Source organism: Pseudophryne corroboree, chromosome 2, assembly GCF_028390025.1.
Source record: "Pseudophryne corroboree isolate aPseCor3 chromosome 2, aPseCor3.hap2, whole genome shotgun sequence".
Lineage (NCBI taxonomy): Eukaryota > Metazoa > Chordata > Amphibia > Anura > Myobatrachidae > Pseudophryne > Pseudophryne corroboree.
The window spans coordinates 1,041,922,598-1,041,994,686 of NC_086445.1; the positions used below are offsets into that span (position 1 = coordinate 1,041,922,598).

A 72,089-nucleotide genomic window follows, 5' to 3' on the forward strand; every position below is an offset into this window, starting at 1 on the left:
CGTCAGACACCAGCCCTGAAAACGCTTGGGAACGCCTCCGTTTGCCCCGACACTCATAGAAAACGGTCAGTTACCACCCACAAACGCCGGCTTCCTGTCAATCAACATACAAACGTCTGTGCGATTGAAATTTTCGCACCAGCCGGTCGCTGTTCGGCGATGCCTGATGTTGTTTGGCGACGCTCGTGAGCTTTGCAGTGCATACGCAGTCAATCCTTAATCGCTCTCCTCTCTACAGGACACTCACCCAGGACAGGCCGCCAGGCAACAGCTGGGAGGCTAAACTACAGTATAAACGTGGAAGGAAACCAGTGCCGTGCAGTGGGGTGAGGCAGAGCCTTTCCTGTCATACTAACGTATACACCATAGTTCTGACTATATAATGTATATAAATAATACAAAGATTATATTAGAAATATCTCCTTTAAATATTCAGCTCCAACCTGACAAAAAGTGGCGACCTACAAAAGCTCCGGTTTGGTAAATATAGTTACAAGCACTTTGTTTCAGCTCCAGTCACTACGCCACCTGCTGGGAACAAATGGTAATGCAGGGGGAGATTTGCACTGATTTCCAGTCTGGTCTCACAACTTTTTTGCAAATAGTTGCACGTGAGATAGGATTGTGTGTGTAGTGTGTTTTACACAACTTCATTAGAAGAATGCACCGTGTAAAAACAGAGCGAGCGCCTCTGCCTGACTGCATAATGAAAGTTTAATGAATTTGATTATCTAGACTAGGAGTATATCATGTGTATAACGTACTGTTAGGTCAGATATGAGCGAACGCTGACGTAGTACTGAAACCAGATGAGGCACGGGAGTAAGACTGAAGAAGGTCTTTACCAAGCATTCTGCACTGGACGAAGGGTCCTGTAATGTGTAACATCCAATCACGTTGCTGCTGCCAGGCGCAGACAGCGAGGAGGAAAACTCCGCCATGCTCCCTCTGAAAATTATATTTAATGGTTATAAAAACATGGTCACTAATTTCATACAACATGGCAGCTGTCACAGGTTCTGTTTCCGAATTGAACGGAGTTGGAATATTTTCAGCTAGGTCCAGTCAGACGCAATAACACCGACTTCATCCCGCCATCCGCCCCAGGGCATTCCAATGTCCATTAACGGAGCGCGGCTTCTGCGCTGTAAGAAGTGTCCCTGAGTTACTGGTTCTTGGGCGGCTTGTAGTGCAGCCGGCAGCGCTCGTTAAATACCTGCAAACCAAGAACACGGCCACAATGATAAGTGGGCCTGATGCACATAGAATATAAAGAAAAAGATATAATAACGTATATTTATATGCAATCTATTTATATAGATATGTTTATTAGTTAGATGCAGCCGCAGGCTAGGTGGATTCAGTAATAAGTCTCACCAGCAATGATCTGACATCACATACACACAGACACTCTGACAATGGTCAGTACAGCAGATGAGAATGAATGCGGATGTTACACACTGACTGATTACACTTAGGCCGGCTACACATCAAAACGATTGACTGTGCAGTATGACCAACCAGAAGATACTGCGATCGGGCTTATACACTGCCCATTATGAACAGTATGTTGTTCTGATTTGGCCGTAAAAGACATATCGTGCAGATATCGGCGCAGTGTGGACGCACCCCCCTTAGAGTAAACCAGTTTTGTTCCAACAGAATTCTCTTTGCTCTGTATACATCAGTCAATATAAAATACTCCTGTATCGCCTTCCTATGTATGATATGAACTGATTTATTCCATGAGAGAGATCTTATCAGAGATTTTCCTATAGTCCGAAGGGTTGTGTGGGGGAAGACAATGAACAGGACTGGGGCAGAGAGGATACCATAACCAGGCAGGGGGAGGTGGGAAGGCCATGACAAAAGTGGAAGGAGACCATGGCCAAGATGGCGGGGGAAGGGGGCAGCAGTGGGAAGACCATAACCGGAAAGTAGGGTAGAGGGGCGATCATGACCAAGAGAGTAGGGGGACTAGAACTACGACAAGGAGGTAAAGAAGGGGAGACCAAGACTATGACCAAGAGGGGCAGGGTGAGACCATGGCCTGGAGGGGGACAGTGGGAAGACCATGGGGGGCGATTCAGACCTGATAGCTGCTGTGAATTTTCGCTGCTGGATTTTAGCAATTCGGCGTACACATGGGATTGCACACTTGCACAGCAAATCGACGCTCCCCCCAGGGTTGAGCGTCTGTCTGAACGCAGGACAGCAAAATTAGCAGCCCAGCGATCAGGTCTGAATCACCCCACATGTCCAGGAGTGCAGGGGGGAGATCAGCACTGGGAAGACCATGTCCAGGAGGAAGGGTTGTGGGACGACCATGTCCAGGAGGAAGGGTTGTGGGAAGACCATGTCCAGGAGGAAGGGTTGTGGGAAGACCATGTCCAGGAGGAAGGGTTGTGGGAAGACCATGTCCAGGAGGAAGGGTTGTGGGAAGACCATGTCCAGGAGGAAGGGTTGTGGGAAGACCATGTCCAGGAGGAAGGGTTGTGGGAAGACCATGTCCAGGAGGAAGGGTTGTGGGAAGACCATGTCCAGGAGGAAGGGTTGTGGGAAGACCATGTCCAGGAGGAAGGGTTGTGGGAAGACCATGTCCAGGAGGAAGGGTTGTGGGACGACCATGTCCAGGAGGAAGGGTTGTGGGACGACCATGTCCAGGAGGAAGGGTTGTGGGAAGACCATGTTCAGGAGGAAGGGTTGTGGAAAGACCATGTCCAGGAGGAAGGGTTGTGGGAAGACCATGTCCAGGAGGAAGGGTTGTGGGAAGACCATGTCCAGGAGGAAGGGTTGTGGGAAGACCATGTCCAGGAGGAAGGGTTGTGGGAAGACCATGTCCAGGAGGAAGGGTTGTGGGAAGACCATGTCCAGGAGGAAGGGTTGTGGGAAGACCATGTCCAGGAGGAAGGGTTGTGGGAAGACCATGTCCAGGAGGAAGGGTTGTGGGAAGACCATGTCCAGGAGGAAGGGTTGTGGGAAGACCATGTCCAGGAGGAAGGGTTGTGGGAAGACCATGTCCAGGAGGAAGGGTTGTGGGAAGACCATGTCCAGGAGGAAGGGAGAGGAGGGGTAAGGGGGGTGACAGTGGGAAGACCATGTCCAGGGAGGAGGGGCAGAGGTTGGGATATCATGACGGAGTGCAGAGGGTAGACAATGACCAGTAAGGAGGGGAGGCTGGGAGAGAACATGACGCGTAGGGAGGCGGGGGAGACTATGACCAGGGTGGTAGGCAGAGGGAATGACCAGTTACAACCCTAGCAGTGTTATCCGATATGACTGTGGGAAGCGGTCAGCATATGAGACGTGTCAGACAGACGGGCAGGGCCCTCTTACCTTCCAGCTCCTATCATTCATCACCTCCTCTACATTCAGGTCAGACTGCATCAATTTCAACTAGGAAAGAAAGAAGAAATGAGGAGGCTCCACGTCCTGCCGGTCACATTACAGGTTACACTGCCGGCGATTCATTTGGATAAAAGCATTTTAACGAGACCTGCGCTGTTCTTATTCCGTCTCTCCTACTACAGTAAATAATAAGATGTATAACGTATTAATGTATGATACAATACAGAGGCGGCGCAATACAGCATTGCAAACAGCACAGCGCACTCTCTCCGGTTTTTTAATGTCCCACCATAAAGGTCTGGGCGCTGAGTGTTGCCCGACGTTCCATACTACCGAGACGTTCTCACCGGCCGGTCATTACATTTACCTCCTACAGTTTTCTTCTAGATTACTTCTCCGCTTATCCTCGTTTTATTTATTTACAGTTACTTATATAGCGCCGCCATATTCCGCTGTGCTTTACTCAGTGAGCCCTGAGAGCGAGGGCGGATCGCCGCGGCCTTATTACACTTCCTGCGTGTTGCCCTGTATAAGATCACTTAGAAACGTCTGTTCTGCAAAGACATATACAATATATACGGCCTGATCAGTCAGTGAGTGACAACGCCGCCGTCTGCGGCACAGGCCTGATTCAGTCACACAGTTGCTGCTGTGCGTGCATGAAAATTCCTATGGAACCTGCGTTACACCGCGTGTCAACGCACAGAGACGTTGTTGCGATCATGATGCACAGTATCAGACGACTTGAACCAGCGCCTAGCGTTCCTGGGTGGTGACACGGGAATGGTCAGTCTCATGGGCTATCCGTTGAAGTAGCTGCATACCCAGACACCCACTTAGGAGGCCAAACACGTTTCTGTGGTGAAAATGCGCTTATAAAATATAAATAAAATATTTCATTCTTTTGATGCGTCTTGAATTTGTTCCACCACATCGGTATACTTTATTCTATATATGCACATTTCCACCAGTGGCTGCCATAATGGGAAGACACTGACCCCACGGAACTGCAGCTCCGACAATATATCAGCAACAATCGTCACTTCTTGTACACATTTTATTAATGCAAAACTGGATTCTAGAGGTCATCGCCAGGCAAATCAGAACTCCGCCATGAGGAGGCTAGCTGAGCAGGGCCCTCCTGCCTCCTCCTCTCACACCAGCCACACTCCACACCTCCCCTGGCGCTCTGTGTCCCTGCACTACTCTCAGTTATTGGTTTTCATCCGAGACCAGTAATCTGCACTTACGCCGAGTATTTCCATTGCACTTCTTGCATCAGTGGCCGTGCTGGGAGCTGTAGTGCTAGTTGTTACCTATCTACTGTACTGTAAATTTATGTACTTACTATTTTACCCTGTACTGTCTTATTGTTTACCCTCTGTGCGGCGCTGTGGACCACTTGTGGGGCCCTGTAAAGTTTATCAATAATAATAGTTGCTGAATGTCAGCTTATGTGGCTAGAACCCCACTGGACAGAGACAATGGATTGCTTCGCTCACCTTCGTCTGTTCCTTTCGGAGCTGTTTGCGTAATGCTACGTTATCACTGTCCTTTAGTCTCTCCTCCTGTAGCCTGGTCACATTGGCGAAGGACTGCGATATACAGCGTTTTATGGCCTTTTCCCGGGAGCTGTGGGCGTTCTGGAGCTGCGGGGGGAGGGAATTTCATAAAAGAGAAAAGAAAAGAAAAATATTAAAATAGGCGACACATTTTCTGGAAAACGAAAATCTGGGAAAAAATGGTCGATGTTCAAAATGTTGACATGGATGTTCGGTCGACTGGGAAAATGGCAACATTCATAGATGTTCATAATGCGGTCATTTAATACGTCGACACCAGAATGTCAGCATATAGTATTTGTTTACTTTAGCCTAACCCCATCAATAACACAAAAACGTACTGGTAACATTCTGGTGGCAACGTCAAAAAACAACATTATGAACTGGTCAATATTTTACATGACGGCCTAACGCCCGTGTTGACATGCCGACTGTCGTAACATTCTGGTGCCTGCATTCAGACCGGAACCCACATGACGGCTACAGCTGTAAAGGACACAGGACGGTATCTACGAGCGCATTTACAGCGCGACGGATTTTGTCCTCACGCTCCCTACGAGTCCCGATCACCTCCGTGCATCCATCAACTTCTCAGATTTCTTTCCCTTCTCTATGGGCCAAACTCATAGGTGGACACAAAAGACCTGAGAGGAGGTGCAGATGTCACAGGAGCAGTCTTCTGCCATTTTCTCAGATCTGCCGCTTGCAAACGAAGATGCAGTATCGGGCCTCTAAGCAACCTGAAGACACAATTGCTGGCTGCAAAACGCCCTGAAAACGGTACATCCCCCAAACGTTCCCTATATGACAAACTGCGTCTAAATCCACACTGCAATCTAAGTCGCAAGAAAATCAGATGACATGCACAGTAGCCAAAACACTGCTCATTTGTGAAAATGTTGCGTCTACCTCTGTATACGGCCCTGTATCAATGCTGCACATCTGACTTATCCCTTCATCATGTGTAAAAAGATAAATATATACCTATACCGTGCAGTCCACACACATAGTGTCACAATGAGCATGTGGCTAGCACTGCAGGTAACATAACGGTGTGGCTGTTTTACTAACCAGGTATTTCTTTATGACTTCCCCTTACTGCCATCATCCAGCGCAGTAATAAACGCTTTGGGAGAACTGGACTGTGGTTACAGTACTGGAGTATGTGTACATGGGAGCTTTCACTTACAGACTCGTAGAGATGCTTGCAGGTCTGGCTGGCATCGATTTTACCGGCAAACGATACAGTAGGGATGGTTGTGTTCAGTTCATGCACTATACGGTCATCTAAGGTCCTCATTACCCGAAGCATATCCTGTCCAGCAGAGTAACGAGACAGAAGACAAGTCAGATCACAGAGATTGATGGAATATAATATCCACTGGCAAACGCTGAGCTGAAACCAGTCACAGGAGATATTGGGACATCGGGGGAAGGTACACAGACAGAAATGGATACGGGGACAGAACGCCTGCCACAGGGCAGGGCGCGGGGATAGAACGCGAGCTACAGGGCAGGGCGCGGGGACAGAACGTGTGCTATACGGGGAGGCAGGGGGACAGAACGCGTGGTAAACGGCGGGGCAGGGGGACAGAACGCGTGCTATACGGCGGGGCAGGGGGACAGAACACATGCTATACGGCAGGACAGGGGAACAGAACGTGTGCTATACGGCGGGGCAGGGGGACAGAACGCGTTCCATTTGGCAGGGCGCGGGGATAGAACGTTGCACCTAAATAACAGCAAGGACCCAGCAACGAGGAAGGAGACAGAGCCTCCGAAACGTCGCCGCTGAGCCTACACTCTGTATAAGGTAAGTGCTCACCAAGCCCCAAGTGAGGGCTGCTGCTTTACTTATATATATATATATATATATATATATATATATATATATATATATATATATATATATATATGTGGTATTCATGTGACCGGTGGACGGGAGACCGACAGTCACATGACCTCCTCCACCATCCCGACCCCTCACTATCTCGATGGTCGGCATGCCAACCAACAGGGACTATTTCCACTCGTGGGTGTCCACGACACCCATAGAATGGGAATAGAACCCGTGGCGACCGCAGGTCGCCACCGAGCCCGCAGCGTGGCAAGCGCAGCGAGCCCGCAAGGGGCTTGCTGCACTCGCTCCTCTCCGCTGGGATCCCGGCATCGGTAAGCTGACCGGCGGTCAGCCATACTACACACATATATATATATATATATATATATATATATATATATATATATATATATATATATATATACACACACATACATACACACATATGGGATGCGTTTGGCATCCATATAGCACGTTCATCTATACCTGGGAGACCTTTCCCCATACATCTCTATAAGTGCACTGGACACCCGGGCTGTAGGTCACAGGGGGGCACTTTTGGGGTCACTGTGACCAGTCAGGGGCTCGGGGTATCCCGGCAGATTCGGGTCAGTGTGGCCCCTCTGGCCCCCTCCGTGTCCTGCCCCCACCCCCCAGTGTCAGGGGCTGTGCACCCCCCGAATCTCACCTGGAACTCCGCGAAATCCTCGCAGCTCACCTCCTCAATGGGCGCCGCCATATTGGGAAAGCCAGGGGGCCTCGGCGTCCCTGACCTCTGCCCTCCCGCTTAGGTGTCCCGGAGAACGCCTGTCCTGGGTTAGTACTACACCGCGCAGCATAGTACGCGCTGCCTGAGGTAGGGCATGTGTTATTACACCTCTGTGGCGGGATCTGACAGACACGGGCCCGGGCTGCTCAGCGATCACCGGAAGCACATTGTGTGGGTTGTGTCTATGTTGCCTTCGCTACCACATTGTGTGAGGGCTACTGTGAGTGACACTAGGGGGATGTCTCCATCAGTGAGCATACAAGCCGCCATTTTCCCTGTGATTACTCCTATGAGCAGCAGCGAGTGACTACAGCAACATGGCTGCCGGCATGAGGACAGCTAAAGGCAAACACGTCAGTTGTGTAGCTCCTATTGGATGAATTACTCCATTCTCACCTCCTATTGGCCAGGGGTATGTACAGTCTCCCAGCTGATTGGTGGGATCGTTAGGACATCTCTTACCCTATTAGCTTCTCATTTGACTCTTCCTTGCGTCCCATTGGCTGCTGGGCCGGGGGAGGGGTGTAAGAAGGGGTCAGGCAGGGCACCGTGAGCGACATTGAGCGTCCGACTTTGAGTCTAGGGATTGAAGATGCTGGGAGCGGCGCTGCGGAGGAGCGGCCTGCGCTCATTGGCTGGTAGGTAGTCATGTGATCCGCGGAGCAACAGAGCCCATGTGGGACCCCAGTGCAGTCAGTCACTCAGCAGAGCCCTGTAGATGGCGCTGTCACACGGAGAGGGCGCCCCGCCCCCAACCAGGCTTACTTACTTCTCACCCGCAGTAACAGCAGCCCCATATACCTGCAGCCCTATATAGTAATAACAGCAGCCCCATATACCTGCAGCCCTATATAGTAATAACAGCAGCCCCATATACCTGCAGCCCTATATAGTAATAACAGCAGCCCCATATATTACCTGCAGCCCTATATAGTAATAACAGCAGCCCCATATACCTGCAGCCCTATATAGTAATAACAGCAGCCCCATATATCTGCAGCCCTATATAGTAATAACAGCAGCCCCATATATTACCTGCAGCCCTATATAGTAATAACAGCAGCCCCATATACCTGCAGCCCTATATAGTAATAACAGCAGCCCCATATACCTGCAGCCCTATATAGTAATAACAGCAGCCCCATATATTACCTGCAGCCCTATATAGTAATACCAGCAGCCCCATATACCTGCAGCCCTATATAGTAATAACAGCAGCCCCATATACCTGCAGCCCTATATAGTAATAACAGCAGCCCCATATATCTGCAGCCCTATATAGTAATAACAGCAGCCCCATATATTACCTGCAGCCCTATATAGTAATAACAGCAGCCCCATATACCTGCAGCCCTATATAGTAATAACAGCAGCCCCATATACCTGCAGCCCTATATAGTAATAACAGCAGCCCCATATATTACCTGCAGCCCTATATAGTAATACCAGCAGCCCCATATACCTGCAGCCCTATATAGTAATAACAGCAGCCCCATATATTACCTGCAGCCCTATATAGTAATAACAGCAGCCCCATATACCTGCAGCCCTATATAGTAATAACAGCAGCCCCATATACCTGCAGCCCTATATAGTAATAACAGCAGCTCCATATACCTGCAGCCCTATATAGTAATAGCAGCCCCATATACCTGCAGCCCTATATAGTAATAACAGCAGCCCCATGTAATACCTGCAGCCCTATATAATAATAACAGCAGCCCCATATACCTGCAGCCCTATATAGTAATAACAGCAGCCCCATATACCTGCAGCCCTATATAGTAATAACAGCAGCCCCATATACCTGCAGCCCTATATAGTAATAACAGCAGCCCCATATACCTGCAGCCCTATATAGTAATAACAGCAGCCCCATATACCTGCAGCCCTATATAGTAATAACAGCAGCCCCATATACCTGCAGCCCTATATAGTAATAACAGCAGCCCCATATATTACCTGCAGCCCTATATAGTAATAACAGCAGCCCCATATATTACCTGCAGCCCTATATAGTAATAACAGCAGCCCCATATACCTGCAGCCCTATATAGTAATAACAGCAGCTCCATATACCTGCAGCCCTATATAGTAATAGCAGCCCCATATACCTGCAGCCCTATATAGTAATAACAGCAGCCCCATGTAATACCTGCAGCCCTATATAATAATAACAGCAGCCCCATATACCTGCAGCCCTATATAGTAATAACAGCAGCCCCATATACCTGCAGCCCTATATAGTAATAACAGCAGCCCCATATACCTGCAGCCCTATATAGTAATAACAGCAGCCCCATATACCTGCAGCCCTATATAGTAATAACAGCAGCCCCATATACCTGCAGCCCTATATAGTAATAACAGCAGCCCCATATACCTGCAGCCCTATATAGTAATAACAGCAGCCCCATATATTACCTGCAGCCCTATATAGTAATAACAGCAGCCCCATATATTACCTGCAGCCCTATATAGTAATAACAGCAGCCCCATATACCTGCAGCCCTATATAGTAATAACAGCAGCCCCATATATTACCTGCAGCCCTATATAGTAATAACAGCAGCCCCATATACCTGCAGCCCTATATAGTAATAACAGCAGCCCCATATACCTGCAGCCCTATATAGTAATAACAGCAGCCCCATATACCTGCAGCCCTATATAGTAATAACAGCAGCCCCATATATTACCTGCAGCCCTATATAGTAATACCAGCAGCCCCATATACCTGCAGCCCTATATAGTAATAACAGCAGCCCCATATATTACCTGCAGCCCTATATAGTAATAACAGCAGCCCCATATACCTGCAGCCCTATATAGTAATAACAGCAGCCCCATATACCTGCAGCCCTATATAGTAATAACAGCAGCTCCATATACCTGCAGCCCTATATAGTAATAGCAGCCCCATATACCTGCAGCCCTATATAGTAATAACAGCAGCCCCATGTAATACCTGCAGCCCTATATAATAATAACAGCAGCCCCATATACCTGCAGACCTATATAGTAATAACAGCAGCCCCATATACCTGCAGCCCTATATATAGTAATAACAGCAGCCCCATATACCTGCAGCCCTATATAGTAATAGCCCCATATATTACCTGCAGCCCTATATAGTAATAACAGCAGCCCCATATACCTGCAGCCCTATATAGTAATAACAGCAGCCCCATATATTACCTGCAGCCCTATATAGTAATAACAGCAGCCCCATATACCTGCAGCCCTATATAGTAATAACAGCAGCCCCATATATTACCTGCAGCCCTATATAGTAATAACAGCAGCCCCATATACCTGCAGCCCTATATAGTAATAACAGCAGCCCCATATACCTGCAGCCCTATATAGTAATAACAGCAGCTCCATATACCTGCAGCCCTATATAGTAATAGCAGCCCCATATACCTGCAGCCCTATATAGTAATAACAGCAGCCCCATGTAATACCTGCAGCCCTATATAATAATAACAGCAGCCCCATATACCTGCAGACCTATATAGTAATAACAGCAGCCCCATATACCTGCAGCCCTATATAGTAATAACAGCAGCCCCATATACCTGCAGCCCTATATAGTAATAGCAGCCCCATATATTACCTGCAGCCCTATATAGTAATAACAGCAGCCCCATATATTACCTGCAGCCCTATATAGTAATAACAGCAACCCCATATACCTGCAGCCCTATATAGTAATAACAGCAGCCCCATATATTACCTGCAGCCCTATATAGTAATAACAGCAGCCCCGTATAATACCTGCAGCCCTATATAGTAATAACAGCAGCCCCGTATAATACCTGCAGCCCTATATAGTAATAACAGCAGCCCCATATAATGCTTGCAGCCCTATATAGTAATAACAGCATCCCCATATAATGCCTGCAGCCCTATATAGTAATACCAGCAGCCCCATATAATACCTGCAGCCCTATATGGTAATAACAGCAGCCCCATATAATACCTGCAGCCCTATATAGTAATAACAGCATCCCCATATAATACCTGCAGCCCTATATAGTAATTACAACATCCCCGTATAATACCTGCAGCCCTATATAGTAATTACAACATCCCCGTATAATACCTGCAGCCCTATATAGTAATAACAGCAGCCCCATATAATACCTGCAGCCCTATATAGTAATTACAACATCCCCGTATAATACCTGCAGCCCTATATAGTAATAACAGCAGCCCTGTGTAATGCCTGCAGCCCTATATAGTAATAACAGCAGCCCCATATAATGCCTGCAGCCCTATATAGTAATAACAGCAGCCCCATGTAATACCTTCAGCCCTATTTAGTAATAACAGCAGCCCCATATAATACCTGCAGCCCTCTATAGTAATAACAGCAGCCCTATGTAATAATAATAATAACAACAACAACAACAACAGCAGCAGCAGCACCCTTATATAACACCTGCACCCCTATGTAATAATAACAACAACACCCTTTTATAACACCTGCAGCCCTATGTAATAACAGCAGAACCCTTATATATCACCTGCACCCCGATGTAATAATAATAACAGCAGCAGCAGCACCCTTATAGAACACCTGCACCCCTATGTAATAATAATAACAACAACAGCAGCACCCTTGTATAACACCTGCAGCCCTATGTAATAATAACAGCAGAACCCTGATATATCACCTGCACCCCTATGTAATAATAATAATAATAATAACAACAACAACAACAGCTGCACCCTTATATAACAGCTGCACCCCTATGTATTAAATATATCACCCCTATATAACACCTGCAGCCCTATGTAATAATAACAACAGCCCCATACAATACCTGCAGCCCTATATAGTAATAGCAGCAGCCCCATATAATACCTGCAGCCCTATGTAATAATAACAACAACAACAACAGCAGCACCCTTATATAACACCTGCAGCCCTATGTAATAATAATAACAACAGCAGCACCCTTGTATAACACCTGCACCCCTATGTAATAATAATAACAACAGCAGCACCCTTGTATAACACCTGCACCCATATGTAATAATAATAACAACAGCTGCACCCTTATATAACAGCTGCACCCCTATGTAATAATAACAGCAGCCCCATATAACACATGCAGCCCTATGTAATAACAGCATCACCCCTATATAACACCTGCAGCCCTATGTAATAATAACAGCAGCCCCATATAACACATGCAGCCCTATGTAATAACAGCAACACCCCTATATAACACCTGCAGCCCTATGTAATAATAATAACAGCAGCACCACCCTTGTATACCACCTGCACCCCTATGTAATAATAACAGCAGAACCCTGATATATCACCTGCACCCCTATGTAATAATAATAACAGCTGCACCCTTATATAACAGCTGCACCCCTATGTAATAACAGCATCACCCCTATATAACACCTGCAGCCCTATGTAATAATTACAGCAGCACCCCTATGTAATGATAACAACAGCACCCTTATATAACACCTGCAGCCCTATGTAATAATAACAGCAGCCCCATATAACACCTGCAGCCCTATGTAATAATTACAGCAGCACCCCTATGTAATGATAACAACAGCACCCTTATATAACACCTGCAGCCCTATGTAATAATAACAGCAGCCCCATATAACACATGCAGCCCTATGTAGTAATAATATTAATAACAGCAGCACCCCTATATAACACCTGCACCCCTGTATAAAAGTAATAACAGCAGCAGCAGCATTATATAATACCTGCACCACTATGTAATAATAACAGCAGCACCCCTATATAACACCTGCAGCCCCATGTAATAATAACAACAGCACCCTTATATAACACCTGCAGCCCTATGTAATAATAACAACAGCACCCTTATATAACACCTGCAGCCCTATGTAATAATAACAGCAGCCCCATATAACACATGCAGCCCTATGTAGTAATAATATTAATAACAGCAGCACCCCTATATAACACCTGCACCCCTGTATAAAAGTAATAACAGCAGCAGCAGCATTATATAATACCTGCACCACTATGTAATAATAACAGCAGCACCCCTATATAACACCTGCAGCCCCATGTAATAATAACAGCAGCCCCATATAACACATGCACCCCTATGTAGTAGTAGTAGCAATAATAATAATAACAGCAGCAGCAGCACCCCTATATAACACCTGCACCCCTGTGTAATAATAATAACAGCAGCAGCACCGTTATGTAATACCTGCACCACTATGTAATAATAACAGCAGCAGCACCGTTATATAACACCTGCACCACTATGTAATAATAACAGCAGCAGCACCGTTATATAACACCTGCACCACTATGTAATAATAACAGCAGCAGCACCGTTATATAACACCTGCACTACTATGTAATAATAACAGCAGCAGCACCGTTATATAACACCTGCACCACTATGTAATAATAACAGCAGCAGCACCGTTATATAACACCTGCACTACTATGTAATAATAACAGCAGCAGCACCGTTATATAACACCTGCACTACTATGTAATAATAACAGTAGCACCATTATATAATACCTGCAGCCCTATGTAATAATACCACCCTTATATAACACCTGCACCACTATGTAATAATAACAGCAGCAGCACCGTTATATAATACCTGTACTACTATGTAATAATAACAGTAGCACCGTTATATAATACCTGCACTACTATGTAATAATAACAGTAGCACTCTTATATAATACCTGCAGCCCTATGTAATAATACCACCCTTATATAACACCTGCAGCCCTATGTAATAATAACGGAATCTGTTCAATTTGCCAGCAATGCCGCCTTGCGGAATACCGGCACACAGGGGCTATTTCCACTCGTGGGTATCCGCGACAACCCGAGAGTGGGAATAGAACCTGTGGCAAGCGCAGCATGGTAAACTCAGCGAGCCCGCAAGGGGACTCACACCGCTCACCCTGCTGCTGGCATTCTGCCACCGTCTGGATACTGACAGCCGGTATCCTGCCCAGCGGGATTACGCATGTAAATCATAATAACAGCTGCACCCTTATATAATACCTGCAGCCTTATATAGTAATAGCAGCACCCGTATATAATACCTGCAGCCCTATGTAATAATAACAGCAGCACCCGTATATAATACCTGCAGCCTTATATAGTAATAGCAGCACCCGTATATAATACCTGCAACACTATGTAATAATAACAGCAACACCCTTATATAACACCTGCAGCCCTATGTAATAATAACAGCAGCACCCTTATATAACACCTGCAGCCCTATAAAGTAAGTTCAGCAGCACCCGTATATAATACCTGCAGCCCTATATAGTAATTGCAGCACCCGTATATAATACCTGCAGCCCTATGTAATAATAACAGCAACACCCTTATATAATACCTGCAGCCTTATATAGTAATAACAGCAGCACCCTTATATAATACCTGCAGCCCTATGTAATAATAACAGCAGCACCCTTCTATAATACCTGCAGCCTTATATAGTAATAACAGCAGCACCCGTATATAATACCTGCAGCCCTATGTAATAATAACAGCAGCACCCTTATATAATACCTGCAGCCTTATATAGTAATACCAGCACCCGTATATAATACCTGCAGCCCTATGTAATAATAACAGCAGCACCCTTATATAACACCTGTACCCCTATGTAATAATAACAGCAGCACTCTTATATAACACCTATACCCCTAAGTAATAATAACAAAAGCAGCACCATTATATAACAGCAAGACCCTTATATAACACCTGCAGCCCTATGTAATAATAACAGCAACACCCTTATATAATACCTGCAGCCTTATATAGTAATAACAGCAGCACCCTTATATAATACCTGCAGCCCTATGTAATAATAACAGCAACACCCTTATATAATACCTGCAGCCTTATATAGTAATAACAGCAGCACCCTTATATAACACCTGTACCCCTATGTAATAATAACAAAAGCAGCACCATTATATAACAGCAAGACCCTTATATAACACCTGCAGCCCTATGTAATAATAACAGCAACACCCTTATATAATACCTGCAGCCTTATATAGTAATAACAGCAGCACCCTTATATAACACCTGTACCCCTATGTAATAATAACAGCAGCACCCTTATATAACACCTATACCCCTAAGTAATAATAACAAAAGCAGCACCCTTATATAACAGCAACACCCTTATATAACACCTGCAGCCCTATGTAATAATAACAGCAGCACCCTTATATAACACCTGCAGCCCTATGTAATAATAACAGCAACACCCTTATATAACACCTGCAGCCCTATGTAATAATAACAGCAACACCCTTATATAACACCTGCAGCCCTATGTAATAATAACAGCAGCACCCTTCTATAACACCTGCAGCCCTATATAGTAATAACAGCAGCAGCAGCACCCTTATATAATACCGTACCTGCACTCCTACGTAATAATAACAGCAGCACCCTTATATAACACCTGCAGCCCTATGTAGTAATCATAACAGCAGCTCCATTATATAATACCTGCAGCCCTATGTAATAATAACACCCTATATAACACCTGCAGTGCTGTGCAATGATAACAGCAACACCCTTATATAACACCTGCAGCCCTATGTAGTAATAATAACAGCAACTCCCTTATATAACACCTTCCTCCCTATTTAATAATAACACCTGCAGCCCTTTGTAATAATACCACCCTTATATAACTCTAGCAGCCCTACAGTATGTAATAACTGCAGCACCCTTATATAACACCTGCAGCCCTATATAATAATACCACCCTTATATAACACCTGCAGCCCTATGTAATACTACCACCCTTATATAATACCTGCAGCCCTATGTTATAACAACACTCTATAAAACACCTGCAGCCCTATGTAATACTACCACCCTTATATAATACCTGCAGCCCTATGTAATAATAACACTCTATAAAACACCTGCAGCCCTATGTAATAATAACTGCAGCACCCTTATATAACACCCCCAGCGAGTCCAGCCCTATGCAATAATAGCACCCTTATTATTACATAGGGCTGCAGGTGTTATATAAGGGTGCTATTATTGCATAGGGCTGCAGGTGTTATATAAGGGTGCTGCAGTTATTATTACATAGGGCTACAGGTGCATACCCTCCAACATTTTACACCTGAAAATCGGTTCAAAGTTGAAAAAGGGACGTGGCCACGGGTAAAGAAGGGCGTGGCCATGCCCCTTTTCCTATACTTTCAATGGAAGTTTGCAGAGCCAAATATCGGTACAGACCATAAAAAAAAGGTACTGTACCTATTAAAAAGGTGCAGCTGGTGGGTATGCAGGTATTATATAACACCCTTATATAACATCTGCAGCCCTATGTAATAATAGCACCCTTATATAACACCTGCAGCCCTATGTAATAATAGCACCCTTATATAACACCTGCAGCCCTATGTAATAATAGCACCCTTATATAACACCTGCAGCCCTATGTAATAATAACACCCTTATACAACACCTGCAGCCCTATGTAATAATAGCACCCTTATATAACACCTGCAGCCCTATGTAATAATAGCACCCTTATACAACACCTGCAGCTCTATGTAATAATAACACCCTTATACAACACCTGCAGCCCTATGTAATAATAGCACCCTTAAATAACACCTGCAGCCCTATGTAATAATAGCACCCTTATATAACACCTGCAGCCCTATGTAATAATAGCACCCTTATATAACACCTGCAGCCCTATGTAATAATAGCACCCTTATATAACACCTGCAGCCCTATGTAATAACACCCTTATAAAACACATGCAGCCCTATGTAATAATAGCACCCTTATATAACACCTGCAGCCCTATGTAATAATAACACCCTTATACAACACCTGCAGCCCTATGTAATAATAACACCCTTATACAACACCTGCAGCCCTATGTAATAATAACACCCTTATACAACACCTGCAGCCCTATGTAATAATAACACCCTTATACAACACCTGCAGCTCTATGTAATAATAACACCCTTATATAACACCTGCAGCCCTATGTAATAATAACACCCTTATACAACACCTGCAGCCCTATGTAATAATAGCACCCTTATACAACACCTGCAGCCCTATGTAATAATAGCACCCTTATACAACACCTGCAGCCCTATGTAATAATAGCACCCTTATATAACACCTGCAGCCCTATGTAATAATAGCACCCTTATATAACACCTGCAGCCCTATGTAATAATAACACCCTTATACAACACCTGCAGCCCTATGTAATAATAACACCCTTATATAACACCTGCAGCCCTATGTAATAATAGCACCCTTATATAACACCTGCAGCCCTATGTAATAATAGCACCCTTATATAACACCTGCAGCCCTATGTAATAATAACACCCTTATATAACACCTGAGATCCGGTGAGATGTGGAAATAGCACACGGGAATGAAGTGAGTAAGGCAGCGCAGTTACTGTGCCTCTGACCATGCTCCTTATTCCCCCAGAGAGATCGGCGGTGTGGAGCGGAGTTCCCAGGCCTCGGAGCGCACAGGTCCTGAGCGGGAGGTGGCTGTGCAGTAAGCCCGAGGATGCGGGTGAGTCCTGCCTGGTTCCAGCTGTCAGGGATTCTCATAGCGTGGGGTCAGGGGAAGGTGATGCATACCCTCCCGGTGAGGTAGATGGTGATGGATCCTGACACGGGGGGGGGGATCCTTCCTCACCTCAAGATAGAAATTCCCTGGATCCCCATCATTTTCCTAATAATCCTGTATCTTGTAATATCTGTTATTACGCTGTGAGATCATTACCCCATGCAGTATGTAATCTCGTTGGTTGCCCCCCCTTACAGTACAGACCCCTCCTACGCGAGGCGTTTTTCCTCTGTGAGAGTGGGTTTCGTGTCCTCCCTGTGGTCCTGGGCACGAAACGTTTATTACACTGTTCTTTATATACACCTCTAACGCACATTAATTACGTCTGGCGCCTTTTATACCCCAGACCTGTTCCGTTCAGTCCCTTAATTACTGAGCTTCCCGTCCTCTTACACGGATGATCCTGGAACAGCTCCCGATAATTACTAAGTGTTCTCACCAGTGACTTATACAAGAGAAATAGTACGTCCGCCGCACACACCCTCATCTCCCTGGTTCTGCGCCCTGGTATATCGTGCAGTACGTCCGCCGCACACACCCTCATCTCCCTGGTTCTGCGCCCTGGGATATTGTGCAGTACGTCCGCCGCAGTTTCCCTCATCTCCCTGGTTCTGCGCCCTGGGATATCGTGCAGTACGTCCGCCGCACACACCCTCATCTCCCTGGTTCTGCGCCCTGGGATATTGTGCAGTACGTCCACCGCAGTTTCCCTCATCTCCCTGGTTCTGCGCCCTGGGATATCGTGCAGTACGTCCGCCGCAGTTTCCCTCATCTCCCTGGTTCTGCGCCCTGGGATATTGTGCAGTACGTCCGCCGCAGTTTCCCTCATCTCCCTGGTTCTGCGCCCTGGGATATCGTGCAGTACGTCCGCCGCAGTTTCCCTCATCTCCCTGGTTCTGCGCCCTGGGATATCGTGCAGTACGTCCGCCGCAGTTTCCCTCATCTCCCTGGTTCTGCGCCCTGGGATATTGTGCAGTACGTCCGCCGCACACACCCTCATCTCCCTGGTTCTGCGCCCTGGGATATTGTGCAGTACGTCCGCCGCACACACCCTCATCTCCCTGGTTCTGCGCCCTGAGATATTGTGCAGTACGTCCGCCGCAGTTTCCCTTATCTCCCTGGTTCTGCGCCCTGCGATATCGTGCAGTACGTCCGCCGCAGTTTCCCTCATCTCCCTGGTTCTGCGCCCTGGGATATCGTGCAGCAATAATAAATGTGTTTCCCCCGCGCGCTGGTGCAGCAGGATGATCTGTTCCAGGACCTCCTTGTTTTCTCCTATCTCTGAGCCGGGCCCACGGAGCGCAGCTGCTCTGATGGGTCAGCCATAGACCATAAGACATTAGCCGTATACGTCAGTGTAATAGCCTACCGTTGGCTATGTGTAGATTATATATTAGGAATTCCAGCGTGTGACACGTTCTAGCAGTAATAATGTGCCGCTCAGCCCCCCGCCCCGGACACACATCTACCTTCCTCTTCCTCTAGGTCCATCTTTCAAGATTCCTGGACACAAACCCACCGACTTTGAGAAGAAGATGTTGCTGTGGGGAGGACGCTTCAAGAGAGAGTCCGATATTCCCGAATTCGTCTCGTGAGTATCCGCGCTATGTATTATATTGCGGAGCCGGATTCCCCGTACAGGGCAGCGCTAACAGCCAGGGATATTCTTGTTATCACTCGTTACGAATGCAGCTCCTATCTGTCATTAGTCAAACACGTGACCGTTAGGAGCTGATTGGCTGGGGCACCATCTAATATGCGTAACGAGTGATGACGAGAATGTCGCTGATTGCTGAATCTGCCCCGTAGTCAGGTATTTACTGTACATTAGGCACGTAATACAGGGGGCGCCCCTCATGATCTACAGCTGGAGTCAGCAATCAGGGTCTCTCTCGCTATTGTGGAACTACTGTTCCCAGCATACCCTCGCCACTGTTGCAGCGGACATTTTGGTGGGAGGGGAAGCTTCAAGTAAACTAATATTTGTGAGGAGTTTTCTGCCTCATTTAGTTGAGTAAACTCCTCTACCGTGTGTTGTCCTGTGCGGAGGCTGTGCGTTGTCCTGTGCGCAGGCTGTGCGTTGTCCTGTGCGGAGGCTGTGCGTTGTCCTGTGCGCAGGCTGTGCGTTGTCCTGTGCGCAGGCTGTGCGTTGTCCTGTGCGCAGGCTGTGCGTTGTCCTGGGCGCAGGCTGTGCGTTGTCCTGGGCGCAGGCTGTGCGTTGTCCTGGGCGCAGGCTGTGCGTTGTCCTGGGCGGAGGCTGTGCGTTGTCCTGGGCGGAGGCTGTGCGTTGGCGGAGGCTGTGCGTTGTCCTGGGCGGAGGCTGTGCGTTGTCCTGGGCGGAGGCTGTGCGTTGTCCTGGGCGGAGGCTGTGCGTTGTCCTGGGCGGAGGCCGTGCGTTGTCCTGGGCGGAGGCCGTGCGTTGTCCTGGGCGGAGGCCGTGCGTTGTCCTGGGCGGAGGCCGTGCGTTGTCCTGGGCGGAGGCCGTGCGTTGTCCTGGGCGGAGGCCGTGCGTTGTCCTGGGCGGAGGCCGTGCGTTATCCTAAGCGGAGGCCGTGCGTTATCCTGGGCGGAGCTGGCATTGTTATTGCACAATTCCTATTACACTGGTAATGATTGACCGCTACCTGCAGGGAAACGCAGCAGGAGTGCCTTGTGTGTCTGGCAGCAATTCACCCGTGCGGCAGTGCCCTAAGAGGTTAATATGTACCAGCGCATGTTACACATACATAAGAGGTCATTCACATGTACTGTTCTCTGTGTGTTCTCTCTCCCAGCCATGATATGGTGGATGCTGCGAAGAGCAAAGTGCGCGTCAAGTTCGCGGTTTTTATGATGCTTTTAACCATCCTGGGCTGCATCGGAATGGTGATCTCCGGGAAGCAGGTGAGTGTCTGGCACCACAGCCGTGTAATGGGGGCTTATTGCTGGATCTTACCCAGTCACTGACTAAACCCTGATGGATCACAAGCAGATCTCTATCCAAGGGCCTAATTCAGACCTGATCGCAGCAGCAAAACTTTCTCTAATGGGCAAATCCATGTGCAGCGCAGATGGGGCAGATGTAACATGTGCAGAGAGAGTTAGATGTGGGTGGGGTGTGTTCAACCTGAAATCTAAATTGCAGTGTACAAATAAAGCAGCCAGTATTTACCCTGCACAGAAACAATATAACCCAGCCAAATCTAACTCTCTCTGCACATGTTACATCTGCCCCACCTGTACTGCACATGGTTTTGCCCATTAGAGAAAGATTTTGCTGCTGCGATCAGGTCTGAATTAGACTGCATATTGCTTGCAGTTTTGGGACCAGTTTGGGGTACAGCAGTGAAACGGGGCGTGCATATTACTGTCCGTCTGCTCGATAAGTCTTTGTCTGGATCCTGCTCCCCCTAATCCTATGTAGCAGTCAGCTGCCTGAGTTCTGGGCAGAGATTTAGAGGACGGGGGAGGTCGGCCCGTTGTGTGTAACTAGCTGAGATCTTGGCTCCTCTGCGCACCCAGGAAGTGACCCCGTGTGACTGCAGGAAATCATTCGCCGTCAGTCTCAGCAGTTACTGTAGTAGATATTTGGGAGAAGAGAACGTGGTGGTCACATGAGTGACAGAATATTCCGGCACTATTTGCATCATTCAGGGTGGAAGCAGCTCTCCCGTCTGATACCATATAAGTGTCTGTGACTGTTACACCAGTGAATGGATGACCAGTTTGCTCTGATTTGTGCAACACTTCAGAAATAAAAATCTGATCCACTCACACGGGAGAGTGGCCAATCGCACAGCAGCAGCTGCTGTCATGTGACCGCGGCATTATGTGTGATACTTAGAGCCTGATACAAGTGCCCGCATCTGCGACTTGTATAATGCACAGCTCTGTATAATACACGGCTCTGTATAATACCCTGCTCTTACACCGCTGTATATAATGCACGGCTCTGTATAATACCCTACTCTTGCACCGCTGTATATAATGCACGGCTCTGTATAATACCCTGTTCTTGCACCGCTGTATATAATGCACGGCTCTGTATAATACCCTACTCTTGCACCGCTGTATATAATGCACGGCTCTGTATAATACCGTTCTTGCACCGCTGTATATAATGCACGGCTCTGTATAATACCCTACTCTTGCACCGCTGTATATAATGCACGGCTCTGTATAATACCCTGCTCTTGCACCGCCGTATGTAATGCACGGCTCTGTATAATACCCTGCTCTTGCACCGCCGTATATAATGCACGGCTCTGTATAATACCCTGCTCTTGCACCGCCGTATATAATGCACGGCTCTGTATAATACCCTGTTCTTGCACCGCCGTATATAATGCACGGCTCTGTATAATACCCTGCTCTTACACCGCTGTATATAATGCACGGCTCTGTATAATACCCTACTCTTGCACCGCCGTATATAATGCACGGCTCTGTATAATACCCTGTTCTTGCACCGCCGTATATAATGCACGGCTCTGTATAATACCCTGCTCTTGCACCGCTGTATATAATGCACAGCTCTGTATAATACCCTGCTCTTGCACCGCTGTATATAATGCACAGCTCTGTATAATACCCTACTCTTGCACCGCTGTATATAATGCACGGCTCTGTATAATACCCTGCTCTTGCACCGCCGTATATAATGCACGGCTCTGTATAATACCCTGCTCTTGCACCGCCGTATATAATGCACGGCTCTGTATAATACCCTGCTCTTGCACCGCCGTATATAATGCACGGCTCTGTATAATACCCTGCTCTTGCACCGCCGTATATAATGCACGGCTCTGTATAATACCCTGCTCTTTCACCGCTGTATATAATGCACGGCTCTGTATAATACCCTGCTCTTTCACCGCTGTATATAATGCACGGCTCTGTATAATACCCTGCTCTTACACCGCTGTATATAATGCACGGCTCTGTATAATACCCTGCTCTTACACCGCTGTATATAATGCACGGCTCTGTATAATACCCTGCTCTTGCACCGCTGTATATAATGCACGGCTCTGTATAATAGTGCAGCTGCTGTCATTCTGTACTATGGGTGCAGGTCTCACACCTATAATGATTGTCAGGGCTTTATATGACGGGGTTACAGAATCCATACGATGACGGGAATTGTAGTACACTGAGGGGTCCATCTAGCCAGCACCATTCTGCCAGGTGCCCCCGTTATGGCTTAGACCTCCCATTCCCTGCATTAATAAGGGCACATGTGAATATATGTAAGATAAGGGAGCAGGGGTCCCATCTGTGAGCTACTGAAGAACAATGCAGACAGCCCAACATGGAAGATCAGAGGACGGCAGCTGGATAACAGCTAGGGCTCGTCCAGTATCCTCACTGCGTCCTAACCTCAGGGGGGACCTTGGGGGTCATTCTGAGTTGTTTGCTAGCTGCTTTCGTTTGCTGCGCTGCGATCAGGGGAAAAACCGGCACTTCTGTGCATGCTTATGCAGCGCAATGCGCATGTTCGTTGTACTATTACAATGAGCGATGTAGTTTCACACAAGGTCTAGCTAAGCTTTTCAGTCGCACTGCTGGCCGCAGAGTGATTGACATGAAGAGGGCGTTTCTGGGTGTCAACTGACCGTTTTCAGGGAGTGTTTGAAAAAACGCAGGCGTGCCAGGAAAAATGCAGGTGTGGCAGGGCGTGTTCGTGACGTCAAAACAGGAACTGAACAGTCTGAAGTGATCGCAAGCGCTGAGTAGGTCTGGAGCTACTCTGAAACTGCACAAAAATATTTTGTAGCTGCTCTGCGATCCTTTCGTTCGCACTTCTGCTAAGATAAAATACACTCCCAGTGGGAGGCGGCATAGCGTTTGCACGGCTGCTAAAAACTGCTAGCGAGCGATCAACTCGGAATGACCACCATTGTGTGTGGTGTTACAGATCCTGGATCGGCCTTTATTGTACAAGCTCTGTAGTATGATGGCACATGGGAAGCCTGAGAGCGCCACGTGGAAGATTTCAGGAGGATATTGGTGTAATATGTCTGACACACAGAGGTTATGCGGAATGCGCTGAGTCCTGCGGTACAAGTGCGTTGTACTGTGAGCACTAAATATAGGCAGATGGGCGACTTAATTCCTCCCACACGCTGATTAGGAGATGGGCAATTATCCATCTGGCACCTCTCAGCTCCTGTCCTCACCTCAGCACCGCATTCCTGCTTATCAGGAAATCCCTGTCAGTGTGTGCTCACAGGCAGGCTCTTGTGAGGAGATCCAGACACCCTGCACCCTGGTGAGATGTTATATAGTACGGGTCCCAGCCTTGTAACCTGCCCCCGGGGCACAGGGTTAGTCACCTCGGGATGGGAGAAGCAAGGTGATCCACTTAGCATTTTAGGGACTATTTTCTCTTTATTCATTGTGGGGATTTAGTGGCCCGTTGATAGGATGATACATAAAAGAATATAATGGGAGATAAAGTAACTCTGAATGACCAGGCGTTAGCTCTGAGAACATGACAGATGGGGATAATGATGCTTGTACATGATTACCTGATCAGTCCTGTACCGTAGTTACCTTACCCCAGAAGTGGGGAACCGGCGGCTGTCCTGTGCTGCCTGGAGCTACCTCAGGATGCCAGGGGGACGACTGTTCAGGGTGCACCTCAGGCCGGCACTGCCGCTGTGATTTTGGAGTTACTGTGCTGGTGGGATGCGGGGACTGTGGGGCAGTGTTTTTTCCTCTCCATGGCCTGCCCCAACCAGACGTCCTCCTTCTATAACTCCACGCTCACCTCTATTTTGTTGCTCCCGTCTCCTCTGTTCCCCTCCGCCGTTCTAAACTCCAACCCTGTCACTCCAAACTGACCGGATTCCTGCAAAAATGCTCACGCACGGCCGCGCGCCTCTGGAGGAAAGCTCGCTCTCTGGCGGACTTCCTTAATTTCAAGTTTGTTTTCTCCACCAATAGCTCTGCAGTCTCCCTTGCCAAGCACTCCCGTTTCCAATCACTCATCTCTTCTCAGTCCTCCAAGGCCTGCCAAGTCTTTGATACTTTCAACACTCTCCTTCGCGTCCCCCCCCCTCCTCTTCTCTTCCCCCACCCTCCCTCACTGCCATGCCACTGCCTCCTTCTTCTTTTCAAAAATTGAGGCAATCCGACACAAAATCTCCTCCCGTCTCCCCCTGGCAGCCACCCTCCCCCACCACCCTCTCCTTCCTACCATCCCACCTTATGCTCCTTTCTCCCAACAACAGACAAAGAAGTCGACTCCCTCATCCTTTCCTCTGCCTGCCCCCTAGACCCCCTCCCCTCCCGCCTCCCCCACTGCCTACTTCCACCTTGCTCACCTCATCAACCTATCACTCTCTACCGGCATCTTTCCCTCACCATTCAAACATGCTCTGGTCTCACCTATTCTCAACAAACCCAACCTTGACCCTTACTCACCCGCTAGCTACCGCCCCATCTCTCTTCTCCCATATGCCTCCAAACTACTTGAGCGGCTCTCCAGCTACCTCTCTGACAAACGCCATCCTTGATCCTCTTCAATCTGGCCTTCGCCCACTCCACTCCACTGAGACTGCCCTGGTGAAAGTCACCAGTGACCTGCTTTTGGCCAAATCCAAGGGTCTCTTCTCTCTGCTCATCCTCCTGGATCTCTCTGCGGCCTTCGACACTGTGGATCATCCTCTCCTACTCCGCACCCTCCAGTCAGTTGGCCTCTCTAGCACTGTCCTTGCCTGGTGTCTTCCTCTGGCTTCACCTCAGCCCCTTCTTCCCTCCCCTTTGGTGTCCCCCAGGGTTCTGTCCTTGGCCCCCTTCTCTTCTACCCTGTACACCTCTTCCCTGGGTGCGCTAATAACCTCCTTCAGCCTCTAATACCACCTCTATGCGGATGATACGCTACTATACCTCTCCTCTCCTGACCTCTCTCCCTCTGTTCTCTCTCAGGTATCCTGCTGCCTCTCCGCCATCTCCTCCTGGATGTCTGAGTGCACCCTGAAGCTCAACAAAACCGAACTCATCATATTTCCCCCATCCAGAGTCTCTCCCCCCCCCCCCCCCCCCCCCAATATTTCTATCATTATTGACAACACTATCATCTTCCCCATTCCCCAATGCTGCCTGGCCGTCACTCCTGACTCCTCCCTCTTCTTCACCCCCCCACATCCAATCTCTGGCTCAATCCTGTCGATTCCAGCTATGCAGCATCGCTCGCATCGGGCCATTCCTCTCCCAGGGTGTGACTAAACTTATCATCCACTCACTGGTCATCTCACGACTCGACTACTGCAACGTTCTCCTCACCGACCTCCCACTGTCCCATCTCGCTCCACTCTGATCTGTCCTCAACTCCGCAGCTAGGCTTATCTTCCTCTCCCGCTGCCCCACATCTGCCACTGCCCTCCGCCAATACCTGCACTGGCTCCCATTCCCCCTAGATTGTAAGCTCCTTAGAGCAGGGCCCTCCTCCCTCCTGTTCTCATAGCTCTCTTCAGTTGCACCTCAATTACAGCTCTCTCCTACTCAGTGACTGTCTAATCCTGCCTCTCCTCCTGCTCGTTACTGTCTATCTCTTCCAGCGGCTGCCCGACCCCAGTAGTACGCTGATTACTCCTGCGCTTCCTGACGCCTCAGCTGTATTGTGTACTGAGATAAGGGCCCTGTATTGTTCTAATGTGTGCTGTATGTACGGTGCTGCCAAACACTTGTGGCGCCCTATGAATAAATTGTAATAATAATAATTATTATTTTGGTATTACTACCATTCATTTTCTTTAATTTTTATTCTTATTCCCTTTATTTACCTGAACGGTTTATACTTTTTTTTGCAGTTACAGAAAAAACACCGGAAACCGCATTTGAAGTCTTAATTTATTGCCAGGCATTGTTATATGTGTCATCACTTTTCTGTTCCATAAACATTGCCGATCAATCTCCTTCCCGCGGTCTGGTGGTCTTTCAGATGGGCTGTTCCTTCCTTCCTCCGCTCTCACACCAGGCGGTCCCACATTCTGGTGGTCTCCTTCTGATTCTCCAACACCAGGCGTTCCTGCTGTCTGGTGGTCTCCTTCTAGCGTTCCTGATGAACGTTGGTGTCACTAAGGTGCCTTGAGCTCCCGCCCTCCACCACGCTAATATGAGCTGCTGCCTCATTTTGGTAATCTCCCTCATAACTTGTGAGGGACCTGGGGCTCCCTTCTTCCCGGAGGCAGCTGCCCTTCTGCCTGACCCCTCAGTGCCCTGCCCTTCTGCTTACCCACTCAGTGCCCTGCCCTTCTGCCTACCCGCTCAGTGCCATGCTACCTAACCCCTCAGTGCCCTGCCCTTCTGCCTGACCCCTCAGTGCCCTGCCCTTCTGCTTACCCACTCAGTGCCCTGCCCTTCTGCCTACCCGCTCAGTGCCATGCTACCTAACCCCTCAGTGCCCTGCCCTTCTGCCTACCCACTCAGTGCCCTGTCCTGCTGCCTTACCATCAGTGCCATGCTACCTAACCCCTCAGTGCCCTGCCCTTCTGCCTACCCACTCAGTGCCCTGTCCTGCTGCCTTACCATCAGTGCCATGCTACCTAACCCCTCAGTGCCCTGCCCTTCTGCCTACCCACTCAGTGCCCTGCCCTTCTGCCTACCCGCTCAGTGCCCTGTCCTGCTGCCTTACCATCAGTGCCATGCTACCTAACCCCTCAGTGCCCTGCCCTTCTGCCTACCCACTCAGTGCCCTGTCCTGCTGCCTTACCATCAGTGCCATGCTACCTAACCCCTCAGTGCCCTGCCCTTCTGCCTACCCACTCAGTGCCCTGCCCTTCTGCCTACCCGCTCAGTGCCCTGTCCTGCTGCCTTACCATCAGTGCCATGCTACCTAACCCCTCAGTGCCCTGCCCTTCTGCCTACCCACTCAGTGCCCTGTCCTGCTGCCTTACCATCAGTGCCATGCTACCTAACCCCTCAGTGTCCTGCCCTTCTGCCTACCCACTCAGTGCCCTGTCCTGCTGCCTTACCATCAGTGCCATGCTACCTAACCCCTCAGTGCCCAACCCTGCTACCTAACCCCTCAGTGCCCTGCCCTTCTGCCTACCCACTCAGGGCCCTGTCCTGCTGCCTTACCATCAGTGCCATGCTACCTACCCCCTCAGTGCTCTGTCCCACTACACAACCACCTGCGAGTGACTGCTAATACGGGTACAAGTCCTTTCCTGCTGTGCATCCTGTGCGACTTTTTAGCTACTTAAACACATGCGCAGCTGAAAAAACACGGACCATGGCGTGAATATAGGTATTGGAATCGGGCCCGCCTGGCACTGTTAGGGCCCGATTCTAAATCAGACGCAGTGGAGCGGTTTTTCATCTTCGCGTGCGTTCCAGTTTTGTATGCACAGATATAGATGCACTGTAGCAGAAGTGTAGTGGAAACATGTGGGGCGTTCCTGGGCGGTGACTGGGAGGTAACAGGTGAGTGGAACTGCGCATATTCTGGGAGTGGCGTGGACACATAGGAGTCCAATTCAGACAGATAATCTGTGCAGCGGGCGCGTGTTTCCATAGTGCGTCTGATCGTGCAACGCACTCAGTCCTTGCAAACTTGGATGTACACCAGGAAAGTGCTTAGATAAAGATACAGCAACAGGCCCTCAGTATATTTCCTCTGATTGGCGCATGCAGTGAAACATCGATATAGATAGAGATATCAGGATTTTGGTACTTACCGATAAATCCCTTTCTCTGATTCCACAGGGGCCACTGGAGTGCAGATACAATGGGATATAGTAGGCAGTAACTGGGAGCTGGCACTTTAAATTTATAACCATGTGACTAGCTCCTCCCCTACTATGTCCCCCCTCCAAGCCAGTCTAGCGAAAACTGTGCCCGAGGAGAGCTGGAAAAGAACAACGTCAAAGTAGAGGAGGTTCGCTAAGCCAACTAAAACAAGATAATACCAAGGAAACCTGGAAACATAGTGATAGGGTAATAGGAACAAAACGCGCAGTCACACAGTGACCTGCAACCCAATAAGTGTACAAGGAGGAAACAGCGCTGGGTGGGCGTCCAGTGGCCCCTGTGGAATCGGAGAATGGGATTTATCGGTAAGTACCAAAATCCTGATTTCTCCTTCATCCACTAGAGGCCACTGGAGTGCAGATACAATGGGGACGTCCCAGAGCTCCCAAGACGGGAGGGAGAGCGCGGAGAGTCCTGTAAAACCGCTCGGCCAAACTGTGACACAGAGGCCGCAAAAATGTCAAATCCGTAAAACGTGATAAACGTATGAGGTCCCGACTAAGCGGCATCGCAACATAAAGCATTCACGGCAACCCCGTGGGCGGCCACCTCAATGGTTCCCCAGAGTGCGTGGAGTGCGCCAAAATGGAAAACGCAGGCTCTCGAGCAACCGCCTAATAAGACTGTCTGATGGTCAGATGTATCCAACGGCCCAACTTATGCTGGGACCCCGGCCATTTAGGACGGGAGCATCGTACAGAACAACGGAGAAAACAATCTGTCGAATAGCCGAAGACCTCTGAAGAGAGAGTCGGCGTGCCCTGTCAACATTCAAAGAGGGTCGAAAACACAAGTGTCAGACTTATATGAAAAGCGGACATCACCCCTGGAAGAAATGACAGCTGAGTATGAAGCTCAGCCGTAACCCTATTCGAAAGGGGGGTTGCCAATAGAGTACTCCCTGAAAGAGAGCCCGAACTTCCAGCAGCCAGGCTAATTTCCTTTAGAAGAAAACCGAAAGAGCAGAGACCTGAAATTCAGGTCAACCTAGTCGAAGCGCAGCCGAGCAAACCACCCGGAGAAACCAAAGGCGGCTAAATGAAAAAACCGAAGGGAAAAACCCTCGTCATCCACACCAGGCCACATAAAGTTTCTAAAAGTGACAAAAGCTAGAAGAGGTAACCGACTTCCGAAATCGGGGCCCAGTGGGTATAACCGAACTAGGGAACTCCTTCCTTCTGAGGTCTCGTGAACAGCCACGCCGGTAAACGAAACCAGTGTAAGACTGAACAAAGAAAAGGACCGTGTTGAAGTAGACAGTCCCGAAGAGGTAGGAGCCATGGCTCCTGTACTGACAACAGGTGCAGGGTGGATCTTCAAGACATACACGGCCAAACTGGAGTCACCGGGAGGACTAGCGCGCATTCTCCCCTTATGTGTTGCAGAAAGTGAGGTAGAAATAGAAAAGGAGGAAAGATAGACTAACCAGAAACTCCAAGGAGCCGTGAGGGCATCCTCAGCTACTGCCGCCAGAGTACACGTCCGAGAGTAGTAAAGGGTAGAAGAGTCAGTCGGAACGCCATGAGGTCGATCCGAAATCTCTGCCAACAGCGGACCAGCTGACAAAACTCCGGGGAATGTCCACTCACCCGGCTGCCTAACCTGGCAGCTTGACCTGGAATGAAGATTGTTGTCCTCTGCTCAGAGGAGAATGTAGGCGACCTCTCTCAGCGCCGCAACTTGACTGAAGAGAGAGAGGAACTGGTCCCGAGGAAGGAAAAATCCTCTGACGGACCGAGTTGAGAACCGTCTACAAGGAGCATAAATGGGACCCGTGTCGAATCAGAAGATCCTGGATCCTCCGGATATTCAGAAGCAACCTAATCTGCAGAGTGGGTCTCCAGTAGTAGATTGTCCAGTTAGGGAACAAACCTCACTCCCTGCCTTTGAAAAAGAGCCATCCTGTGATCTTCCTGAACACGGTGGGAGCGGAAGAGAGACCGAATGGAAAGGACTGACAGTGGAAATGAGTATCCTGTACTACGAATCGGAGAAAAGTCCGATGAGGAAACCCAAAGGAAATCAGTAAACAGGCATCCCTGAAGACAAACGATGCGTAAAAACCCCTTTTTTCTTCAAACTAGCAATCACAGACTGAAAGGATACTAAGGCCAGAATAAGCCTGGCCGAGCCATCTGGCTTCGGCACGGGAAAAGAAAACAAAGGCCTGAGAAATGCCCCGATTCAAATGATGTGTGAAAACAGGGATCAGCACCCTTGCGGTTAGAAGCATCTGAAGCGCCGCCTGCAGTATGACTCTTGTCATCGTAAACCGGCCGACCCATGGTGAGGGACCCCTGAGACGGTTGGACTCCAAAATCGAGTCTGTAACCGCCCAAGCATACCCAGGTCTCCCAGAAAGACCACAGACATGCGCCCACCCTGGGACCTCCCAGGTGGTAGGAAGGTCTGACCTGCGGTGGGTGTGTTGGAGGACCTACAATCAGACTGGTCCGAGGATGCTGAACCTCTGCTTCAGCCTTTAACCTTGAGATCCCTTGGTGACGGAGATACCGCCCCTGTCATGGACTCGAAACCTGGAAAGGGCACGGAAAGATCTAAAGGAAAGACCGGTAAAGGTCCGTCTTGGAGCTGGGGCAGCAGTAGGGGAAAGAAAAGTGGACTTACCCCCAATGGTCTGAGAAAATCAGGCAGGAAGTTCCTTCCCGTGAACCTGCTGCCCATTAGAATTCCATATCCGCCTGTCACTGTCGCAGCCCCAAAGGTCGTCGGGTTAAGACAGCCCAAGCGGAAATGCAGGCTCCGAGTATACAGACGTCCTTGGAGACCTCAAAACAATATAAAGCAGAATCGTGACTCTGATCTGTTCCAAAGAATCAGTTGATCCTGATGCAAATCATCCGGTAACCTAGAGGACAATTGTTCCACAACCTACCTGCTCTGGACAAGGTAGAACCCCTGCTGCCGCATATTTCTCTCAGAAAGCTCCCTCAGCAAGGTTGTCCCAGGAAACGGCAGCTTCTTGAACCGGCGATACATCGAGGGGTATACCCTTGGAGAGGTCTGATATAGTTTCCTGCTGTCTGCGGGGAAAGGATAGGAAAACAAACATTGTTTGATACCTGAAATTGTGCATTCGGGTGTCTCCAGGCCGCCTACCGGAGCATGTCCAGCTCATCTGAAACTGGACAAGTCGTTGTCATTTCTTCATTGGCGTCGAACTCAGAGGTACGTGAAGTGTCCGACTCATTTACCTGCAGTACCGGATGAACTGCTGTACAATGCGCCTCGATATCCTGAGATACTGGTTCAGACTCCACCGAAACCAGACATCATCAGTATCCTGGACATCTCTCGCCCCAAGAGAGGCCTCTCATCCGCAGAGTTGTGTAACATGGAGGTTAGCAAGCTCCGTTTAGAAACCTGGAGAGGAGAAATGACGTACAAGGTCATACGCGCACGCAGGGGGGGTTTCCGAGTACCTAGAAACCCCCCCTGGCCTCCGATCCATCGCGCTGCCGTCCAATTTTTTTTTTTTTTTTTTTTAAATGAGGAGAAGCTTATGCAGCAGCTCCCTTCTCCTTACACTCTCCGAGTGACAGTGAGAACCTGGCTGCTGCCGCTGGTGGCTGCCTGTAGGGGGAGCTGCAGCGGAAGCGCGCAGCTCCTCTCAGGCAGTTCAAGGGGCCATGAGACAAAGATACGTGAGGCAGTGTCTGCTCTTCGGCTCCCTCTGTAGTTTGAGAGTAGTATAAGGTGAGGAGGGGGTTCTGTTTAATGTTAATGGGTGTGTGTATTGCTATGTAAATGTATAGTGTGTGTGTATTAATGTATGTATGCTAAGTACATGTATAGTGTGTGTGTGTAACTATGTATGTTTGTTGTGTGTGCATGTGTATATGCTGTATGCATGTGTACTGTGTGTGTATGTACAGTATGCTGTGTGCATGTATAGTGTGTGTAACTATGTATGCTGTGTGTATGTATATATGCTGTATGCATGTTAACTGGGTGTGTGGGTGGGTGTGTGCATGTATACTATGTATGTATGTTTGCATGTATACTGTGTGTGGTGTGTGTGTGTGTGTGTGTGTGTGTGTGTATGTATGTATGTATGTATGTATGTATATATATATATATATATATAATGATGTGTGCATGTAAACTGTGTGTACACGTGTATGCTGTGTACAGTATGTGTGTGTATGTCTATGTACAGATGTTCTGTGTGTGTGTATGTGTGTATATATATATATATATATATATATATATACACACACATACACACACACACACACACCTACCTAGTGCAGTGTGCTGGCTACTCAATTACGAGCGCACACGTACGGAAACCCCCCCCCCCCATGAAAATCCTGCGTTTGCCACTGAAGGTCTCTGGGTAACAGTGACATTACCTGCATAAGCTGAGCTGTGCAGACAGGAGCGTCCTGCAGCTGCGTGGAGGGCTAAGCAGATGGCTCCACCACACAATCCCCACCTAACAGGGATTTCTCTGACTGTCCCAGGTGATACAAATGAAAAGGTGGGTTAAAGAAGTGTAGCCCTATGTAACGTCTGCACTATAACGTGCAGTGACAGACACGTTTCAAATACACATTCTGGAGCAGCAGAGACTGGAACAGGTAGCGCTGCGGGACAAGAGTCTTAGCCACTAGGCTATGAGAGCTCCCCTTAAGGTTCCCCCCCCCCCCCCGATGTCCCCGCTACTAGCGTACTGAGCCACCGAGGCTATTTGTCTGATGTCACACTCAGTCCCCCAAATAACAAATAGCATTATTACCAAGTGAAACCAATGAATAATAAAGGGAAGGTAACACCCGCCCTGTATGTAGTGTACCGCTAAATTAGGAGGAACGGGTGCAACACATGTTTCTCAGAGGATCCGCTGGTTTCCCAAAATGGCGTCCAGCCTGCGAGAAAAGCCGGGGGAAAATGTTATGTGGCAAGGTGGAGCTATGTGGAAATGTGAACCCAGGTCTGTGTTCTGTTATTATAAAACAGTGCGGAAGTGTTTTGTTCTATCCACTATATATGGTATTTCGTGTGTGTGTGTGTGTGTGTGTGTGTGTGTGTGTGTGTGTGTGTGTATGTATATGTATGTATGTGTATATATATATATATATATATATATATATATATATATATATATATATATATATATATATATATAACCTAATAGGGTAGATAAATACATATTCCAGGGTGAGATCTGAACCTGGGTTCCCCTGCTTAATATGCTATGCTAATAGCCCTGTCTATGCAAACTAGATCTTAACATTAATGAGCTGAGCCACAGCTCCTGTTATAGAGCAGGCTCCCTGATCTATAGACTGTATGAAATGGCGGGCAGAGGTCTCCCCTGCAGGGAGGAAATGGCCGCCAGAGTGAGATACCTCTGGGCTATACTAGAAGAGACATAACAAATATTTCAGCATCTCAATGCACAGAAAGCAAAAATCCCACTGAGACAGAGTATTTGTGGCATAGCAACAATGAGAGCGCTGCGAGCCGCCGCCGGGGAGCCCGCTGAGTAAAGCGGGGTTAAGCTCCTCCCCCTCCTCAAACTTTTAAAAATCCTGCACCGTACAGCCAGGCAGAGGGAAAGGAGCTTGCAGCGGCTATACAGAGCGGGAGTTGGCTCCGCCCCCCTCCCCGTTTCAGCACCAAATTTAAACTAACCCGCTTCAGTGTAAAGGAAGCGGGGAGCGCCCTGTATCCCCCACCGGCAATGTATGCCGCGGCCGGGGAGCGCTGAGCCCGCTGTACAGAGTGGGCTGAAGCTCCGCCCCCCCAACAATGGCGCCGATTTCAAACTAGCAAGTGCGCCTCTGTTTAACCCTGATACATTCCAGACAGGCTATGACTGGGGGTTTTATTAGAGGGGAGCCGGGATGTAAACCCTGGTCTCTCTGGGTGAGCGTCTGAAGCTCCAACCACCACATGATGCTATTACTCAGAGCACACTTCACAAGTAAATGAGTAACCAAACAGCGGGCACACTGAAAGGCAATGTAAAATCATACATCAGTGTGGAGGAGGAGAGATTGTACTCACCGCTGTCCAGACGGAGCGGCCCCGACACGCGCCGCACGCAGCGGTGTCCGGCCACTGATACCGCTGACGGAGTCTTCTGCTGACGGTGCGGCCCCAACACGCGCCGCACGCAGCGGTGTCCGGCCAGCTTCGGGGAGCTCAGTGTCTCCTTCAGCCAGGGCCCATCCCGAGCTGTACGCAGCTGCGATGGGACCCCGCCGGCAGCTCCCGCGGTGCAGACTGGCAGTGGCAGAGCTGCCAGTCTGTGAGTGTAAGAAAGAAAAATCAAAAATAATAAAAAGAAATAAAAAATCTTCAGAAGTCCCAAGAGTGACCAGCTCCCTTAGGCACTAAAATAAGACTAAGACTGGCTTGGAGGGGGGACATACAGTAGTAGGGGAGGAGCTAGTCACATGGTTATAAATTTAAAGTGCCAGCTCCCTAATATCCCCATTGTAACTGCACTCCAGTGGCCCCTAGTGGATGAAGGAGAAATATATTATATTATATTATATTATAATATATATATATATATATATATATATATAATTTATTTTTTTTGCATTTTCCCCAGACGTACTACAGAGAATTTTATTCTGCATATTGAACGGCGTCTTGTTTTACGTTGTGTTCTCCTCTCACAGGCGGCAAAGCAGAACCAGACCTTGGCCAACATGAACCTGGAGAAGAAAGCTCGTATCAAGCCGGAATCTGAGAAATAGTCTACATCCAGATACCGAGGACACTACGCGTTTCACCCACCCCCAATGTGTAGAATGTAGCTGTAGTGCAAATGTTACCTTGCGCGTGAAGGAAATCTCATGCCTCACGGTGTAAACGACTGAGCACATTTAGAGGTTGCGGCGTCTGCTGGACCATCGGTGAATATTTCTACACTACATTCTCTCCAGGGGGCGTAGTGTCACACCATGTGGAGATCAAGGGTCGTACTCATTCCAGGTTCAGTCCGGAGGCACCAGCCTGATATAAAGGCGCATGAGGCTAAATATTTTCTGTAGATCACTGGATTGATGGTGTATGATTTCACGTGTTGCTTCTGTAATAACAGATACAGATATAAGGTCATTTATGTTCAAATAATTAAAAATAAATGTGAAAGATAAAAGCAAATCTCCTGTTACCCGCAATTCGGGGATTCCCATAACTTATTTCACAATGTGGTTCAGTTTTATCGTCGCCCGTCATTATTTCATCTGCTGGAAGTAGCTATCGGCCTATCAGGAATTGCGGCAGCAACGCGTGATAACGCTATTCGCTTCTAAACCATTCACTGTTTCCTTATAATAAATAAAAATGTATAAGAAATGTGTGTACACTGTCACTGTCCCACCTTCTCATAGGTATGAGGTCACTAAATGTACACCACAAGTGACAAGTGTATTATATAAAACATCAATGTATATATTTAAATGGTGTCAGGAATTTATCAGCCTGAGATTAGAGATACGATTTGGTTGGGGGAAGGGGGGGGGGGGCGCACTGTTACAGTGATCCCCCTGCAGGATCCAGCACCACTTTTACAGTGATCCCCCTGCAAGATCCGGCGTCACTTTTACAGTGATCCCCCTGCAGGATCCGGCGTCACTTTTACAGTGATCCCACTGCAGGATCCGGCGTCACTTTTACAGTGATCCCCCTGCAGGATCCGGCGTCACTTTTACAGTGATCCCACTGCAGGATCCAGCACCACTTTTACAGTGATCCCCCTGCAAGATCCGGCGTCACTTTTACAGTGATCCCCCTGCAGGATCCGGCGTCACTTTTACAGTGATCCCCCTGCAGGATCCGGCGTCACTTTTACAGTGATCCCACTGCAGGATCCAGCACCACTTTTACAGTGATCCCCCTGCAAGATCCGGCGTCACTTTTACAGTGATCCCCCTGCAGGATCCGGCGTCACTTTTACAGTGATCCCCCTGCAGGATCCGGCGTCACTTTTACAGTGATCCCACTGCAGGATCCAGCACCACTTTTACAGTGATCCCCCTGCAAGATCCGGCGTCACTTTTACAGTGATCCCCCTGCAGGATCCGGCGTCACTTTTACAGTGATCCCCCTGCAGGATCCGGCGTCACTTTTACAGTGATCCCCCTGCAGGATCCAGCACCACTGTTACAGTGATCCCCCTGCAAGATCCGGCGTCACTTTTACAGTGATCCCCCTGCAGGATCCGGCGTCACTTTTACAGTGATCCCCCTGCAGGATCCGGCGTCACTTTTACAGTGATCCCCCTGCAGGATCCGGCGCCACTTTTACAGTGATCCCCCTGCAGGATCCGGCGCCACTTTTACAGTGATCCCCCTGCAAGATCCGGCGTCACTTTTACAGTGATCCCCCTGCAGGATCCGGCGTCACTTTTACAGTGATCCCCCTGCAGGATCCGGCGTCACTTTTACAGTGATCCCCCTGCAGGATCCAGCACCACTGTTACAGTGATCCCCCTGCAAGATCCGGCATCACTTTTACAGTGATCCCCCTGCAGGATCCGGCGTCACTTTTACAGTGATCCCCCTGCAGGATCCGGCGTCACTTTTACAGTGATCCCCCTGCAGGATCCGGCGCCACTTTTACAGTGATCCCCCTGCAGGATCCGGCGCCACTTTTACAGTGATCCCCCTGCAGGATCCGGCGCCACTTTTACAGTGATCCCCCTGCAGGATCCGGCGCCACTTTTACAGTGATCCCCCTGCAGGATCCGGCGCCACTTTTACAGTGATCCCCCTGCAGGATCCGGCGCCACTTTTACAGTGATCCCCCTGCAGGATCCGGCGTCACTTTTACAGTGATCCCCCTGCAGGATCCGGCGTCACTTTTACAGTGATCCCCCTGCAGGATCCGGCGTCACTTTTACAGTGATCCCCCTGCAGGATCCGGCGCCACTTTTACAGTGATCCCCCTGCAGGATCCGGCGCCACTTTTACAGTGATCCCCCTGCAGGATACGGCGCCATTTTTACAGTGATCTCCCTGCAGGATACGGCGCCACTTTTACAGTGATCTCCCTGCAGGATCCGGTGCCACTTTTACAGTGATCTCCCTGCAGGATCTGGCGCCACTTTTACAGTGATCTCCCTGCAGGATCCGGCACCACTTTTACAGCAGGATCCGACGCCACTTTTACAGTGATTCCCCTGCAGGATCCAGCGCCACTTTTACAGTGATCCCCCTGCAGGATCCAGCGTTCAGCCTTAGATGATCGGTAGCTGGGATAGATAGATCGCATTATGGAGGTCATTCCTAGTTGTTCGCTCTGTAATTTTTTTCGCATCGCAGCGATATTCCGCTTAGTGCGCATGCGCAATGTCCGCAGTGCGACTGCGCCAAGTAAATTTGCTATGCAGTTAGGAATTTTACTCATGGCTTTTTCTTCGTTCTGGTGATCGTAGTGTGATTGACAGGAAGTGGGTGTTACTGGGCGGAAACTGGCCGTTTTATGGGTGTGTGCGGAAAAACGCTACCGTTTCTGGGAAAAACGCGGGAGTGGCTGGAGAAACGGAGGAGTGTCTGGGCGAACGCTGGGTGTGTTTATGACGTCAACCCAGGAACGACAAGCACTGAACTGATCGCAGATGCCGAGTAAGGTTGAAGCTACTCAGAAACTGCTAAGAGGTGTGTAATCGCAATTTTGAGAATCTTTCGTTCGCAATTTTAAGATGCTAAGATTCACTCCCAGTAGGCGGCGGCTTAGCGTGTGTAAAGATGCTAAAAACAGCTTGCGAGCGAACAACTCGGAATGACCCCCACTGTATTGTACAGGAACCGGTGTTGTTGGTTAAGGTGACACTTTCAGGAGTTTCTCTCGTGCTCAAGAAATGAAATTAAAAGTGTTTTAAATTGTGTAGAATATAGGACCTAGGGGGTAATTTAGAGATGATCGCAGCAGCAAATTTGTTAGCAGTTGGACAAAACCATGTGCACTGCAGGTGGGGCAGATGTAACATGTGCAGAGAGAGTTAGATTTGGGTGTGGTGAGTTCAAACTGAAATCTAAATTGCAGTGTAGAAATAAAGCAGCCAGTATTTACCCTGCACAGAAACAAAATAACCCACCCAAATCTAACTCTCTCTGCACATGTTACATCTGCCCCACCTGCAGTGCACATGGGCCCTCATTCCGAGTTGTTCGCTCGGTAAATTTCATCGCATCGCAGCGTTTTTCCGCTTAGTGCGCATGCGCAATGTTCGCACTGCGACTGCGCCAAGTAAATTTGCTATGAAGTTAGGATTTTTACTCACGGCTTTTTCTTCGTTCAGGCGATCGTAATGTGATTGACAGGAAATGGGTGTTTCTGGGCGGAAACAGGTCGTTTTATGGGCGTGTGGGAAAAAACGCTACCGTTTCCGGAAAAAACGCAGGAGTGGCTGGAGAAACGGGGGAGTGTCTGGGCGAACGCTGGGTGTGTTTGTGACGTCAAACCAGGAACGACAAGCACTGAACTGATCGCAGATGCCGAGTAAGTCTGAAGCTACTCAGAAACTGCTAAGAAGTTTGTAATCGCAAAATTGCGAATACGTCGTTCGCAATTTTAAGATGCTAAGATTCACTCCCAGTAGGCGGCGGCTTAGCGTGTGCAATACTGCTAAAATCGCCTTGCGAGCGAACAACTCGGAATGACCTCCATGATTTTGCCCAACTGCTAACAAATTTGCTGCTGCGATCAGGTCTGAATTACCCCCATTCAGTAAGGATTACAGATTCAGCTTTTTAGCAGAATTTGCAATCCTTTCCCTTGTCTGCTGGGCGCCGCCCACTCACTGCAATCATGCTGCAATTGCTGCGCAATCGCAATTTCTGAGTGATCGCAGAAATTATAGAAGCCTCCTGCCAGCGCAGCCTGGCTGCGACAGGAGGTCCGGCGCCATTTTTACGATTCAAAGCTGCTGCGTGTTACAACACGCAGCCGCCCCGATAACGCTGCCGATATGACCCCCATTCACACCACGCCCCTGTTACCCTGCCGCCGCCCCCGCAACACTCCATCTTGGAAATGGAGCATTGCCACCACACGAACGCCTCTGCCTGATTGACAGTAATTACTGTGGGTCACCCGCCGGGCGATCGCAAAAATTCTGGGTGGATCGCGATTTGCGATCCAACCTGAATTAGCCCCATAGTGTCTATTATATTACCGACCATTTCATTCTGGAAGGCAGGAGAGGACACTAGGGGAGATGTAGCAAACCTTGGAGAGAGATAAAGTATCAGCCAATCAGCTCCTACCTGTAATTTTTCAAACCCAGCCTGTGACATGGCAGATAGAACCTGATTGGCTGGTAATTTATCTCTCTCCAAGTTTTGATACGTCTATGACCAGCACATCGCACAAATGATAAAGGCGTAATTCCGACCCGATTGCACGCTGCATTTTTCCGCAGGTGTGCGATCGGGTCGGAACTGCGCATTCACTGCAGCCGCAATGCGCATGCGCATTATTGCCGTCGCCAGGCAGCAACGAGTCCTGCGACGAAAGCTGTGGAGAAGATTGACAGGCAGGAGGCGGGTTCGGGTGTCAACTGCTTGTTTTCGGGGAGTGTTGATCTGAACGCAGGCGTGTCCATGTGTTTGGAGGGTGGATGTCTGACGTCAATTCCGGGACCAGACAGGCTGAAGTGATCGCAGTGGGTGAGTAAGTCAGGACCTACTCCTAAACTGCACAACATTTTTTGCATAGCTCCCCTGCACAAGCGATCGCAGCTGTTCACTAGCTCTCCAGCTTCCATGGTTGGACTGGCCCAGAGGCCCCGGTGGTGACCAATGCCAGAGGCCTACACCACCTCTTCTGGGTATCAATAACTTGGTGGAGCAGGATCATGGGTGAGCATGGGTGCTTGGCTGGTTTCTATGGAAACTATCTCTCCTGCCAATCAAATTGGGTGGTCCTGACACACCTCTTTTATACAAAGGTTCCTGTTCCTTACATGTTTGGCTAAGTCCCCAGGTGGCCACACCCCTTACACTTGGGCCCCTACCACTGCATTCCCTGGCGGTCCCTTCATGCCTCAGTCCGACGCTGCCAGCTTCTAGCCATGGTACAATCAACTTTTGTGTGCGGCAGGGAGCAGCTGAGGAGGATCCTGACCTGCGGCTGCCTCCTCTCCGTGCCACCTGGAACACGCATGTATCTGAGGCTTTCACATACGCATCTGCCCTATACCAGTCAGTGGCTATACAATCCACTGACCTCCCTATAAACTGCGGCCGGCCACCAGCTCAGTGTCCTCCAACATCCGGTTCTTCCCCCCCCCCCCCCCCCCCAAAGCTGGAAATGTATAAATGTAATGCAATAACCCCGGCCCCTACAATCAGACAGTAGGGCCTGGTTCAGAGGTTGGACGCAGGAGCCTCTATTGGCGGTCGCCCCTCTGCAGCTGCCTAATGTTCGGCCCTGTCATTCAGTCCCTTGAGCTTCCGTATATCCAGCAGTAAAATCTCCCCTCTGACCCTCATTGTCCCTGCTGCTGTGATCACTCAGCCTGACAAATGTCCTTACAGACCACCACTGGCCATACTGCAGCCACAAGTTCTCATCAGTGGGGCCGTGCACCTGTATAATCCTGAGTCCCTGCTGCTGTGATCACTCAGCCTGACAAATGTCCTTACAGGCCACCACTGGCCATACCACAGCCACAAGTTCTCATCAGTGGGGCCGTGCACCTGTATAGTCCAGAGTCCCTGCTGCTGTGATCACTCAGCCTGACAAATGTCCTTACAGGCCACCACTGGCCATACTGCAGCCACAAGTTCTCATCAGTGGGGCCGTGCACCTGTATGGTCCAGAGTCCCTGCTGCTGTGATCACTCAGCCTGACAAATGTCCTTACAGGCCACCACTGGCCATACCACAGCCACAAGTTCTCATCAGTGGGGCCGTGCACCTGTATAGTCCAGAGTCCCTGCTGCTGTGATCACTCAGCCTGACAAATGTCCTTACAGGCCACCACTGGCCATACTGCAGCCACAAGTTCTCATCAGTGGGGCCGTGCACCTGTATAATCCTGAGTCCCTGCTGGGCTGTCTTTCCCCAACCTACGCACCCCTGCACCACCGCTGCCAGCAGCCACACAACGGCCCAGGTGGTTATATTTGAGTGTTGCATATGCTAGGTGCACATAGGTGTGTTTCTGCTCTATTAGAGGGTTTACATGGTAACATGGACAGAAATGTGCGGTTTGAAATATAAATTGCTAGGATTCTGGTACTAACCAGACTCAGCCTCTTAGTAAAATCAACTTCTAAAACTTGATTCAGCCAACTCGAGATAACACAACTTTCTAGTGATATAATTACCGTAAGAGAGGGTCAATGTAAAGGGGCTGACTTCAGATGAAGATGCCCAGAGTCCTTTAAGGGGGTAAATTCAATTGTCAGTGAAAGGTGCAAATTGCCGTTCCATAGCGTTTAAACGCTGGCAACGGAACCCAGTCTCGTACCCTTCGGCAGCCGATTTGCACAAAAGTGCTCCGTACCCTATGGAGTAGCAAACACTTATGTGCGGGTTCCCATTGCCCTAAATTGCGGCACAGATTCAGCCGGGCGAACCCTTCACCAGCAATATCATTTCCCCCTATACCCTCCTCTGCCTTCTCACTTTGTGTACATTAAAAAGAAAATAACGCTTCAAGTTTTCGTTTTGTTTCTGGTTTATAGCAATACATAGAAACTTAGGGGGACATTTACTAAGCAGTGATAAGAGCGGAGAAGTGAGCCATGGCAATCAATCAGCACTGAAGTAACATCTATAATTTGCATACTATAGAATGATACAGAGCTGCTGATTGGTTGATGGGGCCACTTCTCCGCTCTTATCACTGCTTAGTACATGTCCCCCAAAGTTTGGATTTGCATTACCTTCAGCAAGCCCCAGAGCAGAGTCCTATTCAGAGAAATCCCGACGGCTGATATTTTGAGAGAGGTGAAAGGAGCTGATTCTGAGTCGGACATAACTGCGACCACTTTAGCGTCTTTTGCCGTAGTCACATCTGCAACTTCATGCCAACGCTATTATCACCCCTTCCCTGGCATACGGCCATGCATCTGTCTGCGCAAGGACTGGAACGCCCACTCTGTGCGTCTTTAGGGGCAACGCTCGCAGGCAGCATCGAAACTAGCAGCAGCCCCAAGCTAGGTGCAGAGTATCCGTCAGCAAACGGCCGCCAATGTGAGCGATTAAGCATCAGAGTTCACAACCAGTTACGCATCACGCTTGCGACAACCACGTGCCACAGCCAGAAGACGCGGCATCTCCCCCTGAACAGTCACATCCTAGTAACACCTAATACATTTCTGAAACCAAATGTAACGACTGGCACCGCACCTCAGTGCAGACGCAGCGGGGGGCAGATGTGCTACTTAGAAGTATGCACGGATGTAAAGGACGGACAGTTTGCCTGAATGTCGGAACTCTTAGAATCAGACCCAACCACCTTATCACTATAGTTAGATTCCTTACAAATATTGGACCTTTGGTGGTTCCTATATCCCAGTGGTCAGGGAACAGGGGTAAATTACCCCAAATGGGGTAAAAATTAAATTCCTGGGGGTAATGGACAGTCGCGCTGCCAAGACAGCCCCGTCCAGCTCATGATATGACGTACTGATGTCACACCGCATTCCCTAACGCTCACCCATCCTGCGCTGTCCTGTGCTCCCGCGGCCCGCCAACCCACACATAGAACTTGAAGTGTTCTGTGGCTGACCGCTGACGGAGTTTCGCAGGATCAGACAGTGGCCACATAATAGGAATATTCTCTAGAGTCAGGATATAGCAGGGGTCAGGGAACCTTTTTACCTTTTACCCCAAAATATATTTAGATATGCCTCAGTAATGTCCTCACCTCAGTGAAGTCAGTGGGAATTTCCCACTTTTTCTCTCATCCACATAATCTGTTTTCCCGATTAGACTATTGGTTGATATCAGACTCATTAATCCATAGAGTTGAAGATTCGACTATAGCTAACATTCTTCTATCAGACCACACCCCTATTACCCCGACGCTTACCCTGACGGCACCCCGCACGTACTCCCATAACTGGCGCTTTCCAGATTATCTAACCTCCTCTGAAGATTGGAAACTTCACTTGACACATTATTTCTCTACATATATATATCTCTATATAAATCTTTTTTGGCAGGCTTCGAAACCGGTTCTTAGGGGTCACATAATATCATGTCGCCACTAGAAAAAAACAATTTCAGGAAAGATTGACTCACGCGACCCGTAAAGTTGCATCATCATACTCGCAATTATTAGCTGACCCTTCTGAATCTAATAGATTGTTATATAAAGATGCTAAGTCGGTCCATGCTACCCTTTGTGCTGAACAGGCTAAATTGTTCTTATCGTTTCAGTCTAACAAGTATTTTCGTTGGGGTAATCGCTCCGGGAAATTGTTAGCAAACTTAGTGAAAGCCTCCACTGCTTCTAAATACATTTCATCTGTCCGAACCACTCAGGGAACGCTAACACTAGCCCAAATTAATGACTTTTCTTGAATTTTTTGAAAATTTATACACTGCGCCCCCTGACCAACCCACTAAAGGCATGGACTTTTTACTTCAGGCGGACCTTCCTAGTCTTACTGACGACGATAGGGAAACTCTCACTGCTCCTATTACTGATGGGAAGTCTGTTATTAAATCCCTCCCCAATGGGAAATCCCCGGGATCAGATGGCCTATCTGCCGCATATTATAAACTTCTATCCCTACACTTACGAGAACATCTGTGCAAACTTTATAATTCTATTCTTGCAGGTCGCCCGGCCCAACCTGATTTCAATACAGCTAGGGTTATAGTCATACCCAAACCAAATAAAGACCCCACTTGGGTTTCCTCTTACAGGCCAATCTCACTTTTGAACCAAGATTTCAAGATTTTTACAAAAATTATTGCTTCCCGCCTTCAGTTGGTTTTGCCCAAATTGTTACATCCTGCCCAGACAGGTTTCTTATACAATAAACATTCAGTCCATAACGTCCGCTCTTTATTGGCGGCCATGATTAAAACTCACAGTTCACTGGAGACGTGTCACGATCCGGGTATCTGGACGCCATTACTTACCCTTCAGATGCCTCCTAAGGCTGGCTCAGCGTTCCAGGACCGGATTCCGCTGTTCCTGAGTTTCCACATGCAGAATGTCAGAGTGGTGATTTCATCAGCCGCGGCCTCCGCTGTGCCCGCGTGGTTAAATGTGCGCTTGTCAGTCTGGCGTCTCCTGTGGCCGGCGTCGCCATTACTGTTTCAATTCTCACATGGATTACAAACCAAACTTCCCAATAAGTGTCTGCATGGGCGCAGCCATCTTGGATTTTGTCATCTGATTATTTCCACCAATCTGCTGTCTGTATTGTTGATTTGCATAATTGCCTAGCCAACCCCTTCCTTGCTGCAGGTATAAGTATGCTGTGCCTGAGCAAGGAAGGCGTCAGTGCTTTGGTTGTCTAACCTAGTTCCAGTTTGTCTCTCTCCTGTGGTTGTCTTCCAGGTTCCAGCTCCTGTCTCCAGACTTCTGCTATAGAGACCCGCACCAGCATTCCATCTGCGGTGTAGCCTGACTCTCCGATCCATTCTGGACTCACCTGTTTCCAGTTACAACAATCACCTGCTTCCAGCCCAGCTTCCAGCAGTGTACAGCTTCTCTTAAAGGGAAGGTGTCCTTTCTGCAGTTTACCACTCTCCACCGGTATTATTATTTCACCGCTCTCAAACAATCACCTGCTTCCAGCCCAGCTTCCAGCAGTGTATAGCTTCTCTTAAAGGGCCGGTGTCCTTTTCTGCAGTTTACCACTCTCCACCGGTATTATTATTTCACCGCTCTCAAACTCCAAACTTCATTATTATTTCATCGCTCTCAAGTTCGTTTATTATTTAACTGGTTCCAGCCAGTATCCACTCCGTACCAACAACAGTCTGGTTCCAGCCAGTATCCACAGCAGCCGTTTTACTTTCAGCAGCCCAGCCTTTCCTGGAACATCAGCTGGTACGATCCTGGGTTCTCTCCATTGCTACAGTCAGGCCTGGTAAGGACTTTCCAACTAGAAGATTATAAGAACTGTCTCACACTACCAGTGCCTGTGGCCCTTGCCACCCTGTAGTACCCAGGAATAGTATTTATCCTCTGTTGACTTTTATGTTTCCTTTTACTGCTGCTGTGTTACGGAGTTTGTCATAATAAACATCATTGACTTTTATCCTGGTTGTCGTGGTCACGCCTTCGGGCAGTTATTCTACATGTTACTTACATGTCTAGGGGTCTGATACAACCTCCCAGGTTCCGTTACATCTCAGCCCCTACAACTGAGGCTGCCTCCCGTCAGCTCAGGCCCTCAGTTGTGACAGTAAGCACTGACCTAATGAATCCAGCCGGAGACCAGGATCAAGCGGCCAGGCCGATGCAAGAACTGGCAGCCCGACTTGAACATCAGGAGGCTGCACAGGGCCACATCATCCGCTGTCTCCAGGATCTCTCTACACGGCTGGATGGGATTCAAACGACCCTCCGTGGACCTGGCACGTCCGGTGCGTCCACTACAGTGACACCAGCTGTAACCCCACCCACCTTACCCATTTCCAGTCCACATCTTCATCTTCCAACGCCAACAAAATTTGATGGATCTCCAAGGTTCTGCAGGGGATTTCTCAATCAATGTGAAATCCACTTTGAGCTTCTACCTGGCAATTTCTTCAGTGACCGTACCAAAATTGCCTATATCATCTCCCTTCTCAGTGGCTCAGCCCTTGACTGGGCATCACCTTTATGGGAGAAGTCTGATCCCCTGCTATCCTCCTATACTGACTTTGTAGCTACATTCAGGCGCATCTTCGACGAGCCAGGCCGGATAACATCTGCTTCATCTGAGATTCTCCGTTTACGCCAGGGAACACGTACTGTGGGACAGTATCTTATACAGTTTAAAATCCTGGCATCCGAACTGGCATGGAACGACGAGGCCCTGTATGCTGCATTCTGGCATGGCTTATCAGAACGCATCAAGGATGAGTTAGCTACCAGAGACTTGCCCTCTAAGTTGGATGAGCTAATTTCTCTTTGCACGAAGGTTGATCTACGTTTCAGAGAGAGAGCAACCGAGCGAGGAAGATCATCTACTCCTAAATCTTCTGCTCCTCCTCCTCGTCAACCATCTCCATCCAAGGATGAGCCTATGCAAATTAGTCGTTCCCGTCTATCTCCCGCTGAGCGCCGAAGACGTCTCTCTGAGTCTCTCTGTCTCTACTGTGCAGCTCCGTCGCACACTATCAATGCCTGTCCCAAACGTCCGGGAAACTCCAGATCCTAGCTCGCCAAGGAGAGGGCCGGCTAGGAGTAATGATCTCCTCTCCATCTCCTCATGACTGTAACCTCCCAGTGTCGCTCCAAATTGCTCAACGTTACAGGAACGTCATTGCCCTCCTTGATTCCGGAGCAGCTGGGAATTTCATAACCGAAGCTTATGTTAAACGGTGGTCCCTACCCACCGAGAGACTGTCCTCGTCCATCTCTTTGACTGCCGTGGATGGCAGCAAGATTTTTGACGCAGTCATTTCCTTAAGGACTCTTCCAGTTCGTCTGAGAGTGGGAGTTCTTCATTCTGAGTATATTTCTTTTTTAGTGATTCCAAGAGCCACACATCCAGTGGTTTTAGGCCTTCCATGGCTCCGTCTCCACAACCCATCAATTGACTGGACGACTACGCAAATACTGGCATGGGGTCCCTCCTGTGCTGAGACTTGTTTAGCCAAAGTTCTTCCTGTTTGTTCTTCCTTCCCCAGGTCATCTGATGTTCCGCCTCCTCCATATCAAGACTTCACGGACGTGTTCAGTAAAGCCTCTGCAGATATCCTTCCTCCTCATAGAGAATGGGACTGCCCAATCGACCTCATTCCAGGGAAGGTTCCACCGCGAGGCCGAACTTATCCGTTGTCTCTGCCTGAGACACACTCCATGGAAGAGTACATCAAAGAGAACCTGGCGAAGGGTTTCATCCGACCATCTTCTTCTCCAGCCGGCGCAGGCTTCTTCTTCGTTAAGAAGAAAGACGGTGGTCTGCGTCCGTGCATCGATTACAGAGGTCTGAACGACATTACCGTCAAGAACCGATACCCTTTACCCCTGATTACCGAGCTCTTTGATAGAGTTAGTGGTGCAACTATTTTCACAAAGCTGGACTTGAGGGGTGCCTACAATCTCATCCGAATCCGTGAGGGTGACGAGTGGAAGACCGCCTTTAACACCCGTGACGGACATTATGAGTACCTCGTCATGCCCTTCGGATTGAGCAACGCTCCAGCAGTCTTCCAGCACTTCGTGAATGAGATTTTCAGGGACATCTTGTACCGCCATGTCGTGGTTTATCTAGACGACATCCTCATCTTTGCTAATAATCTCGAAGATCATCGTTTCTGGGTAAAAGAGGTTCTTTCCCGTCTCCGTGTCAATCACCTCTATTGTAAATTGGAGAAGTGTGTGTTTGAAGTTAAAACCATTCCGTTTCTAGGTTACATTGTGTCCGGTTCCGGACTAGAGATGGATCCTGAGAAACTCCAAGCAATCCAGAATTGGCCTATACCCTTAAGCCTCAAAGGGGTCCAGAGGTTCTTAGGGTTCGCCAATTATTATAGAAAATTTATACGAGACTTTTCCACCATCGTGGCGCCTATCACTGCATTAACCAAGAAAGGTGCTAATCCGTCCAAGTGGTCCGAGGAAGCTACACAGGCCTTTCACCTTCTGAAGCAACGGTTCATCTCTGCACCAGTTCTGAAACAGCCCGACACCGACTCTCCTTTTATCTTAGAGGTAGATGCCTCCTCCGTTGGAGTAGGAGCGGTGTTATCCCAGCGGGCCAAAGATGGACATCTACATCCTTGCAGTTTCTTCTCCCGGAAGTTCTCCCCAGCTGAGCGCAACTATACCATTGGCGATCAGGAGTTGCTAGCCATCAAGCTCGCTCTGGAGGAGTGGAGATACCTGTTGGAGGGAGCTTCCCACTCAATCACCATACTTACCGACCACAAAAATCTTTTATATCTCAAAGGCGCACAATGTCTGAATCCTCGTCAGGCCAGATGGGCACTTTTCTTTTCTAGGTTTGACTTTAAACTCCAGTTCTGTCCGGGTTCTCAGAATCGTAAGGCCGATGCCCTTTCCCGCTCATGGGAGCAAGAAAATGAGTCCGAGTCTGCAGACAAGCATCCTATTATTAATCCGTTGGCATTCTCCACGGTAGGGATGGACTCTACGCCTCCACCAGGGAAAAGTTTTGTTAAGCCAGTTCTAAGGAAGAAGCTCATGCATTGGGCCCATGCTTCCCGTTTTGCTGGACATACAGGCATTCAGAAAACCCTTGAATTTATTTCTAGGTCCTACTGGTGGCCAACTCTGAAGAAGGACGTTATGGAATTTATTGCCTCCTGCCCAAAGTGTGCCCAACACAAAGTCTCCCGCCAGTCGCCTGCGGGGCAACTGGTTCCATTATCTGTTCCCCGTCGACCTTGGACCCATTTGTCGATGGACTTTGTTTCCGATCTACCTATCTGCAACAAGTTTAATACCATCTGGGTGGTAGTTGACCGGTTCACCAAGATGGCACATTTCATCCCTCTCACCGGTCTTCCGTCAGCTTCCAAGTTGGCTCAAGTGTTTATACAAGAGATCTTCCGACTTCACGGTCTTCCTGAAGAGATCATCTCGGATCGTGGAGTACAATTTGTAGCCAAATTTTGGCGAAGTTTGTGTCAAGCCCTCCAAGTCAAGTTAAAGTTTTCCACGGCTTACCATCCTCAGACCAATGGTCAAACCGAGAGGGTGAATCAGGACTTGGAGGCCTTCCTCCGTATATATGTGTCTTCCTCTCAAGATGACTGGGTTCAACTCCTTCCTTGGGCCGAGTTCAGCCACAACAATCAATACCATTCCTCATCTTCTTCTACACCATTCTTCATTAATTATGGATTCCACCCTAAAGTCCCAGAATTCCAACCGCTTCCCGCAACTTCTGTTCCAGCAGTGGATGTCACCTTGCGTCAGTTTTCAAATAACTGGAGGAACGTCCGCGCAGCCCTGCTTAAAGCCTCATTCAGGTATAAGAAGTTTGCCGATAGGAAGCGTAGAGCGGTTCCTGCTCTCAAGGTGGGTGATCGTGTGTGGCTGTCCACGAAGAATTTGAGGTTGAGAGTTCCCAGCATGAAATTTGCACCTCGCTACATCGGACCCTTCAAGATTGAACAAGTCATCAATCCTGTTGCCTACAGGTTACAGTTACCATCCTTCTTGAAAATACCCAGGACATTTCATGTTTCTTTGTTGAAACCGCTGATCCTGAATCGGTTTCATTCCGCACTTCCTCCAGCTCCCAAAGTTCAGACTCAACGGGGAGTCGAGTACGAGGTGGCCAAGATTTTGGACTCACGTTTCCGTTACGGTCAGTTACAATACCTCATTGACTGGAAGGGCTATGGTCCAGAAGAACGCTCTTGGACCAATGCCTCAGACGTCCATGCTCCTGCCTTGGTCCGAAATTTCCACGCAAAGTTTCCTTTAAAGCCTAAGAAGTGTCCTGGGGCCACTCCTAAAGGGGGGGGGGGTGCTGTCACGATCCGGGTATCTGGGTATCTGGACGCCATTACTTACCCTTCAGATGCCTCCTAAGGCTGGCTCAGCGTTCCAGGACCGGATTCCGCTGTTCCTGAGTTTCCACATGCAGAATGTCAGAGTGGTGATTTCATCAGCCGCGGCCTCCGCTGTGCCCGCGTGGTTAAATGTGCGCTTGTCAGTCTGGCGTCTCCTGTGGCCGGCGTCGCCATTACTGTTTCAATTCTCACATGGATTACAAACCAAACTTCCCTCCAAGTGTCTGCATGGGCGCAGCCATCTTGGATTTTGTCATCTGATTATTTCCACCAATCTGCTGTCTGTATTGTTGATTTGCATAATTGCCTAGCCAACCCCTTCCTTGCTGCAGGTATAAGTATGCTGTGCCTGAGCAAGGAAGGCGTCAGTGCTTTGGTTGTCTAACCTAGTTCCAGTTTGTCTCTCTCCTGTGGTTGTCTTCCAGGTTCCAGCTCCTGTCTCCAGACTTCTGCTATAGAGACCCGCACCAGCATTCCATCTGCGGTGTAGCCTGACTCTCCGATCCATTCTGGACTCACCTGTTTCCAGTTACAACAATCACCTGCTTCCAGCCCAGCTTCCAGCAGTGTACAGCTTCTCTTAAAGGGCCGGTGTCCTTTCTGCAGTTTACCACTCTCCACCGGTATTATTATTTCACCGCTCTCAAACAATCACCTGCTTCCAGCCCAGCTTCCAGCAGTGTATAGCTTCTCTTAAAGGGCCGGTGTCCTTTTCTGCAGTTTACCACTCTCCACCGGTATTATTATTTCACCGCTCTCAAACTCCAAACTTCATTATTATTTCATCGCTCTCAAGTTCGTTTATTATTTAACTGGTTCCAGCCAGTATCCACTCCGTACCAACAACAGTCTGGTTCCAGCCAGTATCCACAGCAGCCGTTTTACTTTCAGCAGCCCAGCCTTTCCTGGAACATCAGCTGGTATGATCCTGGGTTCTCTCCATTGCTACAGTCAGGCCTGGTAAGGACTTTCCAACTAGAAGATTATAAGAACTGTCTCACACTACCAGTGCCTGTGGCCCTTGCCACCCTGTAGTACCCAGGAATAGTATTTATCCTCTGTTGACTTTTATGTTTCCTTTTACTGCTGCTGTGTTACGGAGTTTGTCATAATAAACATCATTGACTTTTATCCTGGTTGTCGTGGTCACGCCTTCGGGCAGTTATTCTACATGTTACTTACATGTCTAGGGGTCTGATACAACCTCCCAGGTTCCGTTACATCTCAGCCCCTACAACTGAGGCTGCCTCCCGTCAGCTCAGGCCCTCAGTTGTGACAAGACGGGAAACATAGTTTTAAGATGTGACGCCGATAAGGCCTTTGATAGGGTCTCATGGGCTCATATTGGTAGAATCCTTCAACACCAGAAATGTGGCCCTGACTTCTTACATGTATTCTGCACTTTTTATCAGTACCCGCTGGCTTTTTTGACAATTAATGCCCATAACTCCCGCTACTTTGCACTACATCTAGGTACTAGACAGGGCTGCCCCTTATCTCCACTTTTATTTATTTTATTTAGACCCTCTCTTTCCACATTTTCTAAAGGAAGATAGATGGCATTAAATTGTCCCACTTGGAACTTAAATTTTCAGCGTTCGCTGATGATATTCCGCTCTATTTTAGTAACCCTCGTGTGGCGCTGCCGCATCTACTCTCCATTTTGGAATCTTTTGAATTAGTATCTGGTTTCAAAATTAATTATTCAAAGACAGAAGCCTTGGCCTTCTTTTCCTGCCAAAACGGGATGGAGCACCACCTTTCAATTTCACTGGGCAACTGATGACTATATCACGTATTTAGGTATCAAAATTCCTACCAATCTTTCCAAATTATACTCCCTCAATTCCTCCCCACTACGTGCTAGAACTTACACGGACTTCTCTAGATGGGCTCATCTTCCTTTGACGTACACAGGTCGTTGTCACTTATTTAAAATGATCAACTTCCCACATTTCCTATATGTATTGCATATGCTTCCGTTGATCCCACCCAAGAGTACATTTGCCCAAATGGACAAGGCATTGACCAAATTTATTTGGGCGGGCAAACGTCCACAATTTTCATTATTCAAACTATGCCAACCAAGGTCCCTTGGTGGCCTTAATCTACCGTGTGTGCGTACTTATACAATGGCAGCTAACTACAGAGTGGCTATGGATTGGATCAACGGACGTAACGTTTATGCTAACTTACAATTAGTACAAACCTTAGTACCTCCTTGGAAACTGGTATCCTTTTTATATTCTTCACCGCACTCCATGCCTGACTTTATAAAAGACAACATCCTATTGTCATCTACGTGTATAGCATGGAGGACGATACGTTCTAAACTTAAAATATCACAACAGATATCTTTATTTTTACCTCTTTGGGGTAATCCCAACTTTGAACCGCATAACACTTCACAAATTTTTCATACATGGTATAAAGGGGGCCATAAGTATGTTTATCATTTTTTAAACAAAGAGGATTTAGTCTTGCTCACGCACTGCCAGATTATGGAACACTTTCCGTCTTTATTGATCCCCTTATTCCCTTTCTTACAAGCAAGTAGTTATGTAAAGAGGGTTTTGTCCACTTTAACCATGACTGATAAGACTAATACTTTAGATGGAACATTACGCCACAACCCGGGTGGTAATTTCTCTACTGCTTTTATACACACCCACTCAAGTCCCTTACTTAATCTGGACTCTGGCAATGTGGGTTTATTTTGATGGAAACTAGAATTCCCAAACCTCACTTTGAAGACCGTTCTGGATGCTAATAACGAGTTTTATGGTAAGAACTTACCTTTGTTAAAACTCTTTCTGCGAGGTACACTGGGCTCTTCAAGGAAAGACATAGGGGTGTAGAGTAGGATCTTGATCCGAGGCACCAACAGGCTCAAAAGCTTTGACTGTTCCCAGAATGCACAGTGCCGCCTCCTCTATAACCCCGCCTCCCTGCACAAGAGCTCAGTTTTTAGTTAACCAGCCCAATGCAGTAGCAGGAAAAGAGACGACAACGGTTAGTAGCCACATACACCACACTCTCACGACAGAAGAAGTGTCAGCGGCTAATGCCATACCAACCCAAAGAAGCTTAGTGCATCAGTGTGGACGCCTTGTGGAGCTCAGTGTACCTCGCGGAAAGAGTTTTAACAAAGGTAAGTTCTTACCATAAAACTCTTTTTCTGCTGCGGGGTACACTGGGCTCCACAAGGAAAGACATAGTTCCTTATGGGAGGGGACGCACTGTAGCGGGCACAAGAACCCGGCGTCCAAAGGAAGCATCCTGGGAAGCGGCAGTATCGAAAGCATAGAACCTTATGAACGTGTTCACTGAGGACCACGTAGCCGCCTTGCACAATTGTTCAAGGGTCGCACCACGGCGGGCCCGCCCAAGAAGGTCCAACAGACCGAGTAGAATGGGCCGTAATGTGAGCAGGAGCTGATAGACCAGCCCTCACATAAGCATGTGCAGTCACCATTCTAATCCATCTGGCCAAAGTTTGCTTGTGAGCAGGCCAGCCCCGTTTGTGAAATCCAAACAGAACAAAGAGAGAATCAGATTTCCTAATAGAAGCAGTTCTCTTCACATAGATACGGAGAGCCTGTACCACATCCAAAGACCGCTCTTTGGGAGACAGATCAGGAGAAACAAGTGCCGGAATCACAATCTCCTGGTTAAGGTGGAACGAAGAAACCACCTTAGGCAAATAACCGGGACGAGTCCTAAGAACCACCCGGTCATGGTGAAATATCAGATATGGGGAACTACAGGACAAGGCACCCAAATCCGACACTCTTCTAGCTGAAGCAATAGCCAGCAGAAAAACCACCTTAAGGGAAAGCCACTTAAGATTAGCTGAACCAAGAGGTTCAAACAGAGACTCTTGCAATGCCTCCAAAACCACCGACAAGTCCCAAGGAGCAACAGGCGGGACATAGGGAGGTTGGATACGCAACACACCCTGAGTGAAGGTATGCACATCAGGTAAGGTCGCAATCTTTCTCTGAAACCACACCGACAAGGCAGATATTTGAACCTTGAGGGAGGCCAGACGCAGGCCTAAGTCCAGGCCCTGCTGAAGAAAGGCCAACAACTTGGCTGTACTAAACTTGGAAGCGTCATAATCGTTAGATGCACACCAAACAAAGTAAGAATGCCAGACCCTATAGTAAATCCGAGCAGAAGCCGGTTTCCGGGCCCGCAACATAGTTTAAATGACCGCCTCAGAAAACCCTTTAGCCCTCAAGACGGAAGCTTCAAGAGCCACGCCGTCAAAGACAGCCGGGCTAGGTCCTGGTAGACACAGGGGCCCTGAACGAGGAGGTCTGGGCATTGTGGAAGTAGAATTGGGCGCTCTGACGATAGGCCTTGCAGGTCTGAGAACCAGTGCCGTCTGGGCCACGCTGGAGCTATGAGAAGCAGAATTCCTCTTTCTTGCTTGAACTTCCGAATTACCCTGGGCAGTAGTGATCCTGGAGGGAACACGTACGGCAGCCGAAACCTCCACGGCACCGCCAGCGCATCCACGAATGCTGCTTGAGGATCCCTTGTCCTTGCTCCAAAGACCGGAACCTTGTGATTGTGTCGAGACGCCATCAGATCTAAGTCTGGAAGGCCCCACTTTTCCACTAGGAGTTGAAACACTTCTGGATGGAGGCCCCACTCTCCGGCATGTACGTCCTAACGACTGAGAAAGTCTGCTTCCCAATTCAGTACTCCCGGAATAAATATTGCCGATATGGCCGGTAGATGGCGTTCTGCCCAATGTAGAATCCGTGAGACTTTCTTCATTGCCAAACGGCTTTGAGTGCCGCCTTGATGATTTATGTAAGCCATAGTGGTGGCTTTGTCCGACTGTACTTGAACAGGACGGTTCTGAATTAAATGCTGGGCCAGGTTAAACGCATTGAAGACCGCCCGCAATTCCAGAATGTTTATCGAGAAGAGAGATTCCTCCTTGGTCCACCGACCCTGAAGGGAGTGTTACTCCAGCACCGCGCCCCAACCTCTTAGACTGGCATCTGTCGTCAACAGGACCAAGTCAGATATCTAGAAGGGACGACCCCTGCACAATCATTGGTCCTGGAGCCGCCAGTGCAGCAACAGACGGACCTCCGGAGTCAATGAGATCATGTGAGACCTGATCCGGTGAGGCAGGCCGTCCCACTTGGCTAGAATCAGCCTCTGGAGGGGGCGAGAATGAAATTGAGCATACTCCACCATGTCGAATGCTGATACCATGAGGCCCAGCACCTGCATCGCCGAATGTATCGACACTTGCGGACGAGAAAGGAAGCAACGAATCCTGTCCTGAAGCTTCAGGACTTTCTCCTGAGACAAGAACAACCGCTGGTTGTGAGTGTCCAATAGCGCTCCCAGGTGCACCATGCTCTGAGCAGAGACCAGGGAGGATTTCTTCCACGGGTGGGCTTGTAGAAACTGGACAGTCATATCCACATGACGTAGGAGAATTTCTGAGGAATTTGCCAGGATTAACAAGTTGTCCAGATACGGCAGTATCTTGACCCCTTGACGGCGGAGTATCACCGCCATAACTTTGGTGAAGACTCGCGGAGCCGTAGTTAAACCAAAAGGTAACGCCCGAAACTGGTAATGGAGGTTGCCAATCGCAAACCTCAGGTATTGCTGATGTAACACTGCTATAGGAATATGCAGGTAAGCATCCTGTATGTCCAGGGAGACCATGTAGTCCCCAGGTTCCAAGGCCAGAACTATAGAGCGAAGGGTTTCCATACGGAACTTGGAAACTTTCACAAACCTGTTCAATGCCTTGAGGTTGAGAATGGGCCGGTAGGACCCATTCGGTTTCGGGACCAGAAACAGCGGAGAATAGTACCCCCGGACCCTCTGAGCAAGAGGCACCTCTACTACGACTTCTGTATCCAGGAGGGTCTGTACCACCGAATGTAGAGTGTTTGCCTTTGTCTGGTCCAACGGGACGTCTGTCCGGCAAAATCGATGAGGGGGTCGGTTTTTGAAGGCTATGGCCTAACTTCGAGTGACGACTTCCCGTACCCAGGCATCTGAAGTGGTCTTCAACCATTCCTGGGTATACCCTAGAAGCCAGACCCCCACACTGGGATCCCCCAGGGGGAGGCCCGCCCCATCATGCGGCAGGCTTATCGGTCTTGGAAGCTGGCTGACGGGCAGCCCAGGCTCTTTTGGGCTTTGGCTTACCAGGTTTGGAAGTGCGGGCCTGCTTGTTGTACGCCTGACCTTTTGCTTTACCTGATGGACGAAAGGGGCGAAAGGAAGTACCTTTAGCCTTCGACACAAAAGGAGCGGTACTTGGCAGAAAGGCAGTTTTGGCAGTAGCCAAATCAGCCACTATCTTATTTAAATCCTCCCCAAAAAGAATATCCCCCTTAAAAGGGAGTACCTCCAGGGTTTTTCTAGAGTCCAGATCCACAGACCAGGATCTCAGCCACAATATCCGGCGAGCCAGGACTGATGTAGTAGAGGCCTTGGCTGCTAGGATACCTGCATCAGAAGCCGCCTCTTTTATATAGTGAGAAGCTGTGACAATATATGACAAGCATTGTCTAGCATGGTCAGAAGAGATTTCAGCTTCTAACTCCAAGACACATGCTTCAATAGCCTCTGCAGCCCATGTTGCTGCAATAGTTGGCCTTTGTGCAGCACCCATGAGGGTGTAAATCGCTTTCAGACAACCCTCCACACGTTTATCCGTAGGCTCTTTTAGAGACGTGACGGTAGTGACAGGTAGAGCTGAGGAAACCACCATCCTAGCCACATGTGAGTCTACTGGAGGAGGAGTTTCCCAATTTTTAGACAGCTCTGGCGTGAGGGGATAGCGAGCCAGCATCTTCTTTTGAGGCACAAACTTCTTTCCCGGGTTTCCCCAGGGTTCCTGACGGATATCCACTAGGTGGTCAGAGTGAGGTAAAACTTGTTTAACCACCTTCTGACGATTGAACCTATCTGGTTTCTTAGGAGGGGCGGATGGCTCGGGATCATCCGTAATCTGTAAAATTAACTTAATAGCCTCCAAAAGATCAGGAACATCCACATGTGAACTACCCTCCCCATCAGCAGTATCTGTGTCAGAATCTGTGGGGTCAGTGTAAGCGCCATTTTCATCAGACGAGGTGTCAGTGACAGCAGTGGATTGTGAGGAGAAAAGAGCTCGCTTAGAGGACCCCTTGGTCTTAGGCGAGCGAGGGTCAGACTTTTTAGTAGTCAAGGACTGGTTCAACTTCTTCAACTGAGCAGATAAATTGTCCGTCCAAGGCGGGTTAGCTGCGGGGACCACATACGGTTGCACCGGCATAGGAGGTTAGTTTAGTAACTAGCGTATGTAGAAGCGTGGAGAAAGTAGCCCACGGTGGGTCATTATGTACCCCCGTTGCCACAGTCCCACTGGGGGGTAAGGAGCCCCCAGAACCAGCAAGTTGAGTGAGAGACACGAAATGGAAACCACTCAGCTATCAATGCACACACAGAAAGTCACATGTAAACAATGCAAAAGTTATTACTAACAATAATACTGCACTGGACCAGCTTATATAGCTATGTAGTCAATCGATATAACACTGCACAGTAAGAACTGGATGTATATCACAGGGTACTTGTACCAGAGAACCCTGACTAAATGCACTCTTTCTTAACTAACACTGTCTAATTGACATGTAGAATACTTAAGTGTCATGTAAAGTCACAGCGCTGACAACCAGGTGGCTTTACATAGGAGGATTTGCCCAAGCAGTTCCCGGACCAGTGTAGCTGAGAGAAATGGCGCCCAGACACTGACAGGGAGTGAGGGAGAGACAGATATGCAGCTCCAGGGCGGGAGCATTTGCTGGAAATGGCGCCCTGGGGCTGGGGGAGGGGCTCCAGGTCTAAGCCTTATCCCCCTGCTGGCAAAACCACCGGGTACTGTGGGCTACTAGTAAAACGGTTTTAAGGGAAAACCTGACCTGCACCCATGCCCTGGTAATCTAGTGGGATCGCCTGTACTGCCAGTGTCCACCGCCAGCGCGCGCGGCCCGCCTCCCACTGACCGCACTGGATCGCGATAAAGTGCGCGTCCTGCGAGCGGGACCCACTCACCACCTCCCGAAGCGCGGCCACGCGATCCCAGAGAGCCCCCGCCCTGTGTGCCTGACTTTAGAAGAAAACCGGAGCCTCCTGCTGTAGTTACCCGGCAACCAGGACTCGGGAGTGTACAGCGCCGCTGGGGAGAGATGGAGCTGCAGCCGTGAATGTCACTAGACATGTACACACTGCTGCAGCCCTTGAAGTCTTCACTTTTCTTCTCAAAAAGCTCTTCTTAGGGCTGCCCAGAACAGCCCCTCTGTTACGTGCCTGCTATCTGCGGCACCAACTACAAAACTGAGCTCCTGTGCAGGGAGGCGGGGTTATAGAGGAGCTCCACAAGGCGTCCACCCTGACGCACTAAGCTTCTTTGGGTTGGTATGGCATTAGCCGCTGACACTTCTCTTGTCGTGAGAGTGTGGTGTATGTAGCTACTAACCGTTGTCGTCTCTTTTCCTGCTACTGCATTGGGCTGGTTAACTAAAAACTGAGCTCTTGTGCAGGGAGGCGGGGTTATAGAGGAGGCGGCGCTATGCATTCTGGGAACAGTCAAAGCTTTTGAGCCTGTTGGTGCCTCGGATCAAGCTCCTACTCTACACCCCTATGTCTTTCCTTGTGGAGTCCAGTGTACCCCGCAGCAGAAATATCTTTAGACAAGACACTAGGATCCACCACGTATATGGAGATTCCTCATTGGGGCTGCGCCTATGTCTCATTGTTTTAAATGTAACTCACCAGAAACCGATCTTGTTCACTGTTTGTGGTCCTGCCCAAAAGTGCAGGCCCTATGGCATGCACTTCAATCATATTTCTCTAACGTCCTTGAGGATGCTGGGACTCCGTAAGGACCATGGGGAATAGACGGGCTCCGCAGGAGATAGGGCACTTTAAGAAAGCTTTGGACTCTGGGTGTGCACTGGCTCCTCCCTCTATGCCCCTCCTCCAGACCTCAGTTTTACACTGTGCCCAGAGCAAGATGGGTGCACTGCAGAGAGCTCTCCAGAGTTCTCTGCCTAGAAGCATTTTTGTTTGGATTTCTTTCTACCTTTTACTACATTTTTACAGGGAGCACTGCTGGCAACAGGCTCCCTGCATCGAGGGACTGAGGAGGGAGGAGCAGACCTTCTTGTCAAAGATAGGCTCTGCTTCCTCGGCTACTGGACACCATTAGCTCCAGAGGGGGTGTACGCAGGTTCTTACTGGGCGTCCACCCCCGGAGCCGCGCCGCCGTTCTCCTCACAGAGCTAGAAGTACAGAAGACAGAAGTCGTCTCAGGCGGCAGAAGCCTTCAGCTTCACTGAGGTAACGCACAGCACTGCAGCTGTGCGTCATTGCTCCCATACACCTCACATACTCCGGTCACTGTAAGGGTGCAGGGCGCAGGGGGGAGGGGGGGGGGGGAGCTCCCTGGGCAGCAATATAAACCTCTGCATGGCAAAAAGATTATATACATGTACAGGTGGGCTCTGTACATGTATATAAAATAGCCCCCGCCATATTTTACTAAGTTTGAGCGGGACAGAAGCCCGCCGCCGAGGGGGCGGGGCTTCTCCCTCAGCACTCACCAGCGCCATTTTCTCTCCACAGCACTGCTGAGAGGAAGCTCCCCGGACTCTCCCCTGCTTACACATGGTGAAAGGGTGCTTAAAAGAGAGGGGGGGGGGGCACATAATTGGCGGTTTACATATTATACAGCGCTGCTGGGGAAAAACATTTTGTGTTGGTCTCCAGTGTCATTGCGCTGGGGTGTGTGCTGGCATACTCTCTCTCTGTCTCTCCAAAGGGCCTTGACAGGGATACTGTCTTCAGGAAAGGGGTGCGTGTGGGAAGTGTGTCGGTACGCGCGTGTCGACATGTTTGACGAGGAAGGCTCGCTTAATGTGGAGGGGGAGTGCTTGAATGTCAGGTCGCCGTCGGCAACGCCGACACCGGAATGGGTAGATATGCTGAATGTCTTGAATGCAAATGTCAATCTATTGCATAAAAGATTAGACAAGGCAGAAGCAGGGATCAGTCAGGTAGCCAGTCCATGCCGGTCCCTGGGGCGCCAGGTCCTTCGGGGTCTCAGAAGCGCACCATATCCCAGATCGATGACACAGATACCGACACAGATACTGACTCTAGTGTCGACTATGAAGATGCAAAATTACAGCCGAAGGTGGCAAAGGGTATACGGTACATGATTATTGCCATTAAAGAGGTTTTGCATATTACTGAGGAACCCCCTGTCCCTGACACGAGGGTACACATGTATAAAGGGTAAAAGCCTGAAGTCACTTTTCCATCCTCATTTGAATTAAGTGACTTGTGCGAAAAGGTTTGGGACTCTCCAGATAGGAGACCACAAGTTCCCAAAAGGATTCTCATGGCGTATCCTTTTCCACAAACTGATAGGATACGCTGGGAATCTTCGCCAAAAGTTGACAAGGAGCTGACACGTTTGTCCAAAAAGGTGGCACTGCCTTCTCAGGATAAGGCTTCCCTCAAGGAACCGGCCGATCGCAGGCAGGAAATTACCTTAAAGCACATTTACACTCACTCCGGCACTATTGCTAGACCGGCTATGGCGTCGGCCTGGGTTTGTAGGCCCTCATTCCGAGTTGTTCGCTCGCAAGGCGATTTTAGCAGTATTGCACACGCTAAGCCGCCGCCTACTGGGAGTGAATCTTAGCTTCTTAAAATTGCGAACGATGTATTCGCAATATTGCGATTACAAACTTCTTAGCAGTTTCAGAGTAGCTTCAGACTTACTCGGCATCTGCGATCAGTTCAGTGCTTGTCGTTCGTGGGTTGACGTCACAAACACTCCCAGCGTTCGCCCAGACACTCCCCCGTTTCTCCAGCCACTCCCGCGTTTTTTCCGGAAACGGTAGCGTTTTTTCCCACACGCCCATAAAACGGCCTGTTTCAGCCCAGTAACACCCATTTCCTGTCAATCACATTACGATCGCCGGAGCGAAGAAAAAGCCGTGAGTAAAAAAACTATCTTCATTGCAAAATTACTTGGCGCAGTCGCAGTGCGGACATTACGCATGCGCACTAAGCGGAAAATCACTGCGATGCGAAGAAATTTTCCGAGCGAACGACTCGGAATGACCTCCGTAGTGCGGTTGTGGCATGGGCAGATTCCTTATCTACGGAGATTGACACCTTAGATAGGGATGCCATTCATATGACCATAGAGCATATCAGAGATGCTGCCTTGTATATGAGGGATGCTCAGAGAGACATTTGTTTATTAAGCTCCAGAATAAATGCTATGTCTATTTCTGCTAGGCGGCTCTTGTGGACCCGACAGTGGACGGGAGATGCCGATTCAAAGCGGCATATGGAGTCCTTGCCTTACACATGGGTGGAGTTGTTTGGAGACGGCCTCTTGGACCTTGTCTCTACGGCTACGGCTGGTAAGTCAAATTTCTTACCTTATGTCCCCCCCGCAGCATACAAAAAAGGCACCTCATTATTATTATTATATTGCATTATATTGCAGTCCTTTCGTTCCAATAAAAACAAGAAGGTACGGGGATCATCCTTTGTTGCCAGAGGGAAATGCAGGGGAAAAAAGATGCACACAGCTAGTTCCCAAGAGCAGAAGTCCTCCCCTGCGTCTGCAAAGTCCACCGCATGACGCTGGGGCTTCCCGAGGGGAGGCAGATCTGGTGGGGGCTCGTCTTCGGTTTTTCAGCCACGTCTGGGTTCACTCGCAGGTGGATTCCTGGGCGTTAGAGATTGTTTCTCAGGGATACAGGCTGGAATTCGAAGACTTGCCTCCTCGCCGGTTTTTCAAATCGGCTCTGCCGGCTTCCCCGTCAGAGAGGGAGCTAGTGTTGGCAGCAATCCAAAAATTGTCAATTCAACAGGTGATTGTCACAGTTCCTCATCTCCAGCAAGGAGAGGGATATTACTCAACCCTGTTTGTGGTCCCGAAACCGGACGGTTCGGTCAGACCCATTTTAAACCTGAAATCTCTGAACCTGTACTTGAAGAGGTTCAAGTTCAAAATGCAATCACTCAGGGCGCTCATCGCCAGCCTGGAGGGGGGGGGGGGGGTTGGATGGTGTCCCTGGACATAAAGGATGCTTACCTTCATGTTCCGATATTCCCCCCGCATCAGGCGTTCCTGAGATTTGCAGTGCAGGACTGTCACTACCAATTTCAGACGTTGCCGTTTGGGCTTTCCACGGCCCCGAGAATTTTCACCAAGGTAATGGCGGAAATGATGGTGCTCCTGCGCAGGCAGGGGGTCACAATTATCCCATACTTGGACGATCTCCTCATAAAGGCGAGATCTCGGGAGAGGTTGCTGGACAGCGTGTCTCTGTCCATGAAGACGTTGCAGATACACGGCTGGATTCTCAATATACCGAAGTCCCAGCTAGTCCCTACAACGCGTCTTTTTGGGGCTGATTCTAGACACAGACCAGAAAAAGGTTTTTCTTCCGATCGAAAAGGTTCAGGAACTCATAGCCATGGTCAGGAACCTATTAAAACCAAAAAAGATTTCAGTGCATCAGTGCACGCGGGTCCTGGGGAAGATGGTGGCTTCCTACGAGGCCATCCTTTTCGGCAGGTTCCATGCGAGGACTTTTCAATGGGACCTCTTGGACAAGTGGTCCGGGTCCCATTTACAAATGCATCAAAGGATCACCCTGTCTCCCAGGACCAGGGTATCTCTCCTGTGGTGGCTGAACAGTGCTCACCTACTAGAAGGTCGCATGTTCGGCATTCAGTACTGGGTCCTGGTGACCACGGACGCAAGCCTCCGAGGCTGGGGAGCAGTGGCACTGGGAAGAAATTTCCAAGGTCTCTGGTCAAGCCTAGAGTCTTGTCTACACATCAACGTCCTGGAGTTGAGGGCCATATACAACGCCATGCGTCAAGCGGAGGAATTGCTTCGGAGAAAACCGGTTCTGATTCAGTCAGACAATGTCACGGCAGTGGCTCATATAAACCGCCAAGGCGGAACAAGGAGCAGAATGGCCATGGCAGAACCTACCAGGATTCTACGCTGGGCGGAAGGCCATGTAAGCGCGATATCAGCGGTGTTCATCCTGGGGGTGGACAACTGAGAGGAGGACTTCCTCAGCAGGCACGACCTGCATCCGGGAGAGTGGGGACTTCATCAAGAAGTCTTCGCACAGATCACGGATCGTTGGGGACTGCCTCAAATCGACATGATGGCATCCCGTCTCAACAAAAAGCTAAAGCGGTATTGCGCCAGGTCAAGGGACCCTCAGGCGGTAGCGGTAGACGCTCTGGTGACACCTTGGGTGTTCAGATCGGTCTATGTGTTTCCTCCTCTTCCTCTCATACCCAAGGTGTTGAGAATAATACGAAGAAGCAGGGTCAGAACAATACTCATTGTTCTGGATTGGCCACGGAGGACTTGGTATCCGGAGCTGCAAGAGTTGCTCGCAGGGGATCCGTGGCCTCTTCCTCTAAGGCAGGACCTGCTGCGGCAGGGGCCCTGTCTGTTCCAAGACTTACCGCGGCTGCGTTTGACGGCATGGCGGTTGAACGCCGGATCCTAGCGGAAAAAGGGATTCCAGGGGAAGTCATTCCTACCCTGATCAAGTCTAGGAAAGACGTGACATTAAAACATTAGCACAGTATATGGCGGAAATATGTTTCTTGGTGTGAGGCCAGAGCTGCTCCTACGGAGGAGTTCCATTTGGGCCGTCTACTTCACTTCCTTCAAACAGGAGTGACTTTGGGCCTAAAATTAGGGTCCATAAAGGTCCAGATTTTGGCCTTATCCATTTTCTTTCAGAGAGAATTGGCCTCTATTCCTGAAGTACAGACCTATGTGAAGGGGGTGCTGCATATTCAGCCTCCCTTTGTGCCTCCGGTGGCGCCTTGGGATCTTAACGTGGTGTTGCGTTTCCTCAAGTCACCTTGGTTTGAACCACTCAAAACTGTGGAGTTGAAATACCTCACGTGGAAAGTGGTCATGTTGTTGGCGTTAGCTTCGGCAAGACGTGTTTCCGAATTGGCGGCTTTATCACATAAAAGCTCATACTTGATTTTTCACGTGGATAGGGCAGAGTTGAGGACTCGCCCTCACTTTCTGCCAAAAGTGGTCTCATCTTTTCATGTGAACCAACCTATTGTCGTGCCTGTGGCTACACGGGACTTGGAGGATTCCGAGTCCTTGGATGTAGTCAGGGCTTTGAAGATTTATGTGACCAGAACGGATTGAATCAGGAAGATTGAAGCTTTGTTCGTTCTGTATGCGGCCAACAAGGTTGACGCTCCTGCTTCAAAGCAGACTATTGCTCGCTGGATCTGTAACACGATTCAGCAGGCGCATTCTACGGCAGGATTGCAGTTACCAAAATCGGTTAAGGCCCACTCCACTAGGAAAGTGGGCTCTTCTTGGGCGGCTGCCCGAGGGGTCTCGGCATTACAGTTGTGCCGAGCAGCTACTTGGTCGGGGACAAACACCTTTGCAAAGTTCTATAAGTTTGATACCCTGGCTGAGGAGGACCTCCTGTTTGCTCAATCGGTGCTGCAGAGTCATCCGCACTCTCCCGCCCGTTTGGGAGCTTTGGTATAATCCCCATGGTCCTTACGGAGTCCCAGCATCCTCAAGGACGTTAGAGAAAATAAGATTTTACTTACCGGTAAATCTTTCTCGTAGTCCGTAGAGGATGCTGGGTGCCCGTCCCAAGTGCGGACTTTTTCAGCAAGACTTGTATATAGTTATTGCTTACATAACGGTTATGTTAAAGTTTTTCGGTTGAACCGTGGCTATGTTATTGTTCATACTGTTAACTGGGTAAGTTTATCACAAGTTATATGGTGTGATTGGTGTGGCTGGTATGGATCTCGCCCTTAGATTTACAAAAATCCTTCCTCGTACTGTCCATCTCCTCTGGGCACAGTTTCCCTAACTGAGGTCTGGAGGAGGGGCATAGAGGAGCCAGTGCACACCCAGAGTCCAAAGCTTTCTTAGGAAGTGCCCTATCTCCTGCGGAGCCCGTCTATTCCCCATGGTCCTTACGGAGTCCCAGCATCCTCTACAGACTACGAGAAATAGATTTACCGGTAAGTAAAATTTTATTATTACAAATGATTTGAAAAACGAGATTTATGGTAAGACCTTACCGTTGTTAAATCTTTCTGCGAGGTACACTGGGCTCCACAAGGAATAATATCGGGGTGTAGAGTAGGATCTTGATCCGAGACACCAACAGGCTCAAAGCTTTAGACTGTTCTCAAGATGCACAGCGCCGCCTCCTCTCTAACCCCACCTCCATGCCAGTGAGCTCAGTTTAGTTAACCAGCCCAATGCAGTAGCAGGTACCAGAGACGACAACCGCTCGTAGCCAATTACACCACACACTCACCGCAGGAGAGGGTGTCAGTGGCTATGCCAATACCAACCCAAAAGAGCTAAGTGCGTCAGGGTGGGCGCCCTGTGGAGACCAGTGTACCTCGCAGAAAGAGATTTAACAATGGTAAGTTCTTACCATAAATCTCATTTTCTGCTGCGGGGTACACTGGGCTCCACAAGGAATAACATCGGGGATGTCCTAAAGCAGTTCCTTATGGGAGGGGATGCACTGTAGCGGGCACAAGAACCCGGCGTCCAAAGGAAGCATCCTGGAAAGCGGCAGTATCAAAGGCATAGAACCTAATAAACGTGTTCTCCTAACGGAGGAAGTTCTCTTCACATAGATACGGAGAGCCCGTACCACATCCAAAGACCGCTCTTTGGAAGACAACTCAGGAGAATTAAAGGCCGGAACCACAATCTCCTGGTTAAGGTGGAAAGAAGACACCACCTTGGGTAAATAACCCGGGCGTGTCCGAAGAACCGCCTGGTCACAGTGAAAAATCAAATAGGGGGACTTATAGGCTAAGGCACCCAAGTCCGAGACCCTTCTAGCTGAAACAATAGCCAGCAAAAACAACACCTTAAGGGAAAGCCACTGAAGGTGAGCAGAGGTAAGATGCTCAAACGGAGACTATTGTAAGGCCTCCAAAACCACCGACAGATCCCAAGGGGCCACAGGTGGCACATAAGGAGGCTGAATCCGCAGCACACCCTGAGTGAAAGTATGGACATCAGGGAGGGTAGCGATCTTTCTCTGAAACCAAACCGACAAGCCCGTTATGTGAACCTTGAGTGAGGCCAGACACAGGCCTAAATCCAGGCCTTGTTGTAGAAAGGCCAATAATTTGGCCGTACTAAACTTGAAAACGTCATGATTGTGAGACGCACACCAAGTAAAGTAAGCATTCCAGACCCTATGGTATATCTGAGCAGAAGCCGGCATACGGGCCTTCAAGATAGTTTGAACGACCGCCTCAGAAAAACCCTTGGCCCTCAGGACGGAAGCTTGAAGAGCCATGCCGTCAAAGCCAGACGGGCCAAAACCTGGTAAACACAAGGGCCCTGAACGAGGAGGTCTGGTCGTTGTGGAAGTAGAAGGGAACGATCCAACGAGAGGCCCTGTAGATCGGAGAACCAGTGCCGCCTGGGCCACGCTGGAGCGACTAGAAGTAGAAGTAGGTTTCCTCCTTCTTGCTTGAACTTCCGTATTACTCTGGGCAGGAGGGACACCGGAGGGAACACATACGGCAGCCGAAAGCTCCACGGGATTGATAGAGCATCCACGAACGCTGCTTGAGGATCCCTTGTCCTTGTTCCGAAGACTGGAACCTTGTGATTGTGTCGAGACGCCATCAGGTCCACATCTGGGAGGCCCCACTTGTCCACGAGAAGTTGAAACACCTCTGGATGTAGGCTCCATTCTCCGGCGTGCACGTCCTGAAAACTGATATAGTCCGTCTCCCAGTTCAGAACGCCCGGAATGAACACTGCTGATATGGCCGGCAGATGGCGTTCTGCCCTCTGAAGAATCCTTGATACTTCCCTCACTGCCATGCGGCTTCGAGTGCCGCCTTGATGATTGATGTACGCCACCGTGGTGGTGTTGTCCAATTGTACTTGAACAGGTCTGCTCTGTATCAGATGCTGGGCCATTGTCAACGCATTGAACTCTGCCCACAGTTACAGAATGTTTATCGGGAGTAGAGACTCCTCCTCGGTCCACCGACCCTGGAGAGAGTGTTGTTCCAACACCGCGCCCCAACCTCACAGACTGGCATCCGTCGTCAGCAGGACCCAGTTGGATATCCAGAAGGGAAGGCCCCTGCTCAATCGTTGGTCCTGAAGCCACCGGCTCAGGGACAGACGGATCTCCGGAGAGAGGGAGATTATGTGAGATCTGATCCGGTGCGGCAGGCCATTGCACTTGGACAGAATCAACTTCTGCAGAGGGCGAGAATGGAATTGAACAAACTCCACCATGTCGAAAGCCGACACCATGAGACCTAGCGCTTGCATCGCCGAATGGATCGACACTTGCGGATGGGATAGGAAGCATCGGATCATGTCCTGAAACTTTAGGACTTTCTCCTGAGACAGGAACAACCGCTGGTTGTAGGTGTCCAATAACACTCCCAGGTGTACCATGCTTCGAGCCGGAACCAGGGAGGATTTCTTCCAGTTGATCAGCCATCCGTGGGCATGCTTTGGATTGTCAAATCGAGATGACAAGAGAAGTTCTGGGGAACTCGCCAGGATCAACAAATCGTCTAGGTATGGTAGTATCCTGACCCCTTGACGGCGTAGCATGACCGCCATAACCTTGGTGAAGACCCGCAGAGCCATTGTCAAACCAAAAGGTAACGCCCGAAATTGGTAATGAAGGTTGCCCACTGCAAACCGCAGGTACTGCTGATGAGATACCGCAATAGGATTATGTAGGTAGGCATCCTGTATGTCCAGGGAGACCATATATCCATGGCCAGAACAATAGAGCGCAGTGTTTCCATATGGAACTTGGAAATTTGCACATGCTTGTTCAAGGACTCCAGATTGAGAATGGGCCGCGAGGACCCGTTTGGTTTCGGGACTAGAAACAGCGGTGAATAGAACCCCTTGCCCCTCTGAGTCAGAGGCACCTGTACCACCACTCCTGTGGACAAGAGGGAATGTACCACCGAGTGCAACGTGTTTGCTTTTTCCGAATCCAGAGGCACGTTAGGCAAAATCGATGAGGAGGGCAATTCTTGAAGGATATGGCGTAACCTCGATCGACGACTTCCCTCACCCAGGTATTCGAAGTGGTCTTCAACCATTCGTGGGTAAAACCTAGAAGTCAGCCCCCACCCTGGGATTCCCCAGAGGGAGGCCCGCCCCATCATGCGGTCGGCTTATCAGTTTTGGAAGCTGGCTGACGGGCGGCCCAAGCACGCTTTGGTCTGGGCTTGGCAGCCCGGAAAGAACGGGCTTGCTTTGGGTACGCCTGACCTTTTGCTTTACCTGGAGTACGAAAGGGCCAAGGGAAAGTACTTTTAGCCTTCTGTGTTTAAGGAGCCGTACTAGGTAGGCAAGCTGTTTTAGCAGTAGCCAGATCAGCCATAATCTTATTGAGGTCTTCTCCAAAGAGAATGTCTCCCTTGAAAGGAAGTACCTCCAGGGCCTTTCTGGAATCCAAATCCACCAACCAGGATCTCAACCAAAGGATACGTCTGGCCAAAACGGACGCAGTAGCAGCCTTGGCCGCGTGCACCCCGGCATCGGAGGCCGCCTCCTTAAGGTACAGAGAAGCCGTGGCAATATATGAGAGACATTGTCGAGCATGCTCAGATGCATCAGAAGGCAGTTTTGCCTCCAGTTCCTGAGCCCACGCTTCAACAGCTTCAGCAGCCCAAGTCGCTGCAATAGTTGGCCTTTGTACAGCCCCAGAAAGGGTATAAATCGCTTTTAAACAGCCCTCCACCCGACGATCTGTCAGTTCCTTCACAGAGGTGACGGTGGTTACTGGCAGGGCAGAGGAAACAACCATACGCGCCACATGAGAATCTACAGGCAGAGGAGTTTCCCAATTTTTACACACCTCCGCAGAGAGGATAGTGAGCCAACAGTCTCTTATTTGGTGAAAACTTTGTCCCCGGATTTTCCCAGGATTCCTGACGTATGTCAATCAGGTGTTTAGAGTAGGGTAGAACCTGCTTAACCATCTTCTTACGCTTAAACCTATCAGGTTTCTTGGAGACAGTCTCAGGCTCAGAATCATCAGCCACCTGAAGAATGAGCCGTATCGCCTCAATGAAATCCGAGACATACACGGACGATTTCCCCTCCCCATCTGAAATGTCAGCATCATCAGTGTCCGAGGGGGTCAGTATAAGTACCGTCCTCCTCGGAGGACGTGTCAGTTAAGGCCACGGATCGGGAGGAGGTAATGGCCCTTTTAGAAGACGACTTAGTCTTATGCGGGCGAGAATGACCCTTAGATTTGGACATGGATCGGTTCAAATGCTGTAACTGAGTGGAAAGCTGATCTGTCCATGGCGGGTTCACAACAGGGATCATAATCTGTGGTAGCGGTAAAGGTGGTCCCACAGGGGGCGTCAATTTAGTTACAAGCGTGTTTAACAATGTGGAAAATGTAGCCCAAGGTGGTTCTTTTGATGCCCCGAGTCCTACCGACCCACTGGGGGGCAAAGAAGCCCCTGAATCTGAGCTCTCAGCTGCTAAATTATCCTCCATGCCATCAGTGGCCTCACTACCACGCAGTGTGGGAGAGGCCCCAACATCGTTGCCACGTGAAGCAGACATAACAATGCGTACAGTAATGGGCAACCCAGTACAAAAAGATTTATTATATTGTAGCAGCACTATACCTAGCAAGAATCCTCAGAGAAACAGCCAAAGCTGGCACAGACCGAGGGATTCAATAGGAATAGAACATATGGTGACTATAATTCACAAGTAAAAAATACGCCAGTAGCATATCTTGTGAAACCTATTTCTCTTACGTCCTAGAGGATGCTGGGGACTCCGTAAGGACCATGGGGATAGACGGGCTCCGCAAGAGACATGGGCACTTTAAGAAAGGCTTTAGATCTGATGTGCACTGGCTCCTCCCTCTATGCCCCTCCTCCAGACCTCAGTTTGATACTGTGCCCAGTGGAGACTGGGTGCTTTTCAGAGAGCTCTCCTGAGCTTTCTGACAGAAAATATATTTGTTAGGTTTTTTATTTTCAGGGAACCTGCTGGCAACAGACTCCCTGCATCGAGGGACTGAGGGGAGAGAAGCAGACCTACTTCTGTGAGTTTCAAGGCTCTGCTTCTTAGGCTACTGGACACCATTAGCTCCAGAGGGAGTCAGAACACAGGTCTCACCCTGGAGTTCGTCCCGGAGCCGCACCGCCGTCTTCCTCACAGAGCCGGAAGATAGAAGCCGGGTGAGTATGAGAAGAAAAGAAGACTTCAGAGGCGGCAGAAGACTTCATGATCTTCACTGAGGTAACGCAGCTGTGCGCCATTGCTCCCACACGGCAGTCACTGTAAGGGTGCAGGGCGGGCGCCCTGGGCAGCAATATAAACCTCATTTCTGGCAAAAGAGATATATATATATACAGATAGGCACTGTGTATATAAAGAGCCCCCGCCAGTTTTTATTGTATTTAAGCGGGACAGAAGACCGCCGCCGAGGGGGCGGGGCTTCTCCCTCAGCACTCACCAGCACCATTTTCTCCACAGCACAGCTGAGAGGAAGCTCCCCGGACTCTCCCCTGCTTATCCACGGTGAAAGGGGGTTTCAGAGAAGAGGGAGCACATAATTGGCAGCAAATAATAGTATTACATGGCTACTGGGTAAACACATTGTGTTTTTTTCCTGGGGTATTAGCGCTGGGTGTGTGCTGGCATACTCTCTCTCTGTCTCTCCAAAGGGCCTTGTGGGGGAACTGTCTTCAGATAAGATTCCCTGAGTGTGTGGTGTGTCGGTACGTGTGTGTCGACATGTCTGAGGTAAAAGGCTCTTCTAAGGAGAAGATGGAGCAAGTGTGTGTGTGGTGTCTCCGTCGACAACGCCGACACCTGACTGGATATGTGGAATTAAGTGGTGAGGTAAATTTATTGCACAAAAGATTAGAGAACAGACAGGGAATCTACCCATGTCTGTCCCTATGTCGCAGGGACCTTCAGAGTCTCAAAACGCCCACTATCCAAAATAATAGACACTGATACCGACACGGAGTCTGACTCCAGTGTCGACTACGATGATGCAAAGTTACAGCCAAAACTGGCAGAAAAGTATTCAATATATGATTATTGTAATAAAAGATGTATTGCATATCACTAATGACCCATCTGTCCCTGACACGAGGGTACACATGTTTAAAGGGAAGAAAGATGACATAACATTTCCCCCCTCTCATGAACCAAACAAATTGTGTGAAAAAGAGCGGGAATCTCCAGACAAGAAACTGCAGTTTCCCAAAAGAATTCTCATGGCGTATCCTTTCCCTGCTAGGGCCAGGATACGATGGGAATCCTCCCCTAGGGTGGACAAGGCGTTGACACGTTTCCCCAAAAAGTAGCGCTGACATACAAAGATACAGCTACCCT

General features: G+C 49.1%; 2 protein-coding genes across 4 annotated transcripts; one reads left to right on the forward strand and one right to left on the reverse strand.

Moving 5' to 3' along the window:
- Window positions 1-943: 943 nt before the first annotated feature.
- On the reverse strand, window positions 944-7,717 carry MIX23 (mitochondrial matrix import factor 23). Of its 2 annotated transcripts, XM_063956830.1 has the most exons (5): window positions 7,439-7,713; window positions 6,100-6,225; window positions 4,851-4,997; window positions 3,337-3,396; window positions 944-1,216 (listed from the first exon to the last, which is right to left on the reverse strand). In XM_063956830.1, the coding sequence occupies exons 1-5, from the start codon at window positions 7,487-7,489 to the stop codon at window positions 1,166-1,168; spliced, it is 435 nt and encodes a 144-aa protein (XP_063812900.1). In that variant the 5' UTR covers window positions 7,490-7,713; the 3' UTR covers window positions 944-1,165. The 2 variants fall into 2 exon arrangements, with proteins under 2 accessions (XP_063812900.1, XP_063812901.1); XM_063956831.1 differs by lacking the exon at window positions 3,337-3,396 and having other exon boundaries at window positions 7,439-7,717.
- Window positions 7,718-8,017: 300 nt separating this feature from the next.
- Window positions 8,018-36,065, forward strand: FAM162A (family with sequence similarity 162 member A). Of its 2 annotated transcripts, none has more exons than XM_063956828.1 (5): window positions 8,018-8,157; window positions 18,036-18,125; window positions 19,668-19,773; window positions 20,957-21,065; window positions 26,094-26,890. In XM_063956828.1, exons 1-5 carry the CDS (start codon window positions 8,112-8,114, stop codon window positions 26,391-26,393), a joined length of 651 nt encoding a protein of 216 aa, XP_063812898.1. In that variant the 5' UTR covers window positions 8,018-8,111; the 3' UTR covers window positions 26,394-26,890. The 2 variants fall into 2 exon arrangements, with proteins under 2 accessions (XP_063812898.1, XP_063812899.1); XM_063956829.1 differs by lacking the exon at window positions 26,094-26,890 and adding an exon at window positions 35,579-36,065 and having other exon boundaries at window positions 8,027-8,157.
- The last annotated feature ends 36,024 nt before the right edge of the window (window positions 36,066-72,089 follow it).

Bases quoted from the DNA above. Each gene is read 5' to 3' on its own strand.
- FAM162A (XM_063956828.1), top strand. From the start codon at position 8,112: ATGCTGGGAGCGGCGCTGCGGAGGAGCGGCCTGCGCTCATTGGCTG. The intron at 8,158-18,035 runs GTAGGTAGTCAT...TTATTCCCCCAG, and splicing joins CGGCCTGCGCTCATTGGCTG to AGAGATCGGCGGTGTGGAGC. The intron at 19,774-20,956 runs GTGAGTATCCGC...TCTCTCTCCCAG, and splicing joins GATATTCCCGAATTCGTCTC to CCATGATATGGTGGATGCTG.
- MIX23 (XM_063956830.1), bottom strand. From the start codon at position 7,489: ATGGCGGCGCCCATTGAGGAGGTGAGCTGCGAGGATTTCGCGGAGTTC. The intron at 4,998-6,099 runs GTAAGTGAAAGC...CTCCCCCCGCAG, and splicing joins GCAAGCATCTCTACGAGTCT to CTCCAGAACGCCCACAGCTC. The intron at 1,217-3,336 runs GTAAGAGGGCCC...CTTGGTTTGCAG, and splicing joins TGAATGATAGGAGCTGGAAG to GTATTTAACGAGCGCTGCCG.